General features: G+C 36.6%; 2 protein-coding genes across 3 annotated transcripts; one reads left to right on the forward strand and one right to left on the reverse strand.

Moving 5' to 3' along the window:
* Positions 1-320: 320 nt before the first annotated feature.
* Positions 321-28,585, reverse strand: LOC121415613 (cAMP-responsive element-binding protein-like 2). Of its 2 annotated transcripts, none has more exons than XM_041608898.1 (3): positions 28,401-28,585; positions 6,612-6,839; positions 321-1,447 (listed from the first exon to the last, which is right to left on the reverse strand). In XM_041608898.1, exons 1-3 carry the CDS (start codon positions 28,419-28,421, stop codon positions 1,256-1,258), a joined length of 441 nt encoding a protein of 146 aa, XP_041464832.1. In that variant the 5' UTR covers positions 28,422-28,585; the 3' UTR covers positions 321-1,255. The 2 variants fall into 2 exon arrangements, with proteins under 2 accessions (XP_041464832.1, XP_041464839.1); XM_041608905.1 differs by lacking the exon at positions 28,401-28,585 and adding an exon at positions 7,033-7,056.
* Positions 28,586-40,108: 11,523 nt separating this feature from the next.
* Positions 40,109-45,131, forward strand: LOC121406464 (MRN complex-interacting protein-like). The gene is made up of 2 exons (XM_041597474.1): positions 40,109-40,645; positions 44,722-45,131. The coding sequence occupies exons 1-2, from the start codon at positions 40,526-40,528 to the stop codon at positions 44,878-44,880; spliced, it is 279 nt and encodes a 92-aa protein (XP_041453408.1). The 5' UTR covers positions 40,109-40,525; the 3' UTR covers positions 44,881-45,131.
* The last annotated feature ends 26,958 nt before the right edge of the window (positions 45,132-72,089 follow it).

The raw sequence follows: 72,089 nt of genomic DNA on the forward strand, positions 1-72,089 counted from the left end.
GGGTCCCCTCCGCGGCACATACCCACTATGCATTATATACTGATGAGTGCCCCCCCCCCCGGGATTTGATGTCACCAAAGACAATGAATGTCAACCAATTTAAGATATTTTCTTATCTAGATCACACATACAAATTTCAAACCTTTAATCAATCAAAGTAAAGCTTTGAAAGCATACCAAGGGAATCTCAATTTTCAATTTATTGGTCAGAAACATTATAATCCTGTTGCATGGGCACAGCAATATGGATTCTTTTGTTTGTACCTCTTGGTTACTCCACTGCAGAGGAAGGAATAACAACAAGTCAAAGACATATGCTATATGTATGAATTTCAAACCTTTAATCAATCAAAAGTAAAGCTACGTGAGGAAGCTACAAAAAAATGCCCGAGGTGGTTTGGGCACATATGCCGTATGTTACAAAATCGCTTTCCAGTTCAGGCATACAGAAGTGACTTTGACAAGGGGAGAACACCAGGACGTCCCCCTTCCAGATGGAGGGACCAAGTCAGACAAGATATGGGTCTACCTCTATTGGATTCTGAAGACCCAGCCCTGGGTAGAACTGAATGGAAAAGGATCACCCGTAGGAGAGCGAAGGGACATACCGTCCTATGCACCTATGTCAGTCAGTCAAAGCTATGGTGTGAAATATAGTATCATGTGAAAACTGAATGTAAAGATCTAGAGAATGAAATATTAAAAAGTATGTGATATTAATGATCTTTAGTGACGCTGTAATTGTTTTTCTTTTAATAGTAGTGTTCTACTGGTCTAGAAGAAATGGCACCAGTGACTGGCAGCATCTGTCATTCCTCAGTGGACCAGTCGGTCTGACACAGTCCTAGATTTCCATGTTCTAGGAATATCAATAAAAAATGTGCATCAAAGTGATAAATCATTGATCATATGATCTACATGTAATGCACACGTGTCATGTAGTTTGGTCCTATATCACCTAATGTCACATATACATGTAGACATGATTTTATATGCTTCAAATCTTTCTTGGCTATTTCAATGATTGCATTCATCCAGACCAACATTCCATGATTTGATCTCATCTACAAGAGTCAAGAGAGTCCTGCTTCATAAAATGCTATGAGCTGCTTTGTCCAAGAATAATCAATACTAGCGTTAGTTGGTGATAAAGAGGTTTGGTTAAATCAGACCATGACCTCTGGTGCAGGTTGGAAAGTTAACATCATCTATCACAGCAGTGTTCTCAATCATGGCCCACCTGACGAGGGGTAGATCAGTCTAAGTCCTCATCACTACTGGAATCAAAAATGGGTTTCATTCCTGGCTGGTGACCATTAGTCTTTGATGTGCCAGGTCGCATCGCTGCTTCCGCTTCTTTGACAGCTTGAGCTTCATCTGCGTGCAGGGTCCGGTGAATGTCGACTGGAATCTCTCCATTGTCCATCAGCTGACAAAAGTTCTTGTACTGTAAAAAATGCAAGCTGATACGCATAAATATTGGGAGTATTAGTCAGGTTCACTATGTTCATATTAATCATTTTAGCTTTTGCCTGATTTTTTTGAGAAATTGAAAACTATATATTTTTGGAAAGGTTACTTTATGTGGATTCAGGATAACAATGTTTCCATTTGCACTGCCACCCATATGGCTGAATCTTGGATTTTTAAAAATGGCTGCGAAAAACAAGTGTTTTCAACAATATCTCGCCTTCTATATGTAAGTAACCTAGAATTATGATTTTGACACCTAAGCCATTATTTCTGAGGTCAAGGAATTTATAGGTATCAAACCAATCAACTTAAGTCTAGAAATGAATCATTTTCAGAATATTTTCTGTACTTTTCTGCATATGTCCAGAGAAGAATTCATATTAAAGTCCAAATTAAGTATTCCAATTTAAGCGATCTGAACATAAGGGAAGAGTAAGCCAGTGTGTCATTAATGCTTTTCTAATAACTTAGCATGTGTTTCAGGTTACATGATCAAGGTCAAAGGTCAGATACCTGTAGGGTAGCTGAACTTGACCATGTTCGGTATAAACTTGAAATCTTAAACAAGCTTAAGTTTTGAAAGATCATCATACATGTAACTTAAAGAGGGTATGGGCAATACAGTATCACAGATCATCTTGAATGAGTTTCAAGTCACACCTTCAAGGTCAAAGGTAATTTAGGGTTAATGCTCTTTGACCATGTTGTGACTTTACGATTCAAAATTTATCCAGTGCTAATATTCTGATATTTCAAGCTACGCCTAATTTAGCAGGTCCCTTTTCTATAAAACTTCCATATAATGGTTATCAAGTATCAGAAAATGGATAAATGAATTTCAGTCCTCCATTTGAAGGTAAGTGGTCAATTACGAGTAAAAAAAAGAAGAAAATTACAAAGAGATAGACCGGGGGCTGAGAGAGTTTATTCAGCTGATTGGGTACATACATGTAGGGTTTGATGGTCCCATCATGTTGGCATGATAACTGTGGTCAAGAAAATGTGTTGTTGCCGGGTCATATCCTGTACAGAAGGCCCAGACAACTCCATTTTTGTTGGTCATCTTGGATTTTTCATGAAAATCAATTATTTTCAAATTTTTGCACAGACAATAGGAAAATATTACATAAATACACATTTCACAATGATTTAGATGGTAGAAATCTATTGCAATTGTTTTCTGGACAGTCTGGTTAATATGAGAATTTATGCCAAAGTTTCCATGTTTTTGGTCAAAAATTTGCATGTGCATTGTTATCTTTCTGTTTTGTCATTAATATCAACAACATAGCAAAATATCAGCACTCAACACGAAAGACATTATATTAACGAGAAAATTATATGCTTTATGACAGTATTAATGTCTTAACTTGCTTAGATATAGGGAAAATACCCCAAGCTGTATTCCCCATATTTCGATGAAATGACACCAAAAAGCAACCTCCGTCACCTAGTCACACCAGTGATACCGACTACAATACGCTTGCTTGCATAACTTTCAAAAGACTCAATCGCTCTTGCCTTGCCTTTGTTGGTTTGACTAGCACGTATGAATGTATGTACATGTAATGAGCGTAGCGATAGAAAAGTGTATATTCATACATGTACATGTACATTGTATATGAGTATGAGGGCAAAAGGCGTTTTCTACATATATTAAACCAACTTTTATGTCATGACAAGTGGAATGCCTCTGGCTGTCTCACCTGCATCACGCGGTTCAATATACATGTAGCAGCAGTGCTGACTTTGAAAACTACTCGCACAAGATGTTCAGTGATACATGGTTACTCTTATGTCCACTTTTTATGAACTACATGAGTAGACCAATAAACTTACAGAGATATGATGGTAATTCAACAGATACCCACAATTCGGCCAAAGTTCATTGACCCAAAATGACCTCTGACCTTAATGATGAGAGCTGAAACTTGCACAAAATGTTCAGTGATGCTTGATTACTATTATGTCCATGTTTCATGAATCAGATCCTTAAACTGTCAAAGTTATGATGGGAATTCAACAGATACCCCCAATTCGGCCAAAGTTTATTGACCCTAAATGACCTTTGACCTTGGTCATGTGACATAAAACTCACGCAGGATGTTCAGTGATAATTGATTAACCTTATGTCCAAGTTTCTTGAACTAGGTCCATATTTTTTCTAAGTTATGATGACATTTCAAAAACTTAACCTCAGGTTAAGCTTTCGGAGTTGATTCCTCCAACATGGTCTAAGTTCATTGACCCTAAATGACCTTTGACCTTGGTCATGTGACATGAAACTCTAATAGGATGTTCAGTAATACTTGATTAACCTTATGGCCAAGTTTCATGAACAAGGTTCATATACTTTCTAAGTTATGATGTCATTTCAAAAACTTAACCTCAGGTTAAGATTTGATGTTGACGCCGCCACCGCCGCCGTCGGAAAAACTCTTGGAAAATTTAGAGGAGGTATTGCCCTCACTTCTTTATACGCAGCTGATAGTGAAAAGTCTACTCTTTTGTCTCCAAGTGATTTCAAGAAAACAAAAGTTTTTTTTTTTAATTTAACTGAAGCATAATTTTGCCACACTGAGGGCTCCAAAATACAAGATACATGTACATGTATTTGAATAGTCAAGCTAGGGACAAGGGTGGGGTACCTTCGACATGCTATTGCTGGACTATGCTTTAAGGTGCCCGAACGTAATTGCTATAGCGACATGCAGAGCAATGCCTCCTCTAACTTATATCATTTGAAGTTTATGCCTGGTAATAAAAGAACAGTTTGCATGTATAGCACAAGCGAAAGGCATAAGGGGACTGAAGACGTCACACACATAATTTATGTTACATTTCATAACATAATACAAAATATTTCAGAGTTGCAATGCGCATGGGAAGCAGAGCAGAGGATTATTCTTGTTTATGGAGGAGGCAGCATTGTTGTGTCCCTCAAAAGATAATCTTTGGTAATCTGTCAATGTAAACATGGTTTTATTCCGCCATTAACATGTGAGGTCATCATTTTAACTTGTCTTGTCATGACTTGTTTCAATCAGGAGCTTTTCTGTTTTGTGGTATAAGGTTACATCCTTTTGATATAGGGGGAACTTTCTTTAACTTTCAATAATAAGCAGTAACAAACTAACCAAATGGGAATGTACATAATCAGTACCCTTCAGCATTCTTCGACAAGAGCATATAAAAATAGTGTATGGTTTAGGGACACACCATACACTGTAGATGTCTGGTGCCAGGTAAAAAATGGCAGAGGTAAAAATGGCAGAGATAATAATGGCAGAGGTAATAATGGCAGAGGTAAAAATAGCAGAGGTAAAGATGATAAAGATAGGCTACATCATAATAATTATCATCCATGACCGGACTCTTGTCGACGAAATGGGCTATAAAAACTGATTAAATGTTGTTTTTCGTCATCTAAGATCTATACTCTGTCATTTATATGACTAAACTCAAGCATTTTCTTGCCAAAATGATTTCAATTGGTGACTGCAAGATGAAAGGATCTTAAGATCGTAAGCAGAACAATGCTTTACATACAAACCCAACAATTTTTTAAATGTAAACACCAATGTGTGCAGCCACTAACCCTCTAAAACGAACAAGTTCGAGTTGACTTCGAACTACTTTCATAATTTAACTTGGATAAAAAAAATAACTGAACATTCTGTAATAAAAGTTTTTTTTTCCCACATCATGATAGTTCATGATGAATAGATATTGATGTCAGTGGCGGATCAATGGGGCACAGCCGACCCGTGCCCCCCCCCCCTTCAGAGGTACAATTAAAATCTTAGCAAATACGTGGTTCTAACTCAAATTAGTGTACCCCCTTTTTAAAGCGAGACCCTTTTCTTCTTGCTAATTATTTTTTTGGACGAGTTAGTCGGCGGAAAAAAAAATTGCGTGTCATTTTTTAGGGAAAATGTGCTCCCCTTGGAAAATCATGGATCTGCCCCTGATTTAAGTGATACGTTAAATGTAAATGATACAATTATTGTTCAGTCTCTAGAGCAATACCTCAATGCAGCTAGTCCAAGTGGATGTCAGGTTCCCAAAGGGTTTGACGTCATATATGGGAAGCTGCCACATGACATTTTATGCACTACAAAATGGTTCATAATTGTTTTAAAAAAATATTTCAGGAGCGTCAGTAAATTGATTTCTCTCTTGATATATATACTAAAGATAAAAAAAAAATTATTTTTTTTCTAGAAAATGACATTTCATTAATATTTTCTATACACCAAATTTGAGAAAGCTTCTCGCAAATAGCGTCATCATTAAAATATAAAAGTATAGCTTTCTTAATCTTTGATTTCCTAAAACCCTCACCAATATCATTATATATTTTTCTATTCTACAATGACTTTTAAGTGAGGTTGAACTTCCCCTGTAATGAATTAAGTACAATTGCGATTAAGAGTGTGCTTCAAATTTGAATATTAATACAGCGATTTGACATGAGAAGGCCGTCCATGAGAGTCCAGAAAAAATAAGATATTTCAGCCAAAAGATTATCACTTTGGTGCAGACGATCTATCTATGATTTTAAAAATGTCACCCTTTCCACTATTTTTATTTTCTTAGAACCTTTCTTCGTTAATCTATGTAGAGCTTACATGCGGGGGCTTTTTTCAAAAAAAAATTGCATGGGGGTTTAAGAGTAAGACCCTTTTTACCTATACCATTATGTCTTCTGCCATTTTCACCTCTGCCAGTTTTACCACTGCCATTTTTTACCTAGAGCTGCAATTATAACCTCTGCCATTACTACCTCTGCCATTTTTACCTCTGCCATTTTTAACTTTGCAATTTTTACCTCTGCCATTATTACCTATGCCATTTTTACCTCTGCCATTACTACCTCTGCCATTTTTACACCGAGCCAGATATCTAGGGGTTCAAATCATCTGAAAGGTGTAAAAAAAAAGTCTCAATGGAGAAAACAAAAAAAATCTGCTCAAAGAAGAAAGGAAAAATCAAATTTGCATCAAAACCCAAACTTCCAGGCCCCCCACTGCCCCGGTATCTAATGGTGTGTCCCTTTATAGCAATTGATACATGTAGTGATCAAAGAATATAGGGGAGTGAAGATCGCACATCTAAACTCTAAATGAATAATGTACCTTTTCAAGTTTCTCTCTAAGAACTACTATCTGTTTCTCCTTTCCTGCAACAGTCTCTTCTAGCAGCTGGTATTTCTGCTTCTTCCGTGCACGGCATTCTCTTGCACTTTGTCTGCTCCTCTCCAATTTGGCATCACGATCAACTCTAGAGGGCCTCCTTCCTCTCTTGCCCCCACTTGATTGCACTCTTCTTAGTCTGCTCGCACTCCTTCCAGATTTTGAATTCGCCTATATGTAAATAACCAAACATTGGGGATCAAACTTTCTTCAAGCTTGAATAATTATGTTCAATATACCAAAATGCAATTATGGAATTTTTTCGTAAAGTATCTAATCACGCAGACAATCAAAAATAAATGTTTCAAGTCTAAAACCTGACCCATCTTTTGATTGAATAAATCAGTATTGGTCAACCTGCTACCTTCTCCATGTCCGTTCAAAATCTAAGCCAATCGAGATATTTTGCAATGTATAAACTTTGATGGATCAAGAGGGTGGACTGAGATGGAACCCATGCAACCAAATGAAAAGAGGGGAAAATAAGAAGGAACAGAGACAAAAAGAATGGGATTTTTTTCTTAATGGAGAAATGTATTGATTATGAATGTGGTCTTATTATATCAATGGAAAGGTAATGATGTGGGGATTATCAGTGGGTCATTCAAAAATAACGAAAATAATAAATAAGGTGAAAATCGCTGATTAAATAACGCAAAAATGCCTCTCCGAAATATGCCTCGCATTGGTCTCTGAATTGACTCGAATTTGATCATGTCACTGTCTGTACGAGAGGCGTGATTGGCTCACCCATGTGAAGCTCCGCTTGCATGCAAAACCAGTTGTGTGGGTACGTTTTATCCCCGGTAGGGTCACTCAGTATGACTTGGGGACCGCATGACCGTTACCAAAATAGCGGAAAAGGGGTCAAATTCATGGAACGTCCGCAGACAGAACACTCCTCGAAGTAGTGAAAATAGGGGTGCTCATCGTCCTCGAACGGATGGAAATAGGGGTCAGGAAAAAGAGAAAATCGATCAAGGGAAGTAAAATCCGTCGCCGAGTCACCAGCCGCAGAGGACGCACTCATCATACTCTGTATCTTTATGTGGACAACTCTACATTTATTTTTACAAAGAATTCTACTTTTCTTATTTTTCAAGAAAAATAAAGTTCTTTTGGATTATTGTATCAGTATGACATGGCTCTTGGTCATCTTTAAGGACTGAGCACTCTGACGCCTGTGTTGCAATTTCCTCTAATGAGGAAAGGGTATAAATTATGCCCTGTCCTTGAAATATGGGTAAAAAGTTTGCCAAATGGGCAAAAGTGTCCTTACAATCTTATAATTAGGGGTGTTTCAAGGTACCATTTTACCGCATTTTTGTCCTTGTTTTGCGTGAAAATAGGGGGGTAAATTTCACAAAATGTCCTTGATGTTGACTGCAACAGGGGGTTACTTGCATTTGTGCGAACGGTCATACGCCCCCCTCTGCGGGTGAGTGACCCCACCGGGGTTTTATCCACACTGTCATTGAATACTTTGATCACCGAGTGAAAGAATTTTATCTAGATTTGGATTTTCAAATTGATGATTTTGAAGATGAAGAGAATGATGATGAAGTGAACAACAAAGTGACGTAGTTGGAGGTAAATTGGGGGATTACGCCGATGATGATGAGTCGGACAATTCAACTTGCAACACGATCATATGCCGATTCGCTACCAACTCATGCAGCTGCTACTACAAGTGCTAGCTACACCACGCGGGCCAAATTGAATTCATGAAAATGAATAACCACATCCAGACAATGTTACCTCTTTCAAAATAAGAAGGAAAATAACTAGAACTGCAATCGTATCAGAACGATGTGCATGCATTGACGCGTGTAATTTCCTAGGTTTTGCAATCACAAAAGAAATACCTGAAAATATGAAATGCGAATGAATAGAAACACGAAAGTTATGGCAAGATTATAAAAACAAAAATGAAGCCTTGCATTGTTTTTATTTCAAGATTTTAGCAGATTTTGCCTTCCATAGGAAGTTACGTTCCCGAGTCAAACAGATTTCGTCCATTTTTAGACCATATGGCCGCTCAACATAGAGAGAGAGTAGGAATAAGCATACAAATTTCCCTGACAATTCATTAACGTAACTCAGTGTAAACATATCAAAACAATGTGCATGCAAAATACGTTAAGTTCGCTTTTGCGTGAAACCAATGCTATAGACACTGTATAATTCTATTGTTGATAATGTGTGCATTGTGAGTAGTATACCGTGTGTTCAGATTTGCTTATCTTGAAATTTTCTGTTGTAACCTACGTCGTATTTGGTATCACTGGAAAGAGCATTCTAATGCGGTGACATTGATACCACTTTTATTTGTACAAAAGCAATAGACCGGAAGTAAATGCCATATAAAAAAAATACATTAAATTTAAAGTTTTGCACAATAATTTTAAGCTGACATCAGCTCTTTGTCAGTTTCTGTTACAAAAGGTTAACGAATGGTTGAAGTATATATCAATACTCATATCTGCCAAGTTAGAAAGAATAAGCTTCAATAATAAGAAAATAAGACCAAGTTAAAGTTGTGCTGGTATATAATGCTTTTTTTGCGTATTTTGCTGATTTTCGGGAGGATTTTCAGATATTTCGTCAGTGGTAAGGTATAAATTTTTCTAAATGACATGAAAGGGCATATCTTTAAGACCCTAAATTAAAAAAGGGTACGGGTTTGGCCATGCATTATGATGCAATGAGGAGCATTCAAAGCATATGGATTTTACCCAAACACTTAAGCGTCAACCTCTTCAAACACACCGCACGCCGCCGTGAAAAGCTGCAAAAATGTGCCATTTCCCCCCTTTTTTCAACCATGTATTTTGATCCGATTTGCCTACATGTAGTTCACCAACGGAAAAAGCATTAGAAAATTTAACTCTTCTTCGTTATGGTGATGTAAAATCACGATTTTTTGTTGTGCCTTCACACCATCATTTATTGTTTATTTTCCATCAATTTGGTCAAAATTTCTATGGTTTTGAACTTTTTGACTGTACGCTTCTGGCTAGATCTGGCGGTTTCTTGCTGGGAGTGGGCTATTTTTTACCACCGGAAAAAGATTCAAGTCATTCAGTTCATTCTGAACATTTTGATATATAAATGATTCTCATTGGATGAAAAAAAAACCATCAAAAGATTACACAAATTGGAGCCTCCGTCTGATTTGGGGAACTTTGCTACATTTGCTCATTTCATTTCTCCACGAGGGAGGGGAAGAGAATCCTGACACCGGGTATCGATGAGATTGAATGAGAAAATGATGAAGAGAGGCGACATTTGTACTAATTTTCAGTAAATAATCACGTAGGCAGAGAGCGATGAGACAGCTAATGAATTGCATCTCACATTCCTTGACAAGAAAATGACAAGAAACAATTCCTGCTGAAAATACAGTCAAAATAAATCGCCGTATATGCCCACCTCCGTGTCACCCTTGCTCTAAATAGAACGGTCGCGAACCTAGCATGATCCAATCCGATCCAATCAGATTCAACTGCGCAGCTGAGCAGACATTGTACGCTTAGTAGGTTCTGTGTGTGCGCACAGCTGACCCGGGCTGATTAAAAGCTTCGAATTAGGTGAAAGAAATTGGGGGTCACAAATTCATATGGGTAAGCGTTTTTGAAACTTTAGAGGGCGCTATTTCAATAACAGAAGATCGGTGATGCGTGAAAACTGAGTTGTATGTATTATATGGTATCGTGATCAATTTCTGGAAATATGAGCTCGGAATGAATAAAAACGAGAAAGCTATGGCCATTTTAAGATTTTTTGACTTTACATTTCAATAAATATGAAGTTTTTGAAGGAAGGCTATTTCGGATTTGAATTTAGAGCATGAAGATGGCATTTAGGTTATGTGTCGCAGATAATGGAGCAACTCTTTGACTATCTATAGCAATTTGTTAGAAATCTGTAGCATGCAGGATAACTGAGATATTAAAGAATGAAGAATGGTATGCAAATGGACTTGAAATGGACAAAATGGTGCCTGCACGGTCATGGATGAGTGATTTTGTAAAATGAAATAGAAGGTGCACAACTAGGGTTGCTGGAGACAATGCCTGCCAAATTTGGATGAATTTGGATGAGGGACGTGGCCTGGGCAGAGTTAACAAACTCTATGTGTTAAGTGAATGGGAGTTTTGGCAGAAGAAGACGAAGATTACGAAATAGGAATATGGAACAAGAACAATGCACTGTCGCCAGTGGGCGTCAATGCAATGATATAACTGTACTTACAAATAAGTGAATATAATCCGAACCTGAAGGCAAATCAACTCAACGAATAGCAGCAGACGATATGCACCGACGATACACTTCATGTGGCTGGATAGATTGTCAATCGTTCTGATAGATGTAATTTTTATCTCATTAATTTGACAGAATTATGAAACTCTGGGAATTATTTATCTATATAAAAATATAGTAAAATCTCGTATTATTTTTTGAATTACGATAAAACCTTTTTTTGAAGGAAAACGTTGAGGTAAAATTAAAATTAGATGTAAAAGATCATCCCCATCATGCGTAGCATAATTATGTGATCGTAAACAAACCATCACAACACATACCGTATAGCTTGCTCTCCTTGGCTGAGAGAGTAGATCTATGCAAGTGTTTATCTATTTATTTATCTATATAAAAAAAAAAAGTAATACGAGATGTTACTATATTTTTATATAGATAAATAAATAGATAAACACTTGCATAGATCTACTCTCTCAGCCAAGGAGAGCAAGCTATACGGTATGTGTTGTGATGGTTTGTTTACGATCACATAATTATGCTACGCATGATGGGGATGATCTTTTACATCTAATTTCAATTTACCTCAATGTTTTCCTTCAAAAAAGGTTTTATCGTAATTCAAAAAGTAATACGAGATGTTACTATATTTTTATATAGATAAATAAATAGATAAACACTTGCATAGATCTACTCTCTCAGCCAAGGAGAGCAAGCTATACGGTATGTGTTGTGATGGTTTGTTTACGATCACATAATTATGCTACGCATGATGGGGATGATCTTTTACATCTAATTTTAATTTACCTCAATGTTTTCCTTCAAAAAAGGTTTTATCGGAATTCAAAAAGTAATACGAGATGTTACTATATTTTCATATAGATAAATAATTCCCCGAGTTTCGAAATATTGTCAAATTAATGAGATAAAAACTTGCATCTAACAGAACGAGTGACATCTATCCCGGCCACTTGAACTTTATCGTCGGTGCATATCGTCTGATGCTATTCGTTGAGTTGTTTGCCTTCAGGTTCGGATTATATTCACTTGTTTGTAAGTACCGTTATATCATTATTTTCCTTTTTATTTTGAAAGAGGTACATGTAACACTGTCTGGATGTATATTCATTTTCATGAATTCAATTTGGCCCGCACGGTGTAGCTATCACTTGTACTAGCATGAGTTGGTAGCGAATCGGCATATGATCGTGTTGCAAGTTGAATTGTACGACTCATCATCATCGGCATAATTCCCCCAATTTACCTCCAACTACGTCACTTTGTTGTTCACTTCATCATCATTCTCTTCATCTTCAAAATCATCAATTTGAAAATCCAAATCTAGATAAAATTCTTGTTTTTCTTTCATTTCGGGATAGGGTGTTCAGTGACAATGTCGATAAAACGTATCCTCGCAACAGGTTTTGCATGCAAGTGGAGTTAAACGTGGGAGAGCCAATCACGCCTCTCGTACAGACAGTGACGTCATAAAAGATCGAAGCAAACAAGAGCTGTTCTTGATCATGATATTCAGAAAAGCGATGGGCATATTATAAGCACTATATAAGCACTCCCACAAAAACAAAATAATAAACAGCTTTTCTACTAAAAAGCATTACCTTAATATATTATTTATTAGCATTGTTATCACAGACGTTGCTCAAATCTCAAAAATTTCATAAATAGTGTAAAATAAGGCTTAAAGGGGTGATCCAGGCTGAAAGTATTTATAGCTTAATAAATAGAGTAGAATTCACTGAGCAAAATGCCGAAAATTTAGTCAAAATCGGACAACAAATAGCAAAGTTATTGAATTTTAAAGTTTAGTAATATTTTGTAAAAACAGTCGTCATGAATATTCATTAGATGGGCTGATGACGTCACGTCTCCACTTTTTCTTTTGTATTTTATTTTATGAAATTAGGTTTATTCAAATGTTTTCCTCCAAGAACTACAAAAATTGGATTGACAACTGATTCAGTGCATTAGATATTTATTGCTGCAACTTATTTCATTATAAGGGAGACATTTTATTCACACAAGTATGAAATAATGAAAAAAATATGATTTTATGTAATAACATAAGAAAACAGAAAACGGAGATGTGACACAAAATATTGCTAAACTTTAAATTTTAATAACTTTATTATTTGTTATCCGACTTTGATGAAATTTTCAGCGTTTTGCTCAGTGAGTTCTTCTCTGTGTATTAAGCTATAGATATTTTCAGCCTGGAGCACCCCTTTAACCCTTTGAGTGCGGGCCGTATTTCGAATTTACCTCTGACGAAGCCATTTTCGCATTTTGACAACTTTGTCCAAATTTGTGGGTAGCTTCAATTTGACTTACTTATATTTTTCTTCAAAGTAAGCGAAACAAAGAATTTTGTACATAAAACTTACAGAGTAGAATCTCATCTTTCAATTAACCCAACATGCTTGGAAACCATGAATATTAGAAGCACATATTTTCAAGATGAAAATGCGATCTTTTTTCGAACTTTGGATGTCTTTTTACTTCTCCATTGGTTCATGTACAAAATGGTTTGCACGCATTGCCGCATGCACAATTTGTTCATGGGGGCCTGACTTGAATTTTGTCTCATTTAATACGCTTATTCCAAGAACATCGGGTCGTCTGCTAAATTTGTTAAAAGCGAGGCCTACGTAGCTTTGTTGCAACACAATATGGCTACCAGCTCTGTTGAGTCATGGACTAGGCCTATACAATACAGGGCTTATTTATAAATTAGGAAAGATGCTGATATACTTAAAATTTTATTGCTAATTTACACTGTTCATCCATAAAAATGAAAATTGACACTTTCTCCCAAGATTGAGTTGTCATATGGTAATATTTTGCTTTTTTAGTTTTTTTTTATTGACCTTATCACAAGATTTTCAGAGCAATTTGTCAAATTTAGTGAAATATCGTGCTTTTTTTTTTAAAATTATTTGGTATTGGCAGTATAGTATTAGATATTTTCACGCCAACTAATTCATTATATTCATAGACCATTTGTAGGCCCTACAGTATGATCAACATCATGTCTATCACATAATTACTATTTTTCTTATGAATCATTGTTTTCTGACAAGCGATTTATCAAGGGCATCTACTGAAGAAAATTAAAAATCAGAAACATTACTCCATTTTTTTTCTCAATTTTTTAGATACCCATCTTATTTTTTTTGCTCTACGTCAAGGAAGAAGAAATGCATACATGTATCCTGTGCTACCAGCCCCAGTGTTATCATTGGAGTCAGGAGGTAAGGGGCAAGATTGGACTTAAGTGGGTGAAGTAAGCTGATGGGAAAAGGTCTAGAGAACATTTAGCCCCTCCCCCTCTCCTACAGGTACGTCCTCCCCCTCCCTCCTGTTGAGATTGAGACTGATTGCTATTACATGTACATGTACGCATTAAGTGCAGAGCAGACTGTCAATTTGATAATTCTGAAAGTTAGGTCATCAACTTTTACTTATCAATCATTCAATTAGCAATTTGTTTGTAAATCAACTCAATCAATTTGAACAATCAAACATTCATCTTTTTCAATAAATTATCAAACATTCAGCTTTTCAATAAATTATTTCATATATCATCATAATTAGTGTAGTTAAAGTAGAAATATATTGCAAATCCTAAAAATTGAGAATTATATATCAAATCAAAGGAGAAAATAAGAACATAATGGTGTAAATCATTTATCATGGAGATTGATGAAAGTCAGTTAATTAACAGTTTAAAGTTCTCTCTCTGAATGCTTCAAACATGCAGAATTACGTCCGCAAAACTGGGGATTTTTGATGACATGCATGAGTGTACGAGAGACGCGATTGGCTCTCCCATGTCAAGCTCCACTTGCATGCAAAGCCTGTTGCCAGGGTACGTTTTCTCCACACTGTCACTGAATACTTTGATCAAGAAATGAAAGAAAACCCAGAAGTTTATCTAGATTTGGACTTCCAAATTGATGATTTTGAAGATGAAGAGAATGAGGATGAAGTTTCTAGCTCTAGAACAACAAAGTGACGTGGAAGGAGGTAAATCAGGGGAAATATGCCAGTGATGATGAGTCAGACAATTCAACTTTCATGCCGATTCGCTACTAACTCATGCAGCTGCTAGCTGCAACACAGGTCAAACCCATAAAAAGAATTTCAGCATGACCACATCCAGACAGAGTCTCTTCTATCAAAAAAATAATGAGAAGGAAAATAATGATATAACTGTACTTAAAAACGAGTGAATATATCCGAACCTGAAGGCAAATCAACTCAACGAATAGCAGCAGACGATATGCACTGACGATGAACTTCACGTGGCTGGGATAGATTGTTACTCGTTCTGTTAGAAAAAAATTCTATCTCAATATTTTGACAAAATTACGAAACTCGGGGGAATTATTTTTCTATAAAAAAATATAGTAACACCTGGTACTATTTTTAAATTACGATAAAACCTTTTTTGAAGCAAAAATTGAGGAAATTAAAATTAGATATAAAACTCCGTCTAGCTCGCATGCAAAATTGCAATTGTAATCAAGCAGCAAGGTGAGCAAGCTAGCCCTGTGTTTGTGATGGTTTGTTTAGATAGATAGATAGATAAATGGTCTACTAATAAAAATCAAAACATTATCGCGGCTAAGGCTGAATTGCGATGTATTCACAAGGTAATAAAAACACAAAAAATATTCAAACAATAACACAGATAATTACAAAATAAATAATACGGATTAAGTATGGTATTTAAACTACTTGCGTTGTGGAATTCTAGAAAGGAAAGACAGATGGGGAGGAGGAGAGGCAGATAGAGAGAGGGAGGGGGTGGAAAGATAGAGAGAGATGGATAAAAAAAGAGAGGGAGAAATATGGATAGAGAAAGACAAACAACAGGAAGAGAGGAGTTGCAAGGAAGGGAAAGGAAGACAACACAGAGTTCATACGTGTTCATCAATAAGTAAGAACATTGAAATAAAAGTGTCAAATTTAAGAGTTATGGATTTATATCCGCACATGTATATACGCGTATTTACAATCGCATGCAAGCTAGACGGTTACACTTCCTAATTCCGAAGGTTCTTTATTCCGAAGGTTCGTAATTCCGAAACACGTAAATTGCCTATACCTCGATGTTCGTTAATCCGAAAACGAAAAAGGGTTCGTTAATCCAAACATTTGTGGCGTAATTCCAAAGGTTCGATAATCCGAAATAAGGTTCGTTGTTCCGAAGGTTCGTGAATCCGAAAACGAAATAAGGTTCGTTGTTCCGAAGGTTCGTTAATCCGAAAAAGAAATAAGGTTCGTTGTTCCGAAGGTTCGTTGATCCGAAAACGAAATAAGGTTCGTTTTTCTAAAGGTTCGTTAATCCGAAAACGAAATAAGGTTCGTTAATCCGAAAACAAAATAAGGTTCGTTAATCCGAAAACGAAATAAGGTTTGTTAATCCGAAAACAAAATAAGGTTCGTTAATCCGAAAAATGAAAACTGGGAAAACAGAGGCAAGGGGAGGGGGCGGGGGACACTGTTGCCGTTCAATTATTATGAGGATGGGAAGTCAAGGGCGGCCGAACGAATTTTCGTTGGGGGTAAAGCCAAAAATGAAATTCATACGTCAAAATGGGCACTGCTTGAAGTCATTGTGTGTTTGATAGTGATTAAGTACAGAAAAACTTTTTTGAAGTTACTTCTTATTATGGCAAATTGTATATTTAGGCTTTATTTTTCGGGAGAGAGTATAGTAAGCGAGTGGCTTGGTAAAACAAATTCAAAGGTGAAGTTGTAAAACCTTTTGGGGGGTCAATTATTCTTAAAATGGCATTATGGCGAGGTGTTGCGAGCGTGAATCACAAGCTAAAACTTTAGGGTATTTCAATAAAAAATGAAAATAAGTTTTTAAAAATCCAAGCAGATTTCTGCTGTCATTAGAAAGATGTGCATCTAACTAAAGAATTAACACGAGCGCAAAACGCGAGCTTAAACATACTGACCAGAAAGGAACCTTTTAAAGAAAGCATTTAGTTACATCTTTAGGATGCATATTTCATCAATCGAATGAGAGTGCGAAGCGCAAGCTGAAAATTTGCAATATTCCTGCCTGAAAACTTAACTTGTATATTTTAAAAAGAGTATTTCATTTGAAAAAAACATGAAAAACGGCATATTTATTTTTTAAAAAGGAACTTTCCCATTTTGGAAAATATCAATTTCCCTGTTTTTTAATTTCATTTTGGGGGTGCAAGTGCCCCCTGCCTCCCTCCCGGCGGATCCAACTTTCGTCAAATGGGGGGGGGCAATTATTTTTTCAGTCATATTTTCCTCGATCGGCAGCTTAAAGTTGATTTTTGTTTGTTTCTTTGAAAGGGTAGTCCTAACAGTCAATGATTAGCTTTATACTTATAAAATAAAGTAAATATGTAATAACATGATAAACCCTTTTTAAATAATGCGAGCGCGAGCTATATATTTTTTTAATATGATGGGCAATATGTTTGTGATCTTCAAAACGAGATGCCTATGTAACTAAATTTAGATAACTGCGAGCAAGAAGCGCAAACAGAAATTTTCAATATATAAGATCTGACCTGATCTAAAGGGGACATTTTAAGAACTTTTTGCAGTTAGCCATGAAGACGATGCTTGTTTCAACCAATGGCGGCGGAACTTATTTTCTTTTTTTCGTGGGGGGGGGCAAAGCAAAAAAAGGGCCAATGCTTGTTTCAACCAATGGCGGCGGAACTTATTTTCTTTTTTTCGTGGGGGGGGGGGCAAAGCAAAAAAAGGGCCAATAGGGGCAATTTGGTGCAAACGGATATTTTCACCATGAGATTATCATCTGTGTAAAGAGGTTGTGTGTTTTGTAGTAATTAAATTGAGCAAAACATTTTAAGTGATCACTAGAGTTATATATTTACGTTTCATTTCAGCGAGCAAGCGGTTTGGGGGAAAAATCAAATCTGAAGATGTAAAATTCACCTTTTTGTTCACTTACTGTTAAAAGGGCATCCTTGTGAGATGTTGCGAGCGAATCACGTGCTCAAACTTTTGGAAATTTCATGTAGGCCTAGAATGATAATATTGATATATTATTTACCCAGGGAAGCCACTTCAGTTCTGAAAACTGTTCTCCCAGCTATTATTATTTTTTTGCAAGAATGCTTAGAAAGTCAAGTTTTCAGGTTGGAAAATCGGAAAAATTTGGCTCACGTTTCTCGCTCGCATCAAGTATTGTTTATTGAGGAACTCATTTTATTCCTGGTTGCAAATAAAAAAAAGTATAAAAATGTCCAGTTTTCAGGTTGGAATATCTATATAATATAATTTAAGCTTGTGGTTCGCGCTCTCATTATTTAGTTCGTGAGATATATATTCTATTCATGAGTCACTAAATGCAGTCCTTAAAAGATTACTTTCTGAAGCCTGTTGCATAAAACTTTTTACCTGAGAAAACTGATAAAAACTGATAACAAGTGGAATGCCTCTGGCCGTCTCACCTGCATCACGCGGTTCAATATAGCAGCAGTGCTGATTTTGAATACTACTCTAACTCACACAATATGTTCAGTGATACATGGTTACTCTTATGTCCACTTTTTATGAACTAGACCAATAAACTTACAGAGATATGATGGTTATTCAACAAAAAAACCCAACATGGCCAAAGTTCATTGACCTTACATGACCTTTGACCTTGATCATGTGACCTGAAACTCGAACAGGATGTTCAGTGATACTTGATTACTCTTATGTACAAGTTTCATGAATCAGATCCACAAACTTTCAAAGTTATGATGGTAATTCAACAGATACACCCAATTCGGCCAAAGTTCATTGACCTTTGACCTTGGTCATGTGACCTGAAATGCACACAGGATGTTCAGTGATACTTGATTATTCTAATGTCCAAGTTTAATGAACTAGACCAATAAACTTTCAAAGTTATGATGGTAATTCAACAGATACCCCCGATTCGGCCAAAGTTCATTGACCCTAATTGACCTTTGACCTTAATCATGACACCTGAAACTTGCACAAAATGTTCAGTGATGCTTGATTACTATTATGTCCAAGTTTCATGAATCAGATCCATAAACTTTCAAAGTTATGATGGGAATTCAACAGATATCCCCGATTCGGCCAAAGTTCATTGACCCTAAATGACCTTTGACCTTGGTCATGTGACGTGAAACCCATGCAGGATGTTCAGTGATAATTGATTAACCTTATGTCCAAGTTTCATGAACTAGGTCCATATATTTTCTAAGTTATGATGACATTTCAAAAACTTAACCTCAGGTTAAGATTTCGATGTTGATTCCTCCAACATGGTCTAAGTTCATTGACCCTAAATGATCTTTGACCTTGGTCATGTGACACGAAACTCTAATAGCATGTTCAGTAATACTTGATTAACCTTATGGCCAAGTTTCATGAACTAGGTCCATATACTTTCTAAGTTATGATGTCATTTCAAAAACTTAACCTCAGGTTAAGATTTGATGTTGACGTCGCCGCCGTCGTCGCCGTCGGAAAAGCGGCGCCTATAGTCTCACTCTGCTTCGCAGGTGAGACAAAAACTGAAAAGTAAGGTTAGTCTGATTTCCGCCATTGACTTTAGCACAGGGCAAAAACTCCTGTAAAAACAATTTGAGTTTTCTCAGGTAAAAAGTTTTATGCAACGGGCCCCAGGTCAGTATACAGCTCGCCCTCGTATTAATTCTTTAGAATCTTTCTCACGATTACAAAAAATGCTCCGAATGCTCACTTCATGTCTAGTTACATGAAATGTCTACCAGTTTGAGCTTGCGATTCGCGCTTTCAACATCTCACGAGGATCATTATTAGTACAATTTGATATTTTTATAACCAGCAGAAGCTGTTATTAAAAATGACATCCCCTCCAATACAAATCCTATTATCTAGAGGTTACTCGCACGCGACCAACACACTTGATCCCCTGTATCTTTAAACCATTTGCTTAGGCAGCAATTGCTCAGATAAAATCGAAATCAGCCAATGCTTGATCAGAGCGCCTATATTCTTAATAAAATACATGCTTTTGGCCACAACACACGAATGTATCATCGATCGTTATTACTATCATTACATAATATCGTGTAATCTTGTAATGACATCGTTTTTGTTACCAAAATGAATTATTTTCATTTTCGGAAATACAAACCTTATTTAATTTTCGGATTAACGAACCTTATTTCGTTTTCAGATTGACGAACCTTCGGAATTACGAACCTCATTTTGTTTTCGGATTAACGAACCTTCGGAATTACGAACTTTATTTCGTTTTCGGATTAACGAACCTTCGGAATTACGAACCTTATTTCGTTTTCGGATTAACAAACCTTCGGAGTTACGAACCTTATTTCGCTTTCGGATTAACGAACCTTCGGAATTACGAACCTTATTTCGTTTTCGGATTAACGAACCTTCGGAATTGCGAACCTTATTTCGTTTTCGGATTGACGAACCTTCGGAATTACGAACCTTCGGAAATACGAACCTTCGGAATTACGAAGCTTCGGAATTACGAATGTATGCGAGCTAGACGGATGATCATTTATATCAAATTTCAATTTACCTCCATTTTTTGCTTCAAAAATGGTTTTGTCGCTATTTAAAAAATAGTACCAGATGTTCCTATATTTTTATATATAAAAATAATTTCCAAAGTTTCATAATTTTGTCAAAGTAATGAGATGGAAATTTGGAAAATATCATAACCTTCTTCATTAAATAATAGACAGGAATAACCGTCGTTTCTGACATTTTACTATAATCCCCATTCACCGACGGTAGTGTGTTAGTGCGAGCCTGCATGTGTAATCACGTCGGCAATTCGGAAGATGGGTTTTGTCCAGATTTTAATTTTTCTTAGATCCTAAATGACATTATATTATCTTGAACGAAGGCCCACTATTTTCGTTAGACTCTAATCTTTCTTTTGATACTATGTAAGTTCTAAGAAATTTTTTAAAAATATACGTTACCGATGAGTTATTCCTTGTTTTTTTTAATTTTCTGTCAGAGAGGAAAAAATGGCAGCCGTGTGTTGCTGTCCTTTACTTTCAACGAGTTGTGCTTTATCAAGGCTTTCCGATTAAATTTTCGATATCCTGGCCAATCAATGCGAGCGCCGAGTTCCGAATGCACGCACATCTACAAGCGCAAAGCAGCGGCACAAATCGTGATATATAGTGACTGGTAAATACGTCTGTAAGGATGATAACGTCATCCAAGATGGCAACTTACGTTGACCAACGAAAGGATCGAAGATGACGATGTTTCGATCATCATTTGAAAGGAATTAGCAGTAACTGCGGTCTAAGGTAGGATATTTCTGAATTCTAAACATTTTTTCGTAAATATGGATGTGATTTCTTTTTCATAATGTGACATTTTATGTACAAAAAACGATTGGAAAATCGGGTTTCCACCGAATGTTAGATCTACCGTTACTGCTAATATGTTGTATGTACGCCTCCAAGATCTTCAGTCTATGTATTGGTGAGTGAGCCAACGCAGTTCTTGTTTTCTATTGTTCTTCACCCACGTTACGCGACGCAAGCGTCCGTAACGTGGGTGAAGAACAATAGAAAACAAAACAAAAGTAAGATGAACCTGACGTGGAATGCCGAACTCAGGTGATACATTATAAGAGTTAGAGCATAAAAACTTGATAACTTTCTTAAAATACAAGTTTTTACAATCGGCATGTGCTGGAAGGTAGAAAATGTGAATAAGAATAATTTAAAAACTACTTTTAGCAAAATATTTTGAAGGATAAGCAAGCGCAAAGAGAAAAATGGAATTGTGACGTCATCTGCTCATGAATATTCATCATAATGATCATATCCCATGATACGGTGATGTCATTTTACGCAACTAGATTTGCGCAAACAGTCGTTTTATGAATTTTGGTTTCAGAATATGTACTGTGCGTTAACGAAATCTATGTTGATCTAATGGGGTTTTTATGTGTCGTGATGTGAGTGTAGACATGGTGCCCATGAAAGGCCTGTATCATGAGTCTATAACTTAATGGAAAATTACAGTAATAATCTAACCCTTTGATCTATAACCAGAGATCTCTGTGTAAATACATGTATGTATCTAACCCACCGCGTGCATGTACATTGAACGTGCGCTGGAGTATGACCTACGTACGCATGGGACGTTACTGCGTCAGTGTGTGTGAGCGTAAATCTCTGATATCAAATGTGTTTGCGCTAAGAATTATAATTGTGTACATCGCAATGAATGCTTGTGATATAAAAGATGTGTTACTTAGTAATTCTGTATTGTTCTGATTTTAATGAAATGTAAAATTCAACGGCTATTTACTACTTTCTTTGCAAGGATTCAGTAAAGCAACATCGGCTGTGGGATAGATTGTCAGATTGCAATTTGTTTTGTCTGCGTGGGGTTTTGTCTTCCAAAGTCAATTTTTAGGCGAGCCTCTGACTCGGGGTAGGCCTACCTGATGGAAAGCCCGGAGGAGGGCTCGGGGATTGGAGGGGTGCCCCAGGTTTTGGCGACCTTCGACCTATTTATGTTTTTAGTTGTCTGATTTGTTTGTCACTTTGTTTTTGTTATTTATTTATTTATTTTGTGCTTGCGTGTGAATCAATCCTAATACTTCTTTGTTATTTCATAATGAATTTGTGAAAGTCTTAATTCTATGATTTATTTTGGGTTCCTTATACATATGGTCGCATGTCATAAGGTGGTCCAATTTCGCGAACAGGGTAAAAATGGTCAAAAAGTTTATTTTTTGATATGTTATAGCTATTACCATTCTCTAAATACCTTTATTTTTCCTTAAAATGACTAATTAACAGCTAATTATTACATAGACGTCAATGTAAATGTGAATTTTGAAATGTGTTTTTCTCAAATTGGACCTGCTGCACATAAAATGGTGTCAAAAGTTAATGCAACATTGGATCACCCTAGTATTTTGCAGTTATAATCTTGAAACATTAATGATTAAATCTGTACCAAAAATCGAATAGTTATCTATTATTTTATGCATATTAATTATAAACAGTATTTAATTTCACATTTTTGCCCCCAAAATACCTGTCACTGTATTTATATGCTTGGCAAAATGACAACATCATGGGTAGAAATGTTTGTTGCAATGATACACAACATTTGTACTAAAAATTAAGATTACAAATGAGATAATTAACCAAATCTCTCCGGTTTACTAATTGATAAGGTTGCAGATCAGAGCTGACACACACATGTATTCCATTGCTGCATATTTTCAAAATTACCAAATTTTTATGACATTTAGTTGTACCCTGCTTTAAAATGCCCAGAAATATGAGGATAACAGTCATATTACATATCATAGTAAGTTGTTAATTAGGTTTGATTAATATTTTATCATTTACCACATCCACCGGCTCCGCATACACCGGCTCCGCCACACCTGTTACTTCAAACTTAATGTGCTATAGTTTTTATTCCTGATATTGTATTGATCTAATTCATAGTAATATATTTAGCCTATAGTTCTAGCTTCAAAATGAGATATTACTCAATAAATTTGGTCAAGATGCTGTGATGTAGCAACAATTTATCCATGGCCCCGTGTGGAAAATTGTTCATATGCCACCCTTTTTGCATACCCAACTTACGAAATGCGACCATATGTAGAAATAATGTTGTGATGATGATCATCATATGGGCCTATAAAAAAACCTTTTGAATATGAATTGTGTGACCCCCCCTGCACGCTGACAGAGCTGTGACATATAGGCCTATCTTTTTTTATTTAAATGGTACTTTTCTGATCCGATATATTTTAATATAATTGTTTATTTTTTGAACGTATTATGTGAAAATCTGAATTCTGTAATTCATTACCGGTAATTCATATTTGTTTTGTAAATTTACATTCTAAGTATGCTTATGTTGGATTTATATTCTTTTGTTGTTGTTAAGAAAATTATCATTATCATGGCGCTATATCACTAGCTTCTTGTTTTATTTACTATTTTTTGCTTGTTAATATTAGACCCCCGCTCCTCGGCCATGGTCAGGCGGCCAACCTTGTACAGGAGAGATTCCCGCTTTCAGCCTGGAAATGTATTAGATTTTTAGGCCCCATATATGTCGAATTAAGCTATCAATATCATATCCTACATGAAAGGAATGGACACTGAATAATTCTTTCTCTTGCTGTTATATTTTCATTCGTATGTCTTAAGTTGTTTTCCCTTTGTTTCCTGCCATCACTCTCACCATCTCCCCTGGCTCCTTCTCTTTCATTAATTCAATCAATAAAATTACATCATTTTCAATTCCTCTCTATGTGTTTTTTGCATTTCTTAATTCTCTTTAATCGGTCTCCCCCCCCCAAAAAAAAAAAACACAATAGTTTGGATTTGAGTTATAAGCGTAATTTTGAAAAGTTGGTATTAATAATGACAATCATTAATCAGATATATCCAGTTCAACACTATTGTCAGAAACGTAATCCAAAAAAAAAAAGGGTTTTGAATGTCCGCCAAACTAGTATATCAATTTATCATTGATAAGTATTTTTTGGGTGGAAATATAATTATGGTGTAATGTATAAAATCATTTTTTTAATGTTAGTTGAGTCACGCTGATTCTTGGAGTGTCCCGGCGTCATTTGAATAAAATTCCTCTGGCACATTATAATCTTTTTTTTTCATTGGGGAGATTTGCAGCACACAATAAAAAGCTGGAATCACTGAAAAGAAAACAGAAGTAAACCATTGAAAGAAAGAAAGAAAGAAAGAAAGCAAAAAGAAAAATAGTTAACAAGAAAGGAGGATATTCTAATTCAGTAAACAATTTTATTCCAAGGCCAGATTGCATATTCATCAGAATACAAATAAAATGGTTGACAAATATAAATTTAAACATTTCAATGAATTATTATTCAAAGTGACCAAACATGAACTCAAAGAGTTTACACTCATAAAAACATCTCAAGGAAGGATACTTCTAAAAATATTAAAAAGATAATCGCCCTCCAGTGGCTCCTATGATGAATACACATCTGAAATAATTAGTGAAGCATTAATTTTTTTTCTTAATTATATTGTATTTATTTTGAAATATCTTTTGACCATTATATTACTCTATATTTAACACAAATATATATTTAATACAGCATAATAAAAAAGAAAAGAAAATGAAGGAAAGAAAGAAAGAAGAAAAATAAAGGACGGATAGAGAGAAAGAAGAAAACAAAAAGTTTTTAAGAAAGTTGAAAAGGACAAACAATTTATAGAAAGACTAAAAAAAAGGAAAGTTAAGTATTTAATTTCTTATCTCAAAAATATCTTTCATTCATAATATAAATGCAATTCTATATATAAGATAATTATTTAAATACAATTAAAAAAGAAAAGGAAAAGAAAAAAGTTATAATGGAGGGAGATAGAGAAAGAAAGCGGGAAGGACGTATGAGAAAGAATTTAAATGGAAAGACCAAAAAAGGGAAAGGAAGAAACATTGGAAGGAAATACAACAGAAAAAGAACAATAAACGAAATATCTGGAAACACAAGTTTTTTAATTTGATAAAATCGCCGCTCTTGAATTAAAATCTATGCAATTTTGATCGAACTAAGTAGTAGACCATACATACTAAACGCATCACGGCAGCAATTTTCATAAAGCGACTGGCGTGCGTCTATGCTTATTGGTCGCCAGGTACAAGTCCTGGCAAACTTTCGCCACACTGCTAGAATGTGATTTTCAAGGGCTCACGCAGAATATCGGTGCATTTTACTTCGGTAAAAACTGAAATTTCTACCTAAAATTATAGCTTTCCTGAATGATTTTACAACATCTAACCCTGGTACACTCACACAACATGCGAGGTTAGTAATACTGACCTCGCACAATGCACGTGATTTCATAGTGGACTTTGACATTTTCATTCATCACACGAATGTGAGGGAATAAAACACACCAAACCTTTCAATATTTCTCCACTATGTTAATCTTGATCGTATGATTTAAGTTTTTTTAAAAAGGAATTGGAAATTATTTTATAAAAGTGTTTTTATCGCTTACCTCCAAATATCAACCAGGGTACTCCGTTCGATCCGTCCTTAGTTATCCTTAATACTGCGGTGGAAATTACGCAAACAACAATCGAAATTCAATTTTTCCTATCGAACATTCTCGATTCAAGTCGTCGGCGCATAATAGGAAATTGTACCAAAAAATCAACAGGTTGCATCTCATGCATATACTTAGGCCTAGGCTATATGTAAAGTATGCCATCTTTTGACAAGATGATGATGAAAGTGGATTGAACGAGCAAGAAAATAATGCTGATTGCCTAGAATGCAGCTAGCAGTACAAGCTGCAGAACCGTAAACAAACCGGCTTGTGAATAGTATCGCGCGCCCTCTTTAGGCAAAAATTTATATCCACGCTGATCAAGAGGCATCTACGTGAAGATCACAAAAAAATGCTTTTATTTTATTAAAAAAACAGCAAAGAGAAGTCAACAAACGATCCATATGGTTTGGTAAGTGTCATAGCACTCTTAGAATTCTTAGCTATGATGTAAAGTCATAGTTATTTGAGCTAAAAAGGTGTGAAAGATTTGCGTGTACCAGGTGCATATGAATCCTTCACACGCAAGATGATTTGAAACCATGGGTGACCCTGGTAAGTTGTCTCAGATGAATTCTTCTCTATTTCAGATATGAAAAAAGTATACTTTGCCTGAAAAAAAAATAGAAAAATCATCTGGACACCCTATTAACAATTGATCCCATTCCCAATTGATCTATTTTCTGATGGAAATACGGACCTGATTTGCCGAATTTCAATCTTGTCCGTTCCATTGATCAGATCGTCGACGGCTAGTTGAAGGTACCCGGTACCCCGGCCGTGCGCGAGGTTTACCATGATACAGAGCCGTCGACGATCAACAGCGCATCAATAGAACTTGATGATTGAGGGTCACGATATGAATGAGCAATAATACTGGAAAAGTGCCATATCGAACGTGCAAAAAAAAATAATAAAAATAAGTTAGCAAACACAAATTTATTACAACGATCTGCTCAGAATCGATATAAGCAAACAAAAACTTAGAATTTACTCAGACATGAGATGATATATCATGAAAAAAATCACACCAACTCTTTCTTACATCATTTGACATTAGATCTATAGGCCTAAATCAAGAATATTTTTATCCGTCCCGCGTGTCCGGAATTATGATGTAATTTGTCACGCACGAAAATAATTGTTTTTCGCGGAGGGGTATGTGGCAAGTCAAGTGCGGTGCAAAGAAAACGGTTGGAAAATATAGAATAATTCCATCATATTCATAATTTTCAGAATATTTGGAATAACAAGTGACTAATTTTTCTTGATTGTATTTCCTCTAGACTCTAGTTGTCATTTTTAAAGCACTGATAAGAGTCCGGCAATAGGATACACTGCCATACGGCTACACTGCAGTACATTCATTGTAACAAGTACAACAAGTACACTAACCCAGGTTCCTGGGCTCCCGCCCGCATAGCGGGCGGAGCCCAGGGGCCGATTGCACGAAAGGGTCTTTGCAAGGACCGTCTTTCGTGTCGCCCATCTTTTATGATGCACCATGTGAAACGCATTTTAAATAAATCATCTGCAAACATATTTCATTCGTCCGTTAAAATAAACAAAATATTCGTCTATAAAATGATGTGACATATCATGAAATCGTATAAAATTTGATTTAAAAGCAAGCTAACGAATCTTATTCTTTATCATAAATTTCAGAAACACCTCCGCTTATAGCGTATCATAAAAGATGGGCGACACGAAAGACGGTCCTTGGAAAGACCCTTTCGTGCAATCGGCCCCTGGACCTTACGTGTAAAGTAATACTCACCTGACAAGCGTGAAGTAGGTCCTATGGTCAAAATAATTCTCCGAATAAATAGTTAAAACAGAAATAAAGCACTTACCACGATTATAGGGATGAAGGTCTATTAAACGAGTGGCAGTTTCCTGACATCTGGGCACAAACTGGAACCTCAAAAAAACGAAAAGTTCTCTCCTACCCCAGTCTCTATCGGCCATTTTGTTACGATTCATAACAAAAATGACCGATCAAGACAGGTAGGAGAGAACTTTTCGTTTTTTTGAGGTTCCAGTTTAAGCCCAGATGTCAGGAAACTGCAACCCGTTAGACCTTCATCAATATAATCGTGGTAAGTGCTTTACTTCTGTTTTAACTATTTATTCGGAGAATTATTTTGACCATACTTCACGCTTGTCAGGTGAGTATGCCAAATTACACGTAAGGTCCTGGGTTCCCTGGGTTACACGATAGCGAGCCGTCTGTGTTTGAGGAGAAATTAAAAAAAAAATGTTAAAAAACTCCTCGAAACAGACGGCTGCCAGCTGTCTACACATGACCTAAATTTCTAAAATAAGTAGGGCCTATACGCACCATATCAGCGTTTTCTTCCATATTACTAGCAATGTAGCAGGTTCACTTTAATCAGTTATTGTCATCAATCTAGCGGATCTGATTTCTACGTGCTCTAATCTTGCACAGGATTCGTGATCGATAGTCGTATCGTGTCGTGCAAGACTGGTCGAGTCGGCATTATGAGACTGAACACTTTAGTACTATACAGCTATATGCACTGAACATTGTTTGTAAACAACTTTGTGACGTGATGATTATGGGACGCCATCTGAACCATCATTAATTTAGTTGGACGGAGTTAGAGACGTATTTTGACAAGGGGCCCGGGGAGTGGGAGCGGAGGTGGGGGGAGGGGCAAAGTGACCTAAACTTGCGTCATTTTTCTCACTTTAAAAACAGGGCAAATGTAAAGTTTCAAAATATAATATTGACATATAGCAGAGGGAGGCAAGAGCGCAGTGGGTTGGGCCCTCGGGTACGTAAAACCCTTGGCATCCATTAAGAATGCCCCTTGAAACGAGTTCATTCATTATTGTGATGTTGATGGGTGCATTAACCCTATCTAGGCCGGAGTATTTTGGGAGTTCCTATCAGGGCCGGGGGAGAGGGGGCCTCCAAGGCCAGGCCTTGGCCGTCGACCGCGCGATCGCGCCGAAAATTGGCACACGGGTTGCCTGGGACATAATCTACAAGATTGTATAGTAATTTATTTCATGCGAAACGCTATTAAGTGATTATGCTAATTTATGCGTAATTAGTATGCGAAATCATACTTTTTCCTCTAACTCCCTAAATAAAGCTCCAAATGTACTAATCTTTGGTATAGAAACTCTTTGTGGTGTCCTAAGCAAGAGTACATGAAAAAAGTTGTGATATCAAATCATTTTCTTATGTATTATATTTTTTTTTTCAATTTCTTATGTATTTCTTTGTTTTTTTACCTTTTTGTTTTTCATTGTTTTTTCAATGAAATTTGTTGGGGACTCTACTGTGATCATAAAAAGCATAAAATGAATACATTTAGACTGGCAAAACTAAAAATAATCATACATTTTATGAATTTTGGTTGAAAACACAATTTGCATTGACTTTGTACACGAAATCATGTTTTTGAGCAATTTTCCACGGTCTGACATGCACCTACATAATGTTGCGTAATTTCGAAACCACGTACCCGGGTGACGCAAAATTGGTCTCAAAAGTTGCGCAAGACTTGAAAGTAAAAACTCAGCGAGCGGCGCGGTCAAAAAGTTTTGCACGGCGAAAATATCGCGCGATTCGTTGAGGGGGGGGGGGGCCGGCCTCGGAGGCCCCCCCCGGCCTAGATAGGGTTAATTGAGTCTATGTTTGTCGGACCAGTGTTCATGATTGGAGCCCGACTGCACGTGATCGACTTACACAAATTTTGTTGGGTTGGCGAGTTTAAAGATACTAGGGAGCCAGTATATAGGGCTTGCGAGCGAACACTATATTTTGATCTTATAGAATGTTAATGTAAAAATATCATTTGTGCTAGTTTAATTGACATGATATTCAGTGGCGTTACTACGGGGGGGCACGTACCCCCCCATACGCTGGCAAAAAAAACACAAAAAAAACAGGGAAAAGGAAAAAAAGAGGGAGAAAGGGAAAGAAACGTATTAAGAAGAAATTGCTAAAATCATAATTATGCTATAAGTTATATATTACATTTTTTTAATCGGAATTTTATGAAACATAATTTGCGCAGGGCCTAGGCTATGTCTTCATTGTTCCTGGTGCTCGCATTGCTGTTTAACGATATATAATCCTGTTGTACTAAGATCTCCAGTTTTCAAGTCAATATATACGAAATATATTTCTTGGCATCATAAATCTAAAATTATTATTGTTTTATGTGCTTCTTTTCCAGGACTACTTAAAGTGATTGCCCCATTTTAAGGTCTTAATATAGACAATTTCCTGTCCGTGCTAATTACTTTTGCATTCACGTGGATTGGTGAGATATGTCTGTTCTTCATAAATTAATAAAATTAGACTTTAAAATGTCCCTTTTTCTGATCTGAATATCAAAACATTTCAGCTTTCGTCTAAGCGCCTCATTGAGCATTTATTCAAAATGGAAAAGACGTACGCTATCAGTGGCGTAGCTACGGGGGGGCCTGGGGGGCACGTGCCCCCCCTGAGATTTGGTGTGCCCCCCAGGTGCCCCCCCAGAAAAAATTGGCAGAGCAAAAAAAAGAAAATAAAAAAGGGAGAAAGAAAAGGTCATTGCGAGGAAAAGAAGAAGAAAGACAGAAGAAAAAAAAGAGGAAAATAAGAGGAGGAAGACTAGTGAATGAATAATGTGAGGGGAAGACTTGCAATTAAAAAAAATATTTTCATGTTACTATGTAAATTTTTGCTGGTGCTTCGCGTCATAATTGCCTGTTCGATGGGATGCATATCTTGCTCAATAGGCTGATGTGGAGCAAGTTTTGAAGTCAATATGCAAAACATATTTTAGCTCGGACATCGAGCTTTCATTTTTTTTTATTTACAAATTTAAGTGCTCTGTAAAATGTCTGTTTTATGGTCTGCATATCAGCATTTTAAGCTCACGCTGCCTGGTCACATTGTTTGATTTGCCAAGTTCATATTGTCTACGTGTATTCCATAATGTTCCATTAAACAAATGTATTCAGAATGCCCAGATTTTATATCTAAATATTAAACATGCGCGATAGCGTGCATGTTCTTTATTTAAAATAAACTTAAATTATCCAGTTTTACATCAGAATATCAATAATTTTCTGCTCATGCACGCTTCACGATCGCATTATTAATGATACCCAATTGACTATATCCTATTTATGACTTACAAAATATGAATAGAGTGTCCCGCTTTTAGGTCTAAAATCTCAATTTTCTTCCTCTCGCGCTTCGCGCTCGCATCACTTGTTTAGTTACATACCTATCCCATCAATTAATACAAAAAGTGCTTAGAATGATCATTTTTTTAGGTCGGAATGTAAAAAAATTTGCTCGCGCTTCGCGCTCGCATTATTGAAATATATACCATCTTTGTGGGTAACTGTAAGCAGTCCTTAACAGGTCCCTTTTCGATAATGCTAGAACAGTTGATAAAAATTTATGTTAACGCTTGGGGGTACATACGAATCTTGTTCAGGATCACACATAATTGCCCAGAAAATTAAATTTCAGGAAAAAAATACATTAAAGTAACAAAAAAAAATCGCTCGCGCTTCGCGCTCGCACTTTTTATAAGGCTTACGAGATTATTTTATGTTTATTTTGTTTTATAAGAATAAAACTAACAAGTGACTGATATAGGTGAAGATAAATTTGGGCCCCGTCCGCTATTGGCGAAAGACGAATCCGCCCTTGTGGACTCATACACACACACCGGAAAAATGGCCGGTGCCCCCCCTGAAAAAGCAAAGACCCCCCATGTGCCACCCGGGAAAAAAATCCTAGCTACGCCACTGTACGCTATATATGAATCATATTGTCGTATTATTCGTCATACTGATATTTGACCGTAGGCATAAATCAGGGTGGGGGGAGGTTGGTGATAAGACAGCCCATAACTCAGGGGCGGATCCAGCTCCCGCCAACAGGGGGGCCGGAGGACGAATTTTTTTGGCCCATATTTTTTCCCGATCGGCCGCTCAAAGTTGCTTTTTTGAAGGGGTTGTCTCAGTAGCGTAATGAGCCAAAGATTTTGAGGGGGCTCGATACGACAATCGCGTAAAATCAATAAGAAGTTGCGAGCGAAGTGAGTGAGCAAAAATTTTGCCATTTTAATTACAAAATCAAAGTTTAATAGATTTTGACATAACATTTGAAAAATTATAGGCCTATATTTCTTGGTGATTTTTTTTATTGAGGGGGGGGGGGGCAAAGCACCGGTGTCCTAACAGTCATTTCTTAGCTTTATTCTTACAAAACAACATAACAAAGATATAATAATCTCATAAGGCTCATTTAAATAGTGCGAGCGCAAAGCGAGAGCTGCACATTTTTTGGAATTTCGTATATTTCGTCCTGAAAATTGAATATTCTGGGCAATATCTGTGAACCTGAACAAGATGCGTATGTAACTTTACTGCGAGCGCGAAGCGCGAGCACTCAAATTTGATATGGGTTCTGGCTTGATCGGAAATTGACCCGTTAAGGACGATTTGCAGTTAGCCATAAGACGATACATAATTCAACTTTTACTACATTTTTTGACATTCCGACCTCAACAATTGACAATTTAAGCACTTTTTGAAATAAACGGTATTTAGGAATAAAACTAAACAACTGATGCGAGCTCGAAAAGCGATCGGACAAATTTGGGATTTCAGACCTAGAAATGGGACACACTATATATTCATGTTTTGTAAATCATGAAACAGGATGGGTAATTTGGTATTTTCCTAAACTAATAATGCGAGCGCAACTTAAGCACGTTTTGAATAAAGATCAAGCTGCGTATCTCAAAAAAAAACATGTGTGCGCGTGTTTTAGAGATATACAGCATCTGGGAATTCCGAATGCATTTCATTTCTTTATCATGAAAATCAATAACGCGAGCACGAAGCGCGAACGGAAATATTTGATATTCAGGTATGAAAAGGGTGAATTTAAGCACTTTCTATAAAGCACTGTGTAGAGAAATTGTGAAAGTATGCGAATGCGAAGCGCGAGCTGATCTAGTTTTAATATTTTTTGACCTATAGGATCTGGACAGTCTTGGTCTAAGGACATTTTTGTCATCATATGAAAATGATGACTATCTTCCTATTCCTCTTCCTAAGCGCGATATGAAACTTGCCGATATTCCTTTCTGAAAATTTAGTCATTAGAAATTAATGAAAGTTTCATTATCATATTTATGAATGTAAATGTAATAATCCTAATGAGTGAGTAAAATTTGTTGACATTTGAGGCCTGAAACAGGATATTTTAAGCACTTTTGTAATCATGAATAGGATTTACGAATTAATATATTTTCAAATATTAATGCGAGCGCAAATCGCGAGACGATTTTTTTGATACACTATATTAAAAGGGGGATTTTAAGTAATTTGTTACAGAATTAGTACATAAAGAATATTATGGAATTAAGACAATATGTAGCCCTACTTGGCAAATCAAATAATGCGAGCGCCCAGCGCAAAAAGCTGCTATTCACACCATAAAACGGACATGAAATATGTATAAGAAAATAATGCTGAAGATAATGCTTTGATTGCAAATAAATTTTCTATTGTTTACTCGAATTTTCGACGGTCCTCCGTCTTCTTCAGGAGTATACAATATGTGGTATCAAAGCATTATCTTCAGCATTATTTGTTTCCTTGCAGAAGCCAACACGTGAAACTTTAAGATAAATTATATATATAATATATGCGTGTGGATGTGTGTGTGTGTGTGTGTGTGTGAAGTTATACACGTACTACAGCTTTGGCAACTCTTTTTATTTAAATATTGTGTGAAAAAATGGATGAAGAGAACAAAGGTAGGCGTAGCTTAAATCAAGGTTCGAGTTATCTTCCCTTTTTGGAAAAATTGGCGATGTCAAAAAAATGTCTTTGCCGGGAATCTAACCCGGGCCCCCAGCTTTTAACGCCGGTGCCTTAACCACTAGACCCCCGGGGGGGGGGGCCACTTACATTGACGAGTGGATACCATGCGCGACCAAAAAAACACGTAAAAAGGATGTCTTTTTCACGATAGGGCACGTTACGTACGTAACGTGATAAGGGTGTCAAAAACACAAAAAATAATGAAAAAAGGGTATCTATTTCACTAGGAAAATTACGTGCTTAGGGTCGAATTTGCGGGGATGATAAAACAAAATTAAAATGTTTCATAAAGGATGTCCTTTTTGCCCCAACACTTCGTGTTTAGAGTCCGATTTGCGCGAGGTGTAGAAGGTGGGGTCGTACTAAACCAAATAAGGTAAAGCCGACGACCGAAGGACCCGTAACAATAAAACATTCATGTACTTGTTTAGGGGTTCATTTCGGGGAATATTTGCCAAGAGTATCGTTTTGTTTCCAATACTTGTTAAGGGTAGGGTTTCACACGCCAATACTTGTTAAGGGGTGCATTTTCAGAATATGGAAATTATGTGTTTACATGGTTTAGGGTGCTTTTCCGGACCCCATGGTCGCGCATGGTATCCACTCGTGAATGGAAGTGGCCCCCCCCCCGGGACTAGACCACAGAGACGGGGCACCGGCGTACAAAGCTTGGGGCCCGGGTTCGATTTCCTGCAGACAAAGGCGTTGATCCTGGGGTGGGGGGGGGGGGCAGGGGGGCGATCGCCCCACAAATGAAAATATTGGGGGGGGGGCAAACATATCGTTTTGCATCTGCAAAAAATAAAATAAGATTGTAATGTTACGCAGAAATCAGCACGCGAGATTGAGATACACAACTCGTTCTTTATTTAAAATCGTGCTCAAAATTTCTGTTTTTCAGATTGGAATATACAAATGTTCAGCTCGCGCTTCGCATCATTTCTGTAGCAAAACCCCATACTTTTCATGATTAAATAGATGAATAATACATACCGTTTTCAGTTCTAAACCTCAAAAGAACTCCTGATTCGATTGCCAATAATCTTTTGTTGGATATATATCTTGTACTTTATTAAAAACGTCCATTAAACTCAATTTTTTCAGATCGAAATATCAAAATTTTCAGCTCGAGCTTCGCGCTCGCATCTATTTTTTTTAGATCTTAATCTTTGGGACCAAAAATGCTTAATATATCAAGTTTTCAAATCAGAATATATAAAGAAATTTCAGCTTGCTCTCGGCACTCGTATTATTTGTGTAGTGAGATATGTTTCCTCCCATGAGTGACTTCAAACAGTCCTAAACAGGCACCTTTTTTTCCTGTTATCAGGTCAGTATACTAAAAACTTTCAGCTCGCGCTTCGCGCTCGCATTAGTTTGTTGGTGTGCATGATATGTGTCTCTATCTCATGAATCAAATACATATAAAGTTGATTCATGATCCCCCCCCCCCAATTTGAAAAATGGATCGACGCCCCTGCCTGCAGAGACATTTTTCCGGCATCGCCAATTTTTCCAAAAAAGGGTAGATAGCGCTTTGGGGAACCTTAACGATATTTCAAGTACGAATTTGACGATTAGGACCTCGATCCTTGCTTGAAGCATAAAATGTTAAAATAATGGAATTCCACGTGTTCAAGGAGGAATGAAACTTCATTTCACATGACAATGACGAGAAAATGAAAATATTTCCCAGGACCAAAATCCAATTGAAACCAGTTGGATTTCCATCTGGTTTCAATTTGTTTCAACTGGTTTCAATTGGTTTTAACTGGAATTAAGCAATTTGCAGTTGAAACCAGTTAGGCAACTGGAAATCCTAACTGGAACCTGTTGGGTAACTGGATATGACTTCCAACTGGAAATGATTTCTAACTGGAACCAGTTGGGTAACTGGAAATCCTAACTGGAACCACTTGGGCAACTGGAAATCCTAACTGGAACCAGCTGGGTAGGCCTAACTGGAAATCCTAACTGGAACCAGTTGGGCAACTTGAGATGACTTCTAACTGGAAAGATGGGTAACTGGAAATGAACTCTAATTGGAACCAGTTGGATAACTGGAAATCCTAACTGTATCCAGTTGGGTAACTGGATCCAATTGAAACCAGTTAATTTGCATATTTTTTGCCAGTGTGCACTTATTAATATTATATGAGATTCATCCTAATTTACAATGTATTTATTGATTTTTTTTTCAATTTGAAGTACCACACTTTTTTCAGATAAGTGTTTAGAATACTTAGCAGTGAAAACCATGTTCATATTAATGTTAAAGATTATAATTAGAACAGATTAAAAGATAATCAGTACACCATTAACTGTTACCGAATTACATCAAATAAAAATACATATATTTGAAAATCTTCCAGATACATACATACATATGAAAGTCTATATTTTACAATGCCCTTAACATTAGTATTAATAGACATAATACACTGCTTCTGTGTTGGCATGAGCAATAGTTAGTGCAAATATTAATTGATTTGTAACTAATTAAGTTCATTCCAACTGGAAGTTCCAATTGGATCCAGTTGGAAACCAATTGGTTTCAACTGGTTCCAGTTGAAACCAGTTGCCTCCAATTGGTTTCAACTGGAACCAATTGAAACCAGTTGCCTCCAATTGGATTCAACTGGTTTTAATAGGGAAATTGGAACAACTGGAACCAGTTGGCCAACTGGTTTCAATTGGTTTTGCTCTAATTGGTTTTAACTGGATTTTGGTCCTGGGTTCATATTTCATATAATAAAATTCAAAAGAAATAGTGAGTGATGTCATCAGTTCCTCATTTGCATACCGATACTAGTAACTGTTTTGTGAAATGAAGCAGAAATGTAAAATGCCATATCTTTCTTATTTTACATGTGATATTGATGGAATTTTCAGTGTTATGCTTGTTGATTTTTTTTCTTTTTATTCAAATCAATTTTATGTTGGGGTGGACTTGTCCTTTAAGTACATAAACATATGACCGTTGAGACCCCTGTACAGATCGCGCTAGAACTGCGGCCTATCAGTAATTGCTGGTGCCACGAGCCTAACATCAGTAGGGCTAAAGATATTCGTTCGACCCAACCCATTCGAATTTTTTTCAATTTGATGTTGCTGATTGACAAAAATGTATGAATATGATTCAAAATCTAACACTGATTCTAGAAATGGTACTGAGTACTGAACTTCCTTCGCCCAAATTGGGAACTAAGTGACTTGGAACTATTTATTGACTGCATGGCGGACTATTAGGGCTATTACCGTATACTAGCTGTTTAGGTTGATGAATTTGATCCATTCATAATTATCTTCATAAAAGGCGATTTATTTTTAAAATGAGCTGGCTATACGGTACCCTTTCCCGGTTAAATATGGAATGCCAGATATATATCCTATCCAATGGTAGTAAACATTCCACCCTCTACTTTCACATTTATTTTTTATGAATTTTTCAAAAGTGCGATTTTAACACACAGGTCTATGGGATTCGAATGTTTTATGCGCGTGACACCTGGTGAGTGGAGCCAACGCGAAACAACCAACATAACAGCTAGAGACCGAAGCTTTTGGTCTAAGAGGGCATAGGTATACCTATAGCACTTAGCCAACTCATCTTAATTTTCATTTCTAATATTATTATCTCTTTAGCTTTCGCAACTGAAAAAGAGAATATTTGTGTTAGTGTGTGACAAGGGCGCTGGAAGCGGGGGGGGGGGGGGGGGGTGGAGGGGGGGGGGGCAGGGGGGCACTTCCCCCCAAATAATTTTTTTTGGGGGGCATGCAAAACGAGATTTTGCCCCCCCCCAATGTGCCCCCCTGAAAGTAGAAAAATGATAAATTATTTAAGAACAAAAGTAAACGAAGCCACTTTTCTGCCAGAAAATTGTCATTTCCATTGTCAAAAATATTTTTTCTTTGCCCCTGACGGGACAAGGGACAAATACATTATCATAGTAAGCCTCGCGTCTTTTGACGAACAGTTCCTCTGTGAAACATACCTTTGATAAGCCCCTTTTCCATCTTATTACAGTGTGATAACGTTTAACCTTTTAATGAATACATTTCAGACTAAAAGCGAATGGCGAATAGTGGTCCACCAATGATTAGGCTTATAACTCTATGTTGCTGGCTGTGTCGTCTAACAAACGCGCGGTCGCCCAGAAACGCTCAAACCGGACCCGATATCACAAACGCGCGTGAACACTAGTTACTCGAGCAACATATGGAATCTATATGTGATTGTTTTTTTTTACCTGATTGCTAAGAAAGCATGAATGCTTGTAAGCAAGCAACCAGAGGACCGACGGCTTAAGGTCCTTTCCGAAGGACCTGGTACTGAGGATTAATGCCTTACCAAAGGGCACTAGCGCACCAAGTGAAAATTGAACCCGGGTCACCGGAATACGAATCCCCCGCTCTACCGAGTGAGCTATCGCGCCTCATGATGTCATAGCTGTCAAGCCCAGAAACCATAACATCTCGAGAAACTTGTTTCAAATATTTTATTTTCAACTAAATATAAATTGAGTTAATAAAGTGATACTGACAAGTCAGTGCCCTAAAGAAAATATCAAGGTCATTTCAACTCAAGACATGTTATCAGAAAATTACACAGAATAATCATGTGTAGAGGATTATAATTTATAATTTTTGAAAATGGTGAATCCCACTCGAAAGCAACTTTGAGATAATGTTTAGACATGAAAAAAATAAAATCATCTGTGAAAGTGTCTCATTGACCGGACTCATATTATCCGAGATATGAATAAAAATGTAAATAAAGAATATAAAAGAAAAAAAATAAGCGTTACAGTACATACATACATACATTTAATATTTATATAGCGCTTTTCCATACAGTACTGCTCTACTATAAAAAAATATCTTAAGATATTTTCACAGCCCCGTATTTTCCTCCATTCCTTTTCATTGGCATGATTGGAAGGCGTTTTGTCTGATACTATTTTCATATGATATAGCACTTATGTATTTTAGATTCCAAAACTTCTTCCCATTACCTGTTACAAATCAAATCGAGATGGCAGCTATGTTCTCTGGATCATCCCAGATTTTGTTATTCATGGACGTTTGCAGAAATAAAAAAAAAACAATCCGAGAGTGGGTGGGGCTGCAAGACCTAAATTTTCGAAGAAACTTAAGAGCGAGGGGATTTGTGATGGGAGAGCTTTTGCATTTTCTAGAATAAAATTGAAGGATTTCGTTTACACTTTTGGTGAATTTTGTGAATCTCGATCGGCGGCCCCTGGCTGCGTACGGTACGTCATGTTTTGTCTAAAGTCTTTAAAAGGCCTATATTACATTGGTTTGAAACAATTTCGTTTGCAATAAGGCTCGTCATTTGCTGGAACTGGGGACCCTGATCATGAAGAAACACTTCTGGGCCAGAAGGGAGGAAACAGAAGGAGCAAATAAAAACTCCAAGACTGTTTAATTCTCAAGAAATTTATTTTTGGATGCTCTTAGAAATGCAACTTTTATACTCCATTTTTACACAAAGTCCTTACCGGGGGAGGGGGGTCCCACAGCCTCTCCCGCTCGATCGATTCGGTATCTCACGCTGTCAAAAATATTGTGCCCCCTTCGGTATTTTGCCCCCCCCCAAAAAAAAAAAAAAAAAACGGAAAGTGTTCCGGCGCGCCTGGTGGTGAGGGGGGATGTCCTCCCGACATGTTAAATATCGCGTGCGCCACGCCCAGAAAGTAGGCCTATATTGAGAGGCCTACTCCCGAATTTGCACTAGTATCTAATACCCGTGCTGATATAACCAAAGGATATAACCCAAGAATAATAATTTCTATGCGCATGCGGCACCCCATACCATTGTCACTATTTGATTAGTCTTTAAATTGCGACCGAATTTTACTTCGGAATATAGGGAAAATATAACAAAAGAACTAATAATTTAATACATGAGATTTAATTATCACTGAAGTCTAGCTGGGTTTTCAAACTCTGTGGGAGACATTCCACAGGCTAGGCCCTGCATGAGCAAACAGATCTACTGAAATTTCATCAAACCAAATATTTATAATAATAACAAATATCAACGTCTTACAGCTACAATTGTCTGCCAGAGCTGTATGCAGACTACCGTATTAAATGAGCGCGAGGGCTGAATCGAGAATTCGTTATTTGCGAATTGCATGCATGGGCGCCGGGCCGGGCGGGCCGAGGCGGTTCATTTGCGCTGGCCGGCCGCCACCGCTGCCTGGCCTACCTAATTAAGCGAGGCCTTCTTAGTACGCGCTAAATCATCGCCAATTCAATGTACTATTTACCACAAGAAAGGATCACCAGTCGTTCTTATTTTAAAGTCGCTCTTAACTTATGAACAGCTTTATGAAACACCCGTGAAACACCCACCAGGTACTTGGTATATCGTCCATTAATATACCGGTAACTAAGATTCTTAGTAAGAAAAATCCACGTGCATGAGCTATCGATTGTCTGATGACATGATGATCTTGACGGTGTTAGTCCAGGCTCCCCAAAACTGACGATTCCAAAGCGACATGCCTTAATTTATCGTTACATCTTCGAAGTGGAACTCACAAGATATTTAAAACGAAAATGCCTCAAGAATTTCACGTCATTCGATGCTTTGCCTGTCTGGTATTTCAGGTCCATCAAGTGAAGAAGAAACCAAAGTGGCAATGCAAGATGTGTGGAGAAAAGCAGTCTGTCAGAAAGGTAGGATGGGGGGTCGGGTGTCCGGACACTTTATATTTTTGAAGCCTTCTTTTTTTGTCTTTGGATTACACTAAAAATATGAATTCAGTATAGTTGCAATCATCATCTAGGCCTATTTTGTTCTCTACCCGGGGGGGGGGGGGGGCACTTCCATTCACAAGTGGATACCATGCGCGAAAAGCACCCTAAACACGTAATTTTCATATTCTGAAAATGTATCCCTTAAGGCTTAACAAGTATTGGCGTGTGAAACCCTACCCTTAACAAGTATTGGAAACAAAACGATTTACTCTTGGCAAATATTCCCTGAAATGAACCCCTAATTTCAAGTACAGGAATATTTTATTGTTACGGGTCCTTCGGTCGTCGGCTTTACCTTATTTTGGTTTAGTACGACCCCATCTTCTACACCTCGTGCAAATCGGACTCTAAACATGCTAAACACGAAGTGTTGGGGCAAAAAGGACATCCTTTATAAAACATTTGAATTTTGTTTTATCATCCCCGCAAATTCGACCCTAAACACGTAATTTTCCTAGCGAAATAGATACCCTTTTTTCATTATTTTTGTGTTTTTGACACCCTTATCACGTTACGTACGTAACGTGCCCTATCGTGAAAAAGACATCCTTTTTACGTGTTTTTTGGGTCGCGCATGGTATCCACTCGTCAATGTAAGTGGCCCCTCCGGGGTTCTCTATAATATTTTTTAACATTTTGTACTAAAAATTGATGAAACTTTGCTGGTATTTTTTTCAAAATGACTTTCTAAAATTGATTGTCCGGACACACAACAACTGGGTATACACTAACTTTAGAATCTGACTACTAGGCCTGTGCCGTTATTCTTTAGGGATGTCATCCTGTAAATACAAATTATCTTAATCTTATTCAGATGTTCAAGATGGCCAGTGAAAAGGCCTTTGTTTGAAAATGATTTACACCAAGCCCGGGGGGGGCACTCAGTATATAATGCATAGTGGGTATGTGCCGCGGAGGGGACCCCCATTTTTACACCCAAATTTCCATTCCAAGGCATAGCATTTTTGTCTTATTGAGAAAAAAAAACAAAGAAAGCCGCTCCAAGGCATAGCATTTTTTTCTTATCGATAAAAAAGAAGAAAGAAATCCGCTCCAAAGCTTCGCATATTTTTCGTTACGCCGTTCCGGTTGCATTGATCTGCTGCAATTTTGGTGAAAAGCGGCCGCCGAGCGCTGTTCGACCATCGTCTCTGCCCGAGCGCACCCGGCGGAGGCCGCGCTAGCTGCATCATGCACGCATGCCCGTTCCATAGGGGTGCATACGCTTGTAATCACACGCTGGCGATCCGTTCCACGGAACCCCGTTTTCACAAAATTTTAGTTCAGAAGCCCGTTCCGAGGACCCTCCTTTTTACAATAAGCCCGCTCCAAGGCCCCCGTTTTTTGTCTCGCCCGCGGCACACCCTTACCACTTTTTTGGTCGAGTGCCCCCCCCCCCCGGGCACCAAGCTAGCCTGGAGGCGTCTGGCCTCTGGGGAGTAAAAGTCATCTAGGCTAGGCCTACTCTCTCTAGTCTAGTCTATGACTGTATGGTTACTCCCCACTGCACTGAGTAGATGACTTTTACTAGCCAGACAGATGCCTCCAGGCTAGCCAGGTGGTCGAAATCTGACCAGTGGCAGTGTTTGCTGGGCCGAGACACCGCCGATTCAAATTTCCAAATTCCAGAAAAGGGTGATTTTCTGCCAAAGATTGGTCAAAATGGCAAAAATGTGTTTTTTGCCATCTTGTAAACTTCCTATTTTAATACTTGATTAAGGGTAGAGTCTGGTCTTCCTTGGCTTGGGGCATCTACATGTACGGTAACATGAGAACTAAAGTTCCTGAAAAATTGGGTCCCAAATATTTTATGTTTTCCTAATAATTGTTTACAAAATATAGAAAAACAAATTTTCACCTTTGGACCTTGGGGAAATGGGAAAACATTAGGAAAGAGTCCCATATGCACCCCCCAGCCCAAAACAAAAATTTTTTTTTTGCTTGCATGCTGTAAGCAATTTTTAATGGGATAATGACATGAACATACTCTTGCACACTGTACTTCACCAGTACAATACACCAGACGGTGGCCTATACTCCCGGGGGGGGGGGGGGGGCACTTCCATTCACAAGTGGATACCATGCGCGACCATGGGGTCTCGAAAAGCACCCTAAACACGTACATGTAATTTCCATATTCTTAAAATGCACCCCTTAACAAGTATTGGCGTGTGAAACCGTACCCTTAACAAGTATTGAAAGCAAAACGATACTCTTGACAAATATTCCCTGAAATGAACCCCTAAACAAGTACAGAAATGTTTTATTGTTATGGGTCCTTCGGTCGTCGACTTTACCTTATTTGGGTTAGTACGATCCTACCTTCTACACCTCGCGCAAATCGGACCCTAAACACGTAGTGTTGGGGCAAAAAGGACATTCTTTATAAAACATTTTGATTTTGTTTCATCATCCCCGCAAATTCGACCATAATCACATAATTTTCCTAGCGAAATAGATACCCTTTTTTCATTATTTTTGTTTTTTTGACACCCTTATCACGTTACGTACGTAACGTGCCCTATCATGAAAAAGACATGTCCTTTTTACATGTTTTTTTGGTCGCGCATGGTATCCACTCGTCAATGTAAGTGCCCCCCCCCCGGGCCTATACTGTTTCCAGAAGAAGAAAAAGAATAACGAAAGATTGTTGAGACTTCCGGGTCGTTCACTTCAGATTTTCAATCATTTTTGTCTCGCCCACCAGAGGTGAAGGCGAGACTTGCTTGGGGATTCAAATGTCGTCCGTCGTCCTTCCGTCACAAACCTAATGACACATAACTCCACAACCGTAAGTTGCTTTTCAACCAAACTTGGATGCTGGATGGACTTGGGGGACCTGCATCTTATGCTGCAGCCGGAGGTCACATGGTAAGATCAAAGGTCATTTTCAGGTCAACGTTAAAGTTTACATGCAAGACTCTCTTATGACACCTAACTCCGCAACCTTAAGTCACTTTTCAACCAAACTTGGATGGTAGATGGACTTGGGGGACCTGCATGTAATGCTGTATTCAGAGGTCACATGGTAAGGTCCAAGGTCATTTTCAGGTCAATGTTAAAGTTTACATACAAAACTCTTAACTCCGCAACCGTAAGTCACTTTTCATCCAAACTTGGATGGTAGATGTACTTAGGCGACCTGCATGTTATACTGCAGCCAGAGGTCACATGGTAAACTCAAAGGTTATTTTTGGGTCAACATTAAAGTTTACTAGCAAGACTTTTATGACAAGTTTTATTCCATCCCAGCCATTTAACAATGAAGTTTCGATACAATTCTGTTGCATGCCCTCGCAAATCACGATATTTCTGGTTATTTTCATAAGTGGGCGAGACACAAAATCGCTTTTGCCTTGTCTAATATAACCAGAATGTGGAAGCTTTCGCCGTGGTGTAGTGCTGTCAACGAGAGCCGTGACTCTTGCCTTGTAATCAGAAGGTCATTTGTTACAATCCCACTAAGGCCTAGCGTCCTTTAGCAAGGCATCAATTCACACTACCCTTCTTATCCAGGTGCTAATTGGGTACCGGTAGGAAACATCTGTCATTGTGGTTGGTTTAGGAAGCGTGCCGTCTATTCAGGCTGCTTGGTCTATGAATCCAGTGACCGGGTAATAATAATTGTGAAGTGCTTTGAGCAGTCGTGGATTGATAAAGCACTATATAAATTCCAATTATTATTAATGTTCAGGCAATACTAAATTTCATACATGTATTTTTCCTATATACACTCCAGCTCTAGCCAGATCAATTCAATTCAGTTTAATTTCGGTTTATCAGATATAAATGTACATATGTAAAACATATATACAAAGAATGCAATGCTGTAGTCTAAATTCACTTTGAAGACTGATTGTGCAACGTTTGCATGAACATATTTACATTCAAGATTGCATAAACTTAAAATTTTTCACATTTGAAAGAGAAAACATTTGGCTGATTGAGACAAGTATAACATTTTGTGCATATTTTATTAATTATTCATATTTCAGGTATATGGTAAAGGAGCTGGCAAGGATTGTAGGTTGCTGGTTCAGTCTCTCAACATGACAGCAGGCCAGATAACAGATGAGGACGCTAACTGCCAGCTTTCCTCATCTGACCCTCTGGTTGAGGAAAAGGAAATGTCACAGGTATTTATGGAGGCATAAATAACAACCTTTTATAAACTCTGCAGTTAGTACAACATGATTAGTTGTACATGCTAGTAAAGTTAAAACAAGGATTCATGTTGTAACCAGCTCGAATGAATAATAAAGGGCTAGAGTTAATATAGCAGAGCTGCTAACCATTATGCTTTTCGCGTATTTAGTACGTTCTTGCAATAAAAATATGACAGTACGTTTTTTCTTTCAAAAATACCGATATGATTTTTTTCAAAATTGTAATTTGAGAAAAATGATCTTTGTATGTTTCTATTTCATAAAACTTAAACAAATATGGTTATTGGATCAATGTAATTTCAGGTAACTATTTTTGTTGTTAATCATTGTCAATCATTAAAACCAGGGTGAGATATACACGTTTCAATGAGCAGTGCGCATTTTAGCTTGCATGCAGCCTTAGTGCCACGATGAGCATGTGTGCCACGCATGTTATTATGAAATACATTTTTTTTGGGGAAAAATACATTTTTTTATCACAGTATATTACAATTTTTGTATCACCTGCAAAGCAGAGTGAGACTATAGGCTCCGCTTTTCCGACGGCGGCGGCGGTGTCAACACCAAATCTTAACCTAAGGTTAAGTTTTTGAAATGATAGCATAACTTAGAACGTATATGGACCTAGTTCATGAAACTTGGCCATATAGTCTGGTCTGTTAGCGTCAAAAATGCCCTACTTGTGGACACGGTGGACAAAAGCATGATTTTTTCTCCAGACCTTTGTTTATGTATAAGAATTAAGAATGGGGTATGCTCCAAAAAATCTGGCTGCAGGAACAGTGAAAAAATGGGTGAAAATGTTAGAATTTATGAGTTCAGATTTGTCTGATATATAGACTAGCGCTAGTGCAAAACTCAATAGCAGTGCATTATTTTGCATTGGATTAGTTCTTGAATTCAGACCCTTTTTGAACAGATCTTCTGTTTGTCCTCGCATCTCAATGCACCAAATATCTGAATGAAGATGCTAACCAAGCCGAAGGGTGATGGTGGAGGGGGTTGAATGTTGGTGTGTGTGTACATATTTTGGTCTTGGGGTAAAGTTGTGCAAGACACAGTTTTTGCATGTGTTGGAAATTGTGTTGCCATGGTAACAGTGTATTATTGCAAAAATAAGGTAAAAATCTTGCAGTTAGAACCACTTCCTCTGTTTTTAACTGATTCTCATGAAATTTGGCACACACATTGGTCTTGAGGTGAAGATGTCTAAGACACACTTTTGTGTGTCTTTCAGAAATCTTGTTGCCATGGTAACAACATATTATCTGGTGAAAATTGGGGAAAAAAACTTACAATTCAAACTGTTTCATCAGTTTTCAATCAATTTTCATGAAATTTGGCACACACATTGGTATTGAAGTAAAGATGTACAAAGCACTTTTTGTGTGTTTCCAAAATTGTGTTGCCATGGGAACAACATATTATATGGCAAAATTTAGGTAAAAACCTTGCAATTTGAACTACTTCATCAGTTTTTGTTGTTTTGAACCAATTCTCATGAAATAATTATGGCTCACACATTGGCCTTGAGGTAAAGATGTGCAAGAACCTTTTGTCAGAGAGTGCATTGCCTTGGTAACCACATTTAGCCAGAAATATGGGGAAAACTCATTATGGATCAGCCTACTTCTCAGTTTTCAGCCTGTGCTCATAAAAGTTGACACAAATATTCATTTTGGGTAAAGATTCATATTCAGTATTAAAAGGGAATCAAGCCTTGGTCATAATGTTGTGTGCATGGAAAAGGAGAAAAATAAGAATGGTGAAAGTTTTAAAGAAATCGGACAAGCAAAATATAGTTATGGCTAAGATCCCTAAGGCTACTAGTATGTAGAATTCAAATTGGCAACTGGGTAAGTAAATTATGACAAGGGGTGGGGCCGCAAGGACAACTTTCCCATAAGACTAGTTGTAGTTATCAGGATTTTTGGTTTTCTCCTAAATCTCTATTCCATTGGGGCCGTAATATAAACCCTGGTAGTATGTTTTATGTCCTCATGAAAGAAAGATATAATTTGAAGTAAAACTTTTGAAAAAATAAATTTTAGCTAATTAATTATTCCAGTACATGGAAGAGTGGTCCTTGCCTTCTTAAATCACTGTGACATCACATATGCGGTCAATTTGAAGTCTTCATGGTGTTACATATAAGAATAATTTTAGAAGAATTGTAAAAGCAATTACATTCATCTATTAGTTATTTCCCTTTAAGGTTAGCCAAGAATTGTAAAGAACATTCAAGAATGTCTTTTTATTATGCAGGCCTTGCCTATTTAAAAGGCCAAGGAGTTGTATTGTTATTTCTGAATAGAGATTAGGAACAATAGGCTTAGCTATGCTATTGACACTCTTGATTTCAATGAGGTCATTCAAGAGTGTTCTGGATTTTGACTGCTCCTGAAAGGAGAAAGTTTTTTAAAGAAAATGCTAGAACCTTCCTTAATAGTGAGTTCTAGAAGAATAGCTGCAAACTATATAAAGCTGGCGGATTCTTCAAGATGATCATCATAGATCACATCATATTAGATCACACCATCACATCATATGAGAGCAGGAGATCACATCACATCATATTAGATCACACCATCACATCATATGAGATCACTTCACCAGATCAGATCAGAGCAGTTTATGCATCAAAGAACTGTTTGCAATTATTTTGAGAGAGAAATTATCAGTTCTCATCGAGATCATCAACATCATCAACCTGTTCAATGAACACGCTTCAACCCATGGATTGCTGAAATTGACTGTTAATCATCATCAACATCGTCTTCACGGACATTTCAACTCGTTGCAGTGACTCTTATTATTCATCGGACTTCAACCTCAGTTTCATCATCGCCATCATTGTGAATTTTCGCCAGTCAACTGGGATTTTTATCATTTGGATTATTACTTGGATATAGCATCATCACTTCGGGATTTTACATCGGACACTTCAAGAGATTTATGTAAGATCATTATTTGTTTTATTTATGTATAATTATTTCCTGTAATAAAAAAAAGAGGAAATTAAACACAAAGAAGAAATTAAACACTTGTTATTTGTTGCAGTATCGTAACAATGGGTATAGTGATTACCAATGTTTATAACTTTAATATGTTCACAACTTTGTTACGGTTTGTCTGATATTGTTCAAACTTTGACCTATAAACTTGTCTGATTTTTCATTTTCCTCTAAAAACAAGTGTTTATTTGGGTTTGATTCCCCTTTATAACGTCATATAATAGCGCAGGGTATTAATCACCTTCAATAATATTTATAGGCTTTTTTTTTGGGGGGGCGGAGAAGGTCCTTAAAATCTGACAACATAAAAATATAGAAGGTTAAAGGCCATGACCATGAGGAACTTAAACACTCTTAAAAAAACACCCCTTACATTTTATATTGGGGGGGGGGGGCTTTAGAAAATTGCCACATAAAGATTAAAATGAAATTATAACGACTAGGAACTTAACCCCCCCCCCTTAAAAAAAAGGAAATCCTTTACACTTCAGCATATTAATTTAAAGCCTCAAACATTCTGCTTTGAAAAAAAAGTTTCCGGTGTCCAATTAATCAATGTTTTATTTGAAGCATGAAGCAGGGGCTGTCACAGAAATATACTGAAAAAATTAAATGAAAGAAAATATAAGGCTAAAATATATTATGCACATAGGTGTATTTTTGATATGGTATGTTACTGAGTCATGGATTTGCAAGTGAATTTCTAAAACAAGTGCAGATATTTTTGTATATATTTATATTTCTATAATAATTAGTTGCATGATTAAAGGTACACTTTAAAATATGTCAGAAAAAATATACTTAGAGACAGGAAACAGAAGGAGATGGCATGGTGAAGCTCAAAATCAAGAGTGATGTGAAAGTTAAAAAGAAAGAGTAGGAACGGAATATGAATAAAAGTCTGAGTAGGAGAATATAAATAAACAATGGTTAATGGGTACTGTAAACAATTTTTTTTATCATATCAGAATGCATTAAGCTTCAAATGAATGGTCTGAAGTGCAAAGGACTCTTCTTACCTTTGAAGGGGGGGGGGTCTGCCCCCTATTTTTTTTTGGGGGGGGGGTTAAGTTCTTAGTCATAATCCTTTAACTGTAATTTTAATGAGGTCATTTTCTAAAGACCCCACCCCCCCAAAAAAAAAGAGTAATGTCTAGCTTTAAAAATGCATTGACCCCTGAGGGACAAAGGTGTAGACTGGTTTGAGCATGGGGAAGTAGAACTAAAAGTGGTATGGGAAGGGGTGCACATCTTGGGGAGGTGGAACTAAGGTTTGGAAAATCAGCTGTTGAAAGTAGAAGGGGTACACATTTTGTTTTGCTTGCCAGTGTTGGAACTCCTCTGCTTCAGCGGAAGGTTTCATATTCACCCAGTGTACCTCCAGCCTATATGCCCTTAAGGGGATGCGTTTTTTTAAGAGTGTTTATCATTTTTATGTTTCTAATGGCCACTGCCTTTAACCTTCTTTGATGTCAGATTTAAAGGACTAATCATGCCCCTTCCCCCCAAACCCAGAAATATTAATGAAGGTGATTAATACCCCCACATTTCAATGCTGAGAAGACATTTAGAATCTAATATGAATCTTTACCCTAAGATGAATATTTCTTCGAATTTTTATGAGCACTGACTAAAAACAGGGGATGAAGTTTGATCCACAATAAGTTTTCCTACAATATCTGGCTATCATATGTGGCTATACCCTGGTAACGTACTCTCTGACAAATGCAAAAAAAGGGTTCTTGCACATCTTTACCCCAAGGCCAATGTGTGAGCCAAATTTCACGAGAATTGGTTCCAAACTGATGAAGTAGTTCAAATTGCAAGGTTTTTACCTAAATTTTGCCATGTGATATTTTGTTACCATGACAACACAGTTTCTGAACAACACACAAAAAGTGCTTTGTACATCTTTACTTCAATACCAATGTGTGTGCCAAATTTCATGAAAATTGATTGAAAACTGATGAAACAGTTTGAATTTTTGTATTTTTTTCCCCAATTTTCACCAGATAATATGTTGTTACCATGGCAACAAGATTTCTGAAAGACACACAAAAGTGTGTCTTAGACATCTTCACCTCAAGACCAATGTGTGTGCCAAATTTCATGAGAATCAGTTAAAAACAGAGGAAGTGGTTCTAACTGCAAGATTTTTACCTTATTTTTGCAATAATACACTGTTACCATGGCAACACAATTTCCAACACATGCAAAAAATGTGTCTTGCACACCTTTACCCCAAGACCAAAATATGTACACACACACCAACATTCAACCCCCTCCACCGTCACCCTTCGGCTTGGTTAGCATCTTCATTCAGATATTTGGTGCATTGAGATGCGAGGACAAACAGAAGATCTGTTCAAAAAGGGTCTGAATTCAAGAACTAATCCAATGCAAAATAATGCACTGCTATTGAGTTTTGCACTAGCGCTAGTCTATATATCAGACAAATCTGAACTCATAAATTCTGACATTTTCACCCATTTTTTCACTGTTCCTGCAGCCAGATTTTTTGGAGCATACCCCATTCTTAATTCTCATACATAAACAAAGGTCTGGAGAAAAAATCACGCTTTTGTCCACCGTGTCCACATAATTCCGCTAACTGACCAGACTAATAAGGTCAATGAAGTATTACCAACATCCTGCCTGAGGTTTTTTTTTTAGTCACATGATTAAGGTCAAAGGTCATTTAGGTTAAGTTTTTGAAATGTCATCATAACCTAGAAAGTATATGGACCTAGTTCATGAAACTTGGCCATAAGGTCAATCAAGTACTACTGAGCATCCTGCCTGAGTTTTGAGTCACATGATCAAGGTCAAAGGTCAATGAACTTTGGCCGAATTGGGGGTATTTGTTGAATTACCTTCATAACTTTGAAAGTTTATTGGTCTAGTTCATAAAACTTGGACAAAAGAATAATCATGTATCACTTAACATCCTGTGCGCATTTCAGGTCACATGACCAAGGTCAAAGGTCAATGAACTTTGGCCATAATGGGGATATTTGTTGAATTGCCATGATAACTTTAAATGTTTACTGGTCTAGTTCATAAAACTTGGACATAAGAGTAATCAAGTATCAATGAACATCCTGCGCGAGTTTCAGGTCACATGATCAAGGTCAAAGGTCATGTATTGGTCAATGAACTTTGGCCAAGTTGGGGATATTTGTTGAATTACCATCATAACTTTGAAAGTTTATGGATATGAACATCTTGTGCGAGTTTCAGGTCACATGACCTTTCAAAGTCTATATAGTGTATGAAATGTGGATATAGGGGTAATCAAGTATCACTGACAAGTTTTAGGTCACATGATCAAGGTCAAATGTCAATAAACGTTGTATTGTATCATACATGAATGGTGTGTTTTGTGAATAATTATTTTATAGTAGTTTTCAAAGTCAGCACTGCTGCTATGTTAATCGCGTGATGTAGGTGAGACCGCCAGAGGCATTCCACTTGTTCATTTCCAGATGTTGGAATGTCTGCTATAGGCGCCGCTTTTCCAACTGCACGGCGGCGTCAACACCAAATCTTAACCTAAGGTTAAGTTTTTGAAGTGACAGCATAACTTAGAAAGTAAATATGAACCTAGTTCATGAAACTTGGCCTTAAGGTTAATCAAGTATTACTGAACATTCTGCCTGAGTTTCAGGTCACATGACCAAGGTCAAAGGTCATTTAGGGTCAATTAACTTGGACCATGTTGGGGGAATCAACATCAAAATCTTAACCTAAGGTTAAGTTTTTGAAATATCATAGGGGCTATTCCACGGTTACGTTACATTTGGAGACACCTTGACTCATACTTGGAGCTGTAACTCCATTATTATTGATAGGAACTAAACATCTCCTTATCACAACAAAGTACACAGTCTGACTATCCTTCGTATAAAAACAAAACTTGGGAAATTCTATTATGCTCCTGGCAGATCTTTGGAATGTGTCGGTTACTCACGTTACATGATTTGGACATGCATAAAATTAAAAGTCAACATACATGTAAGTGAAAAGTCTCCTCATACAAGGCTTTTATGACAGTTGATTATATCCATTTTAAAGAAGTGTATTAGGGAGACAAACTTTGTACATTGTATTAAAAAAATAAAGAACACATGGTTTTTACTTGGGGTGCAGATAATATGGTTACTCACATTACGGTTACTCACGTTACATTTTGTCTATGTATGGTTAACAACACACATGTCATTAAAAATTCAATAATGTGTGTAAAATTCATTGCTAGGAACATCTAAAAGAGATTTTATACCAAAAATTTGAACAATTGGAGCTTTATTAGGGAGTAGGAGGGAAAAGTATGATTTCGCTTACTAATTATGTATTAATTAGCATAATCGCTTAATACCAATTTGCATGAAATAAATTACTGTATAGTATTGTAGATTATGTCCAAGACAACCTGCAATCAAATTTTCGGCGTGATCGTGCGGCCAATGGCCGAGATCTCAAGGGGGGCCTGGGAGCCCCCCCCTCTCCCCACCCCCTGGGCCATATCAACTCCCAAAATACCCCGGCCTAGATAGGGTTACAGGTAAGGGCATTCAATGTGTTGTTCAAACACTCTTTAAAGTTTGGTTAATCAAAACCAAGTCTTACTAATGCACTCTCGCATTGTGAATACTTCTACTAATATTCAATTTTTTTGTGTGATTGTATGACCACTGATATTTTGATGAACAAAGAGTCGCATCAAAGAGATGTACCCTCATTTTGCTTTTAATTAATAAAAAATAACTTCACAACTCACCATGAGACTTAAAGTAGACAACCGAAGAATCAAAAGTATTTTATGATGACTTTTTTTGGTCATCATTGTAAAGGGGAAGTATTACTAATCAGATAACTTCACCTTTTAAAATAGTGATTAGAGTTTGCAGAAATCAGCTCTCAAAAATGACTTATTTTCATGGCATATTTCTGCCTTCGTCCGTCCTCTGGCGAGCTCCAGCTGAGTGACGTCACACCACGAGCAGTGAGCAGCTGAGCTAACAGCAGCCCATTGAAGACGATCTTTCCAATCAGCGTTTTTTGCTCTTAGAATAGTTTATTCCTCTCAAGATTGGTCTTATTACATAGATAAAAGTTTGAATTTTCTGAACAGTAAAATGAAATGCACATTTAACATATTTTGGTAACCGATATTTAGCTTAGAAAAAATTATTTGTTTTCAAGAAATATACGTGAATAAACAAAGCATATTTTCACTTAGAAATCATGCTTGCACCACATTGATATTATTATCAATATAAAGCATAGACATTCGTCTTCACAACTGAATAAAAATTATGAAATTTAATTACGTAGCAAGTTCAGGAACCACAAAAAACACGGAAATATATGATCGCGAAATGATTGGAATTGCAGTTGGATTGCCGAAGCATTGCGAGGCAACAGCAGCGAACGCACTTTGTTCATATATCGTTATGAACACCTGTATACAAGGACACGGTCTGTGGACAAATCTGTACGCACGGAGGTTTTTTTTTATGAGTGCGGGGATCCTGGTTCGAAACTCTTTGATTTTTTTTTGGTTCTGGATTTTTTTTTTTTTATTATATTCCTTCCCCATTCCTATTAACTCTTTTTTCTCTTTTTATTTTCATGTGAGATTCTATTCAGTCCTGTATTTATTAAATCTTACTTCTTAATTGCTGCTTTTGATTTTCAAGTTCTTGATTAGATTCTCTACTTACGGTACCAGGGTACCGTACCGGTATATTATTTGGGCAGCGCAGCGACTCACTCACTCACTCACTGACTGGAGTGGAGCAACACAATGACGACTGCAGTGGACAAAATTGGTCTTTACAGTCCACAATTCAATAAAAACGGGCAAAGGAACACAGTTCTGATTCACGTTTGGTCTGAAGTTGTCAAAAACAGAAATTGAATATCACATTACATGAAGAAAACGGTAAATTCGGAAGATATTGAACAGGTCAGTAAGGTGATTCAGTGCATGATGCACAGAGAGATGATGAGCACGTCGATTGTGTGACGTCATTATTCTCGACCGTTTTCGGCTGCGTGATTGTCGGTCTGGGGGGCTGAGAAGGGTGTCTAATAATTTCATTTCTTGCATTTCCACGACATCTATAAGACTTTTTAGTGACATATTTGTGTATAAAAAGACAATACCTTTCCATCCATATATAATTTGTCTATAATCATCACTTTCGTGAATTTTTCTTCGTGTGTCTACTTTAAAACTTGACATCCCACAGAAAATGTTACCGAACTGAATAATTTTTACTGGTTACTCACATTACATGATGGTTACTCACGTTACAAAGTTACTCACGTTACAGTTTTTCTTCATCAATTTTATAAAAAAATTGTACTTTTTAATGATTTTGATCGTCATCACTGTGTCAAAGATTGTTTGAAGGAAGAGAATTTAAAATCCCACCAATTAACTGTGAAGAATTTTTCTCTCAGAAAACAAAGTCAGTTTTTTCGGTTACTCACGTTACATCACCTGAGCAGGTTGAAATATTTATTTTTTGAATGAGTACTACAAATTTACTTGAAAAGTGGTTGTGTATTTTAAGTAATTTGACTCTTCTAAACTTCAGAAATATGTAAAGTGGTATGTTGTTGCAACAACAAAATGGTAATAAGGCATACATGTAATTCATTTTTCTTTTTTTTTTCTTGTATTTTGGTACACAATGGAAGACACAACTTTTGACCATTTTTTTCCAAAGTATACATATGAAAATAAACTTTTTATTTCTTGTTACTGAAACTATCATGTATGCAAGCCTTGAAATAAGCACCTGTTTTTTTTTTTTAAATTGCCCCCGGCTCACGGGCTTTTTACAGGAACCAGGGGCAATTTTCTGGAACCAGGGGCAATCAAAAAAAATATATAACGGTGAACCACACCGCAAATTTGTTTATAGTAAGCGCAGCTCCTGCAATTTTTTAATTAGTAAATGAATAGCCTAAGTATTAGGCTTATTCAAACATTTAAGAAATCAGATTTAAATGTTTAAGTGTTTTGACACCCTCACTCCACATCCCCTTTATAACCACACACACATGGGCTTATTTATTTTTTGTCTTTAATGAACCATGATCAATGAACCCCCCACCAAAAAAAATCTAAATAAAAACTAAAAAAAAGAGAGAGATGGAGAAAGAGAGAATTCAGATCAAATAATAAATTTAGAAAAAAAAAAAAATTAAGGTTTTTTTTTATGGTTTGAATCATGGGAGTGGGTGAGTGTTTGTGTGTGATTGTGGCTGTGAGGTGCACTTGGATTGCATATGGTCATTTTCAAACAAAAGTGGACATGGGGGTGAAAATTAAAACTTGCCAGAAATCATTAGGCTTCAATGTTTTTTGAAACTAGACATCTTAAAGTATATTTTTCCATTTCATTTACATAAAATTATTAATTATGTCTTGAGATACAGTGAATTTTATGCAAGGGAAATTAAATGTTACAAAATGTTGATTTTTGCATTAAAATTCACATGTTGCCTATCACAATATAAAATTTGTATTAGAAGCGCATTTGTTGGCAAGATACAAGCTGTGTATTGTATCTAACTCCTAAATAGCAAAAATATTCTGTGAAGTGTTTTTCTGAAAAAAATTGGGTTTCGAAGTTTTCAAAACTGGTTGTCGTGTCACTCACGTTTTAAATGCAAAAAGTTTTCTAGAGCTGTGTATTCTGAAAATTAATTTATCCCAGTACTGGAGCAAATACAGTTTATCTGTACCTTATTGTATATAAAGTAACTTGGTGTGCTGTGTTAAGGTAAAGCTAGAATTAACTGTTAAAGTTGTGTCGTGTCACTCACAATGTCGTGTCACTCACAAAATGTTGTGTCACTCACGGTATTATATTGTGTATAAAAAAGGATATCCAGTAATTTTTGAAGTGTTTTACCAGGGATACAGTCAGAATGTTGTTCCTGACATCATTTAGGCCTATTCTAGGCTAATAATTTCCTCCATCTTCCTAATTTTACTCCTTTTTATGGAAATATTGAATTTGACATTGAGTTCATCTATTTTCTCTCCTCTCCGTGGTTGCCTTGGTTTAAAAAATCCTGACAATTTTCCATTGGTGTGAAGACTTGGATCCTAATTCATATTTTGGTGTACATGTATCAAGAGAAAAACCACTGTACTTTAGCAATGGACATACAATGCATAAAGTGATGGTGATGGTTCAAGTCATACCTAGGTATTACTCGAACATTCTCTGTCTCCATTTACAGAAATGAGCAGAAAGTTCACCTTTCTTTTGAGCAATGTTATTTCTTTGTTATACTCATAGCTAGAAAAGTCAGGGATCCTTTTTTGAAATTTGCAGAAATTTTAGTGGTAAATTAGTGTACATGAGATATAAGAGATCACCATGAACACCAAACATTTTTTCAAATTTGGAAAAGAAAATATTTTTATTTTCCTTCTGATTGATTAAATCAATCTTTTCATTTGCCATAAAGCTTGTATTCCAGGACATGAAATAAACAAATTTGCAAGATAACATAAACATTTCAGGTGAGAATGTACTAAAATTTAATAGAACATTTTGGATATTGCTTGAAGCAGCTACATGCCAAGTTCAAAATCATTATTTGTTCGGCCACCATTCCTACCGCTAGTGATTAACTACATGTACGGTCTGAACAGCAAACTACTGTAAGCGGGCCGATGTGTGTTCAGAGCAGATTTGCATTTACACATATTCATTGAACAAAATGATGCATGTTCATGTAGGTCCCAACTAGTGCTGTTGTCGGGAACAAAAATCCATGTCGACATGTCGCTTAAAAATTAATCCCGACATCGACAATGTCGACATGAAAAAGGGACCGTAATTTAGCCTAGCCTAGGCTCCCTAACAAAAAAAATCATTCGATCGTGGAACATAACACTCTCAATCAAACGTATTCACCTTGACACGAAGAATATCCCCACACTAGATCTAGATCTATATAATACAGGCTCAGTTCGGGAAAACATAATTTCACTAAGCTAGAGTGAATTCACTTTCAAAATCACCGATTTAATCCACATCTTTTTCTGGAGAATCAAGTTTTGTACCACGATCCGGTCTCGAAAGCATTGCGCAATAACACTCGGAGCCAATTTGAGAATCACCAATTACAATAGTGATCATTGCGTATTATACGCTGGTACACATGTACTGCAAACGCAAGCTCCTCAAATTGACAGTAAAAAATAATGGAAATCGACCGATAATTTCAGTATCACTTCCGCGGCGATCCGTGCAACGATCTCCAAACGAAGGAAGGGAAGTTTTCTGTGACTTCGTGATTTGAATTAAGCGCTCAATTGCGGCGGTCACAACTTTGACAAAAACGTTTATGTGAAAAGTAATGCATTGAGGAGCAACGTATTATCAAGCACGGTGAATAGCGATGGGTACATATGGATGGGTACGGTGAATGCTGCTACGGCTACGCTACTCTTGCGATCGTCGAGGGGCCGGGCGCGGCAGCTCGATTGGGGCCTGTTTCAAAATTGGTAACCATCATGCTTATTTTTGAAAATTGTTTTTAAACGATGTTTCCTCATTTTTGTCTCACCTGCGAAGCAAAGTGAGACTATAGGCGCCGCTTTTCCGACGGCGGCGGCGGCGTCAACATCAAATCTTAACCTGAGGTTAAGTTTTTGAAATGACGTCATAACTTAGAAAGTATATGGACCTAGTTAATAAAACTTGGCCATAAGGTTAATCAAGTATTACTGAATATCCTATTAGAGTTTCATGTCACATGACCAAGGTCAAAGGTCATTTAGGGTCAATGAACTTAGACCATGTTGGAGGAATCAACATCGAAATCTTAACCTGAGGTTAAGTTTTTGAAATGTCATCATAACTTAGAAAATATATGGACCTAGTTCATGAAACTTGGACATAAGGTTAATCAAGTATCACTGAACATCCTGCATGAGTTTCACGTCACATGACCAAGGTCAAAGGTCATTTAGGGTCAATGAACTTTGGCCGAATTGGGGATATCTGTTGAATTCCCATCATAACTTTGAAAGTTTATGGATCTGATTCATGAAACTTGGACATAATAGTAATCAAGCATCACTGAACATTTTGTGCAAGTTTCAGGTCTCATGATTAAGGTCAAAGGTCATTTAGGGTCAATGAACTTTGGCCGAATTGGGAATATCTGTTGAATTCCCATCATAACTTTGAAAGTTTATGGATCTGATTCATGAAACTTGGACATAAGAGTAATCAAGTATCACTGAACATCCTGTGGGCGTTTCAGGTCACATACCAAGGTCAAAGGTCAATGAACTTTGGCCGAATTGGGTGTATCTGTTGAATTACCATCCTAACTTTGAAAGTTTATGGATCTGATTCATGAAACTTGTACATAAGGTTAATCAAGTATCACTGAACATCCTGTTCGAGTTTCACGTCACATGACCAAGGTCAAAGGTCATTTAGGGTCAATGAACTTTGGCCGAATTGGGGATATCTGTTGAATTCCCATCATAACTTTGAAAGTTTATGGATCTGATTCATGAAACTTGGACATAAGAGTAATCAAGTATCACTGAACATCCTGTTCGAGTTTCAGGTCACATGATCAAGGTCAAAGGTCATGTAAGGTCAATGAACTTTGGCCATGTTGGGGTTTTTTGTTGAATAACCATCATATCTCTGTAAGTTTATTGGTCTAGTTCATAAAAAGTGGACATAAGAGTAACCATGTATCACTGAACATCTTGTGCGAGTTAGAGTAGTATTCAAAGTCAGCACTGCTGCTATATTGAACCGCGTGATGCAGGTGAGACGGCCAGAGGCATTCCACTTGTTTATTGATGATCCTCTTTCATGAAGTATAAGTATCCATTCAATTTTTACAACTTTTCTTGAATTTTTCGCAAATTTTATAACGTGATGCAAATTTGAAAGCATGTCGGACGGAATTCTTTCTCTGAAATTAAATGGTCCTAGGTAACACTTAATATCTTTGTTTTGAAACTGCATGTTTATAAATATTAACATATATATCAATCATCCTTTTTATACATTAACTGGAATCATATATGTAGAAATGAATGATTCCTGCAATTTTAGAAAAGGTAACTCAAAATTTTCTGTCCGACATGCAAAAAATTTCCAAGAAGTTTTCCCTCAGAAAAACCATTGACAATTTTATAGATTTTTCCCAGCCAAGTATCAATGAATTGATTGTAGTCTTAGAATGAATGATGATTTTTAAAATTTACCTGCACCTAAGTAGGAAAAAATAAGGATAACTTTTTTTTCCATCCGACATGAAAGTGGCATGTCGGACGGAATCTATTGAGATTCCACAGATTACACTTCTGTTCTGCAGCTTTCAGTGTACAATAACCTCATATATTACAGTTCAGATTCTGGACACACACAATACACAAACTTACACACAATTAAACAGTACTTAGGTATGGTCTTTTCCTGCAATCTGATTGGTCAGAAGTGATGTACACTTTCAATATGTAAAGCACATGGCTTGGGACCTTCCTCTTGCTTTCACCTTTCCAGTATGGTAGTGGATCGTATTACCGAACGCTTTTCATGAATTTGATCATATCAAACACATTATTCCAATAAAATTCACCAAATTTTCACCATAAATACACAAATACCTACAAAATATAAACATGCAGAAATTTTGCCGAAATTGTTTTTCATTTTTACGACATCAGCTTCCAATCGGACCCCTCTTCGCAAGTGAAATATTTTGGTCACTTGAAAAGGTATCGTATTACCGAACGTGTGTTTTCTATGGGAAAAGTTGGGAAAACAACAAAGTCACTGATGAGCTATTTTGACCATATTTTATTGTTTTGAGGATATAAAGACTTGAGCATGATCGGTTCATCACGGACGGACATTTGATAGATTTTGAAAGTTTTGAAGGCTTGTAACAAATTAGGAATAAGATGAACACGGTTCCTTTGTGTTTTATAGTGAAGGGTAGGACATAGTATGCTGAATGATTAAAAAAGTTTGTTGCCATGGTTACCTACAAACACAGGTATCCACTAAATGTGCCATATCACGGACGGACAAGATAGAAATGTGGTTTTTAGAATTTTTGTACATTTTTATTGTTTCTATCTAAACAGCTTTACATGGACCAATTATTGTTAATGCACCTAACACTTGGGTATGTTAGCTTCTATGTTCAGCATATTGAATTCTTAACCAATATCAAACTTCCGAGAGAATTGCAAATATTTTCCATCACGGACGGACATCATGGACGGACATCACGGACGGACACAATTAAAATACAATGGAAGTACTCTGTAAAAAGTTCTTAGTACTTTTTTGGTAAACAAATGCAATTGTTTTGATGATTTGTACATATTTTAATAATATTAAACAGTATTAGTTGCACAATCAAGTTGCTACAACTTCAATCAAGTTGCTGCAACTTGATTTAAGATGTAGCAACTTGATTTCTATGCTAGACGCACAGTATAATCTAGACATACGATTGCTCTTAACACATTTCTTGTCAAAATCGAACGTAAAGAATAGGTTATGTACAACTGTATAATAAAAAAAAAAAAACGTAAAAAGCCATTGATATGCAGGCAGAAAGGAGCAAATTCACATGACAGTCCTTTTACTTTCAGAAGATGTTAGTATTCATAGAGAATTAGCAAGTGAAAAGACTTTAAATAAAAAATTAACATCCTGGTTCTTCCCGTATACATTTTTTACATACTAGTAGTTTTTGTGGCTCAACTTACCCCAGACGATGGCACAACTTACCCCACAGATGGGGCAAGTTGAGCAATTTGACATCCTTTTTTTCAAAGGTCACAAATGACATTCAGCGTGGGGGTAGAAAGTTATATATAGGTGAAAAATATTTCCCAAGAATCAAATTTAAAGGTAAGGTACTTATTTCTACAATATTACTACATGTAGTCATATCAATTCTAACGTGCAAAATGCAAAAAGTGTCACAACTTACCCCGCCTTCCCCTATTGTCTTTTTAAAGTGTAGAATACAAGTAGGTTCAAAATCAACAGCTAGTTGATTATTGATCATGTTGATACAAGTATTTTTATGATCATGATGATTTTAGGCATTAATTTTCCAAGAGCAAAGATGTTTTTTTAAGGACCAAAAACTAAATCTAAAAGATTAACAGGTCACTGATCCTTATGCTTGTTTGTTGGATCAACACTTGTCAGGGGCTCTCTTTAAATCCATCTTTTGCATATATCAAAGCGGAGACACCCATAACATCAACAGCCCTCATGTATTTAGGCCCTGACCGAATCCAAAATTGAAATTGATATTCCAATCCAAAGCTTAACTTCTAAACACTACATTGCAAGCTTTATGCATTTTCACAGTTTACCAGATAAGCGATTTGCTTAAAATTAGCTCCAAAATGGACTTCGAAAAAAGGTATTCATGTAATTTTCACAAACCTATGTTCTGTTAGAAGCTTTGTGAATCCATAAGTTTGTACATGGAAAAATTGATTTTTCTGCTTATCAGATTATGCATTGCATTCTACTTCTTCTCCATCACTTTCTGCAAGCTTGAATTGATGAAATCTACAGCTTTGGACTTGTTCTTGCCATACTTTGTTTCCCGCTTTTTTGGCATATACATGTACATGCAGCTTTTCAACTCTTTCTGCATTCCAACAATGCTTAACAATTTTCCTGACAACAATATAGCCCCAATAACGGCCAAACAAAGATATCACAAAAAATTGTGAAGAGTTGTAGGCTTATTCCATTTGAGTTCTGAATAATTCTCAGAGCCATTTTTCACTGCAATTAGAAGCTAAAATTAAACTCATAATCTGCTCAGCAAAGTTTCTCATTTGCATATATGAATCTTTCCACAAGTATTTCACTCGTCCGTCCGTGATGAAATTAATGTCCGTCCGTGATCATTTTTCATTGATTTATTAAATGCACAAAATGTATGGATTTTAGCTATGTTCAAATAAAATGATGAACAGTGTCCAGTGAAATACTTCTACACACTTTTATTTCTGTTTCTATTCTGATAAAGAATAAAAAGCTGAGTCCATAGACATTATCCTAATAAAAATGATCACGGACGGACATTAATTTCATCACGGACAGACGGAAATGTTAACATCTACAAGGAAAGTTTACTTCCCATATTTTTTTCCTACTAATTTATGTTTGATGATAGATTAATGTTCAGAGTGCAAGACCATTAAAAAAATTGGAGTAACTTTGAAAACAATAAAACTAGAGTGAAATGAATTTGAGTGAATTAACTTTGTCCGTCCGTGATCAAATTAATGTCCGTCCGTGATCATTTTTTACTGACTTTATGATATGGATAAAATGTATGGATTTTAGCCATGTTCAAATAAAATAATGTACAGTGTTTAGAGAGATACCTCTAAACCTTTTTATTTTTTATTTCTACTCTGATAAAGAATAAAAAAACTTTTCATCTTTTTTTCCATCACGGACGGAAATTTCAAAATGGAAATGTTAACACCTACCAAAAAAAATTAGTTCCCAATATTTTTTTTCTACTATATTATGTCTGATAATAGAGAAATGTTCAGAGTGCAAGAACATCCAAACCAAATTAGAGTAACTTTAAAAACAATAAAACTAGAGTGAATTTAATTTGAGTAAAAATGTCCGTCCGTGATGAGAGGTAGCAGCACCCCCACGAATAAAATGGACTATTCCGGTACTTTCGGAATCATCAATCTTCATGAAACTTAGTTTTTTGAAACCTGAGATATCAAAGATTATTTTAAAAGCAAATTTGATAAAAGTACCTTAAAAAAAAATTTTCACCTCAATGCGAACCCTTAACCGATCATGCTCACTTCGAAATTGTGTTTTTGATAATTTTTCATCATTTTTCTATTTAAGTTCCCTTTGGAAGGAAGTTGCAAAGGTTTGAGCGTATTTGATTATTTTCTGACGCATATGATGCGCGCGTTCGGTAATACAAGGCCGGTTGGTAATACAATCACTCACTATACTTGTGTTTTACTGGCCAAGGTAGTGTCCTGTTTTACTGTAGAAAACTAACATTATGTATTGCTTTAAGCATTTTCTAAATGAATAGTAAGAAGTTTAAAACTCAGAGATGCATGTGGGATACAAAATTTGCCCAAAATATAGCTGAAGAAAATGATAATCTACTTCATAAGATGCTCATGTTTTTGGATTGGGGAAGGGAGGACTCTGTGCACTTTAGCAACTCAGTGCATGGGCTATAGCCTATGCACAAATCTAACAAGTGTCTTGTGGAAAGTTAAAATAATACTTGACTGCAATATTGTCTGCTTGTTTTACAATTCAATATGAGAGTGCACAGTTTTACATCTGAATTTGTGAATGATAATAATAATAATAATAATAGGGTAAATAATAATGATAAAAATGATTTTTCATAATACCTGAAATCAATTTTTGTTTCTCAATTTTTATGAAACTGTATCCCACAATTTGTTATAACATCCTAAAAATAAACAGTGAAAAAAAGAAAAAAAATTCTGGATGTGTGCAAAGAACTTAAAACTTATTTAATTTACCATCCTGATGAATTTATTTCGCGAAAAAGCTATCGTGTTTTGGTTGTGATTTTCAGTGTCCTTGAAGTTGCAAGAATGTCGGAGCATTCAAAAAATGCAATTAGATGCAAAAATTGGCGTGACTCCCTTGATGCTCAAGATCGAAAAGAAAAAGACAGAAATAGAAAACGTCAAGAAAGACAAAAACTTAAACAAAACAAGGAAAAATATGAGTCTGCTCTTCTGAAAGACAAGTGTCGTAAGAGAATGAAAGCAAGAAATGCTTCCTTGTCTTCTATCTCAACTATTCATCAGTCTGCAACTTCTGATCCCACTTCTAACTCGTCTGCTTCCACTGCCATCCATGCTCCTAATACAGCTAATACATCCTCTACATTCTCTGCTTCTACTCCTGAGCCAGCATGCACCACCAAACCATCTACCCCACCATCTAAATCCAGTCCATTCAGCACGAAGCACTCAGCACTAATTTCTGATATTAAAGCTGTCAAACTTGAGTGAAAGTTTGCACCACTTTCTGTGAGGTCTTATGCAATCATTTTCTTTTGAATTGCATTGTTATTCAACTTTGACGGGAAGACTGTTTATTGTTCATTGTTCACCAAAAATACTATTGCGATTTGAAAGTCTCATAATTCATGAAATTAGAAAAAAATTGGGGTGATACGATATGCTGTAATTCTGGTAATTTCATTACTGAGAAATAATGAATCGTACAAAAATTGTACTGAACAGCTAAGTGCATTTTGACTGTGTGCTATTAATCATGTCGGACGGAACCTAGCATGTCGGACGGAATTTCATCAATGTTCCTATGGTAACAAAGTTATAAATAGATGTCAGATCTTTTTAACTATGAAAAACATTAGTACCCATGATGACCTTTCTACAAAAGGCAAGGAATTAATGATTTGGGCAAATTGCTAAAAAAGTAACATTTTCATTCCGTCCGACATGATTGGTTCCGTCCGACATGATGTGTTTTTGAATAGTTCCTGTTGCCATGACAACAATCCTTGAATAAAGATTTTTTTGAGAATTTAATGTTTGGTTGTTCTTCTGTTTATTTGACTGTGAATTGCTCACTTATCACTTAAACTTTCGATAGAATAATAACTTGAATAAGAAAAGTCAAGGGTCCTCATTTCTATCGATTCCGTCCGACATGGTCAGTTTTTGCCCTTTTACAGACAAATTTTGAAAAGATACTTGGGAAGTTACTTATACATGATGAAAGTCATGTAAGCTCTCCATGTCCCTGTACAGAAGTCTAAAGAAAACTACCTCTAACAAAAATGACAGCTTCTTTTGCTATCAAATTCCGTCCGACATGATTACGACAATTTTGAAACAGGCCCACTGGGCAGGCCGGCCCACACTCAGGCACTGACATATTTCTGCTGCTGCGCAGCTCGCAGGTATTCTTTTTTCATTTAATGTGCCGCTTTATAGCTGAATAAACCTTTTAATCGCGCCACTTACTGTGGATAAAAGCTTCCAACTTTTCAGCTAAGCTTTATACTCGTGACTTTAGGCTAGACCCCTTTTTATTTTATGTTTGCATGTCGATGTGGGTGCGTGCATGTCGACATGTCGGAAACATTGAAAATCCTTCGTATGTCGACATCAATGTCGATATGAGGCCCCAACTGAGAACGCATTTTGATTTGAGCAACTTTGATGGGTTGCCATGTACCAGTAGATCAATTTTTTTTTTTTTTGGGGGGGGGGAAACCCTGATAAGATCAGAGCTGGACCTCGAGGGGAAAAAGCTATTGAGGTATGTGGTTGGGATGCTGAATTTGTTTTAGTGTGACATCCAAGGGCTTAGTTTTGGAAAGGCTAATGACTTGTAGTTGTTATGTAATAGTAGCAGACTGCTGAATTGTATAAACCCGTAAACTTTCATATACAGATAGGGAGAAAGAGTTAAAGTTTTGAATGATATTAGGCCACAAAAAGAATGTTTGAGTTGATGTCAATGCCAAGACCTCATAACACCTCCTTCAAATGCCCCCTCCTCCTCTAAAGAGGAGAGTGGTAGAAGCCCTAGTGTGACAATGTGGTATGGTATAGGGAATGTGAGTTAATGGGCAAATATGACCATAAACCAAGAATAAAACATCAGGATGACATATTATGAACTTTAAAGAAAGCAGTTATTATGTAATCAAGCTTGTTTTTTGGTTAATGGTATTTTACTCTTCTACATCATGCAAAAAATACTTTCAATGTTGAGATAAATGTTGTATTTTTGCACTTGTCGTGTCACTCACGTTTTGGATGTCGTGTCACTCACGGTATATAGGAGGGTACCATTTTCCATAAAGAAGGTTTGATTGATTTTGACTATATGTGTTAGATAGGTACACTATTTATGTCCATTTACTGGTACTCACAGTACTTCATGACAACTACTTGGGCACAAATCCAACCATATGTGTTAGTGGTCAGAAACCCATGTCCAAAATTTGTCGTGTCACTCACGCACCGTTTTTTAATCATATCTACAAAACAAATTGTTGAATTCAAATCAAACTCGTAGTGGCCCATGCCAGTCCTACATTGTATATAATATAGTAGTCATGATTGATTCATAACCTTTAAGTTTGAAGATATGAGCCCTTGAACCTCTCCGATTGTCATGTCACTCACGTTTGAAAATGACCATATAAAGAAATTAAGAAACGAAATAAATAACTCAGTCTATTCAAATTCCAGCACATAGCCACAGGCTATTGTAGGTTCACATACCTTAAGTTTTTCACAAGTTATTTGAAAACGCAGATCTCCACAGAAAATGCCTTTCATTCTGGGAGAGTCTGAATTGGTGAAAATGTATTCATTAATAACTTAAATATTCATCACAATGAAGAAATCATAAATTTTTTTGACAGTTTTCAAAAATTAACATGAAATCTAAACTCTATCTCAAACGGAAAATCACCATCACTTAGGCCATTACTGATAGAATTCTCACCCAGAGCTCTGGCAGACATGAGCTCAAAACTGGCTTGCTAACACCACACTCAAGTGCACGCGGCGTCCTCCTATTTTTTTTTTTTAGATGGAGCCTTGTTAGACTATTTATTGTCTGATATTTACCCCTCTCTAGGAAAGAAATTAAAAAGCTACAATTCACAACTATAAGCTAAGTTATTTTGGATTATTACGGCTCCGTTTTGACAAGCAAGATCGGCGACTGTGAGGATAAAAGACTTGCACATCGTATGTGCTGTGAACAGGGATTTATCTCCTGTGCAATTCGAATTACTATATCACAGAATTGTGATATCCCGACTGGAAATGTGTGCATTAGAAATTGCACATGGTGAAGTATGGAAAAACCGCTACCAGAAGAACGCGCGCACATGTATTATAGGGACAGTGATTTTCCGTTTCAAAAAATTGCCTTTTCCGTTTCAGAAAATCTCAAATTCCGTTTCAGCATGTCAGAAAAAGGAAATTCCGTTTCCCCATAGACTTTGTACACACGGAAAAGTGACAATTCCGTTTCCACATTGAATAGCAAAATTACACTTACCGTACACTCGCACTGGTCAAAATTGTAACTGCTACTGTACCAACAACACAATAGAATCCGTTCTAATCGGATCTATGCGGGTAGATATGATATTTTTACAATGAAATTTAGCATGCATACATCCTCACCTTTCACATTATTAGCATTACTTCACGGTGAAATGATATTTCATCGATAATTTTTGGGGACTTTTGACATCGTTATCATCAGTCAACGGTCAACGTTTGCCAATCCGCCATCTTGGATTTTAAGACCACGATATCGTACTGTTACATCTTCAAACGTAGAGGGCAGCAACACACGACCGTGTAGTTGAACGATATGATATGTGTACAGTGCAGTGAAGCCCAACGTGCAACCCGGCCGGGTACAGGCGCGGGGTACAATCGAGTGTGCTGATGTCGAGTGCAGTCACGATGTGTGAATTGTCATGATTGTAGCGAAGTGAGATCGTGTTTTCTGGGTTTTTTTTGCCATTTAATATTCTCATTTTGTTGTGATTTTGGACTAATTTGTGTTGCTATTATGTGTATTTTGAGAGAAAATACGTTTTCCGTGATTTTCCGTTTGAAATGCCACTTTCCGTTTCAAAAGGCCCTTTCCGTGAATTCCGTCCGTTTTCCGCGATCGCGGAAAATCACTGTCCCTAGTATTACAGGAAAAAAAAAGACGGACGTAGCTCACTTTTTATGGTACAGAAAAAAAAGACGCACTTGGCAATTTTAAACTGTGTTTATCGTAAATTGAAAGTTATTTGATTTTGGCTTTACAGATATTATGATATGGCTTCACTGCTCACTCACGGCGGGCGCAATTACCTGGAAAATATTTGCGCCCGGTCGTCAAAATTTTGATGATTTTGGGGCTTCATGGGCGCAATTGATGGCGTTATGAGCGCGAATTTGCGCTCAGCGCCCACTTATTTCAAGGCTTGCATGTATGAAGGACTTAAAGTATTAAACAATTCAAGAAAATATTGAATTTGAATTTTTAAGCTCATGTCCACCAACCTGTGGAATTGCCCATAAGGTATTGAACAAACTGTATAACCTGTGTTCTTTGAACCTGTTAGAGCTGCTCCTTTTGTCAGACTTACCTTTTGAAAATAAATACAGAGTGCACATGAAGTATTTGCCTTGGAAAATCAATTGATTACTGTAACTTGCTCTACTATCAGGGCAGGGTTGTAATAAAGCATGTTTTTGTCTCGCCTGCATAGCAGAGCGAGATTGTAGGCGCTGCATTTCCGACGGCAGTTGGATGTTGTCCAAGTTGTTATTATGTTAGGTTTCTAAAAAAACAAGTTATTTTTTTTATACTTTTCTTATATTTTTAAATCAGTTATATTAAAAGCAGGCACTTTCAAATGTATGTCCGACCCCTTTTCACATACACTTTTTTTCTTACAAGCAAAACAAAAGCAGATAAATTTCCCCAAAGTCAGATGCAAAGCAAGTTTGGTTTGTTTAATATATATACACCAGAAGGCAGCTCACCACTAGTCCGGGATTTCAAGTTAAATGGGGGTCGGATGTACAACTGTTTTGTACATCCGACCCCTTTGCAACTTCTTTTATAAAGTTATCTTGAATTGCTTAGATGTTTTTTGCAAAGTTTAAATATATTATAACATCTTTTACTCATATAATTTTTTCAATATTATATACAAATTTCAACCTAGTTTAACAATGACCTTTTTATATTTTTTTTGCCCAAAATATACTGGGGGCAAAAATCACCTTCCATCTTTAACATTTTGCATGATAATACCTTAACATAGGTGATATTGCTGTGTACATGTAGTTTTATTTTTTTTCTTTGAAGCCTTGCACAAGTTTTGAGACCAATTTCACAAAAAATACCACACATTTTTGACAATATGTAGATTTTCATAGGATGATATCATCTTCAAGAAATGATGATTTATTTGTGTTTTGTATACACATTCAATGGAAATTGTCTTCATCTCAAATTGTCACTCAATTTAGTGGTAATTATGATTGAATAATAGCCTGCAGGAAATTAAAAAGAAAATCAAAATAAAAAAACATACAAATACATGAGAAATTTATTAAACAAAGAAGTTCCATACGTATAAAAGAAGAAATTGTCTATTCCCCTCAATCTCAGATACAGCACTCGCCCCTCTATGGGAAATAGATCTGCCCATTTGCTATAATGATACATGGGTGTCAAGACTATTCCACTTTTGCCAACAGGGGTGTAAGGTATGAAAATGTGAAGGGTTATTCATTTAATTTTGACTTGTTCTCATTTCTTTATTTCTGCATCAACCGTGTTCACACTTGGTACAAATGATCCTTGGTTGATACCATGTGTGTGTTGATGAGGTTGATACCATGTGTGTGTTGATGAGGTCAAAGGTCATCTAGGGGTCAAAAGATAAGAGGCTATTCAGTAATTTTTTGACAGTTTTTGTATAAATTAAATTTCTTTTTATTGTGTATCAGTATTCAAATTTATAACAAATGATAAGTGGTTATGATTGTTTGGTTAGTTGTCTTTCATGTAAGATAGAATTAACAAATGAATCTGATGCTGGTGAAGAGTTATGCTTGATATAGTTGACATGCATTCAGACAGTGTACGTCCGACCCCCCATACTGATTTTCTTACAGTCAATCAAATTGCTCCACATATTACAAATGAGTCAGGGGGTTAAACCATTGCTAAAGGTAGGATTTTTTTTGTGTGCATCAATTGTTTTCAAACTTGGAACAAATAATCAGTGGGTAGTACATATTTGTTAAAGAGGATGGAGAGGTCAAAGGTCATCTAGTGCTAAAAATGTCAAATGTTGTATTTCTGCATTGATTTTGCTCAAACTTGTAACAAAGTGATCAGTGGGAAAAACCACATATGTTCTTGAGGATGGAAAGATCAAAGGTCATCTAAGGGTCAAAAGGTCATAATGCATACTATTGATTGCAGCATCAGGGAAGACTCATGGTTCGAAACCCACCTTGTTTAAACCATGGACCTATTACAATAGGTCCATGTTTGAACAAAGTTTGTAACAGGAAAAGTTTTTGTCTCGCCTGCGTAGTGGAGCGAGACATCTAGGTATCACTATTTCCGGCGTCGGCGTCGTCAACAATTGTGTTGTACACCCAATAACTTTCTATAGCTTCGAGGTGGGATCACCAAATTCTTACAAGAGGTCCATCTCCTGAAGGCACAGGCCAAGTTCGAATATAAGTCGAATTTGAATAAGGTCAAATGTTAAAGGTCAATGAATTTCCATGACTGGCACTGTGCTGTGTTGTACACCCAATAACTTTCTATAGCTTGGAGGTGAGATCGCCAAATTCATAACAGAGGTCCATCTCTTGAAGATGCAGGTCAAGTTCAAATGTGAGCCGAATTTGAATAAGGTCAAAGGTCAATGAACTTTCCATGACTGGCACTGTGCTGTACACACAATAACTTTTTATATCTTCGAGGTAGGATTGCCAAATCCATACAAGAGGTCCATCTCTTGAAGGTGCAGGTCAAGTTCAAATGTGAGCCGAATTTGAATAAGGTCAAAGGTCAATGAACTTTCCATGACTGGCACTGTGCTGTACACACAATAACTTTTTATATCTTCGAGGTAGGATTGCCAAATTCATACAAGAGGTCCATCTCTTGAAGGTGTTGGTCAAGTTCGAATGTGAGTTGAATTTGATTAAGGTCAAAGGTCAATGAACTTTCTATGACTGGCACCGTGCTGTGTTGTACACATAATAACTTTTTATATCTTCGAGGTGGGATTGCCAAATTCATACAAGAGGTCCATCTCTTGAAGGTGCTGGTCAAGTTCGAATGTGAGTTGAATTTGATTAAGGTCAAAGGTCAATGAACTTTCTATGACTGGCACTGTGCTGTGTTGTACACACAATAACTTTCTATAGCTTCGAAACAGGTATTAAAGATATCTGACTGGTACTGCAGTCCTTCACGTTTATAATTTTATGGAGCTCAATAAATGGCTCTCCTTATTTTTTTGAGGAGCTCAATTGAGCTCCTCAGAATCGCTCTCTGTGAGGAGCTCAAATCAATTCATTACAATACATGTATGAGAAATTTAAGATTTTTCTTAACATTGTTTATATGCATTAGCTGTGTTAGCTATTACTTAATCTGTGGTGAAACTAGGCCTGGTTCACGTCAATACGTTTACAAGATGTCGTACGCGCTCCTGCTAAAAAAAAAAAAAAAAAAAAAAATCAAAAAAAAAATTAAATCCATAAAATGGCCTTCTTTTTTCCATAATTCCTTGAAATAACTTTGATTTAGTTGAAAAATGTCAGAAAAATGAAGAATATTCTCCTCTATCCCGACTCTTATTTGAACTAACCTCGGTAAATATTGTAGTCCCACATGTAGACTTCCATGGTGTTGCCATGAAAATCTACATCTATGGGACTACATAGGACTGCAATATTTACCGAGTTTAAAGAGATAAATATTCTTCATTTTTCTGATAGTTTTCAACTAATTTAAAGTAATTTCAAGGAATTATGGAAAAACGAAGGCCATTTCATGGATTTAAAGATGTGAAATTTTAGCAAATTTTTTTTCAATTTAAAAAAAAAATTTTTTTTTAGGAGTGCGATTTTTTGCTCTCCTTATTTTTTTTTAAGGAGCGCAGTAGGAGCGCCGGCGCGATCGCGCTCCTCAAAAATAAAGGTCTGGTACTGTATGTTCGGATGCTTTTTGCATAGTTTGTTCCACTAATGACATGACCTTATCTGTTTGTTCCACTAATGACATGACCTATAGTTATGTAATATGTTATGCAATATGGAGGTGAGACAACGCTTGTCGTTTGCCTTGTTTAATGTTGAAGAAATTCTTTGACAGGTCTTTTGCAAACCATAAAAAAAGATATTTACTTGAAGTTTAACATTAAAATGATCCTGCATCGTGTGAATAGTTGTGTTGTTTTGTTATTGATGTGGTCTAAAAATGTAGATATCAAAATGGAAACAGTTTAACCCCTCTGACTCATTTGTAACAGATATGA

This window comes from Lytechinus variegatus, chromosome 1 (assembly GCF_018143015.1).
Source record: "Lytechinus variegatus isolate NC3 chromosome 1, Lvar_3.0, whole genome shotgun sequence".
Taxonomy (NCBI): Eukaryota; Metazoa; Echinodermata; class Echinoidea; order Temnopleuroida; family Toxopneustidae; genus Lytechinus; species Lytechinus variegatus.

Coding starts and splice junctions, on each gene's coding strand:
- LOC121406464 (XM_041597474.1), top strand. CDS start 40,526: ATGCCTCAAGAATTTCACGTCATTCGATGCTTTGCCTGTCTGGTATTT. Junction 40,646..44,721: donor AAAAGCAGTCTGTCAGAAAG/GTAGGATGGGGG, acceptor TTCATATTTCAG/GTATATGGTAAAGGAGCTGG.
- LOC121415613 (XM_041608898.1), bottom strand. CDS start 28,421: ATGGAAGAAAACGCTGATATG. Junction 6,840..28,400: donor TGGAAGAAAACGCTGATATG/GTGCGTATAGGC, acceptor ATTTACATATAG/GCGAATTCAAAATCTGGAAG. Junction 1,448..6,611: donor TTAGAGAGAAACTTGAAAAG/GTACATTATTCA, acceptor CATTTTTTACAG/TACAAGAACTTTTGTCAGCT.